This window comes from Heptranchias perlo, unplaced genomic scaffold (genome assembly GCF_035084215.1).
Source record: "Heptranchias perlo isolate sHepPer1 unplaced genomic scaffold, sHepPer1.hap1 HAP1_SCAFFOLD_196, whole genome shotgun sequence".
In the NCBI taxonomy this organism is placed as follows: Eukaryota; Metazoa; Chordata; class Chondrichthyes; order Hexanchiformes; family Hexanchidae; genus Heptranchias; species Heptranchias perlo.
Window position 1 is genome coordinate 587,369 of NW_027139212.1, and position 67,345 is coordinate 654,713.

The window sequence follows — 67,345 nt, forward strand, 5'->3', positions numbered from 1 at the left end:
TTATGATTGGAGAGTGATATGTGATGTTAATGATTGGAGAGTGATATGTGAAGTTAATGATTGGAGAGTGATATGTGATGTTTATGATTGGAGAGTGATATGTGATGTTAATGATTGGAGAGTGATATGTGATGTTTATGATTGGAGAGTGATATGTGATGTTTATGATTGGAGAGTGGTATGGGATGCTAAGAAGATAAAGATCGTAGATGCTGCCTTTTTGAGTGACTGGGAGCTACCGGAGATTAACACTGAGCAGTGGTAAAGGAAACAATTTTCTTTCATTACTTCTGTAGTTTTTAACACCCTTTGGTCACCCTATTGCTCCACTGTCATTCAGTATTAAATCCATGCTGGCACCATCACGCTACCTGATGAGGATGGAACAAGTTTATGCGCTTACAGAATAATTAGCATGGCCTTAATCTGTACACTGTGTGTACCCGTGTTTGTTACAATAATTAGCATGGTCTTAATCTGTACACATTGTGTACCCGTGTTTGTTACAATAATTAGCATGGCCTTAATCTGTACACAGTGTGTACCAATATTTGTTACAATAATTAGCATGGCCTTAATCTGTACACAGTGTGTACCTGTGTTTGTTACAATAATTAGCATGGCCTTAATCTGTACACAGTGTGTACCCGTGTTTGTTACATTAATTAGCATGGCCTTAATCTGTACACAGTGTGTACCTGTGTTTGTTACGATAATTAGCATGGTCTTAATCTGTACACAGTGTGTACCCGTGTTTGTTACAATAATTAGCATGGCCTTAATCTGTACACAGTGTGTACCTGTGTTTGTTACAATAATTAGCATGGCCTTAATCTGTACACAGTGTGTACCCGTGTTTGTTACAATAATTAGCATGGCCTTAATCTGTACACAGTGTGTACCCGTGTTTGTTACAATAATTAGCATGGCCTTAATCTGTACACAGTGTGTACCAATATTTGTTACAATAATTAGCATGGCCTTAATCTGTACACAGTGTGTACCCATGTTTGTTACAATAATTAGCATGACCTTAATCTGTACACAGTGTGTACCTGTGTTTGTTACGATAATTAGCATGGCCTTAATCTGTACACTGTGTGTACCCGTGTTTGTTACAATAATTAGCATGGCCTTAATCTGTACACTGTGTGTACCCGTGTTTGTTACAATAATTAGCATGGCCTTAATCTGTACACAGTTTGTACCTGTGTTTGTTACAATAATTAGCATGGCCTTAATCTGTACACTGTGTGTACCTGTGTTTGTTACAATAATTAGCATGGCCTTAATATGTACACAGTGTGTACCCGTGTTTGTTACAATAATTAGCATGGCCTTAATCTGTACACAGTGTGTACCCGTGTTTGTTACAATAATTAGCATGGCCTTAATCTGTACACAGTGTGTACCTGTGTTTGTTACAATAATTAGCATGGCCTTAATATGTACACAGTGTGTACCCGTGTTTGTTACAATAATTAGCATGGCCTTAATCTGTACACAGTGTGTACCCGTGTTTGTTACAATAATTAGCACGGCCTTAATATGTACACAGTGTGTACCCGTGTTTGTTACAATAATTAGCATGGCCTTAATCTGTACACAGTGTGTACCTGTGTTTGTTACAATAATTAGCATGGCCTTAATCTGTACACAGTGTGTACCTGTGTTTGTTACAATAATTAGCATGGCCTTAATCTGTACACAGTGTGTACCCGTGTTTGTTACAATAATTAGCATGGCCTTAATCTGTACACAGTGTGTACCCGTGTTTGTTACAATAATTAGCATGGCCTTAATCTGTACACAGTGTGTACCTGTGTTTGTTACAATAATTAGCATGGCCTTAATCTGTACACAGTGTGTACCCGTGTTTGTTACAATAATTAGCATGGCCTTAATCTGTACACAGTGTGTACCCGTGTTTGTTACAATAATTAGCATGGCCTTAATCTGTACACAGTGTGTACCTGTGTTTGTTACAATAATTAGCATGGCCTTAATATGTACACAGTGTGTACCCGTGTTTGTTACAATAATTAGCATGGCCTTAATCTGTACACAGTGTGTACCCGTGTTTGTTACAATAATTAGCATGGCCTTAATATGTACACAGTGTGTACCCGTGTTTGTTACAATAATTAGCATGGCCTTAATCTGTACACAGTGTGTACCTGTGTTTGTTACAATAATTAGCATGGCCTTAATCTGTACACAGTGTGTACCTGTGTTTGTTACAATAATTAGCATGGCCTTAATCTGTACACAGTGTGTACCCGTGTTTGTTACAATAATTAGCATGGCCTTAATCTGTACACAGTGTGTACCTGTGTTTGTTACAATAATTAGCATGGCCTTAATCTGTACACAGTGTGTACCCGTGTTTGTTACAATAATTAGCATGGTCTTCATCTGTACACAGTGTGTACCCGTGTTTGTTACAATAATTAGCATGGCCTTAATATGTACACAGTGTGTACCCGTGTTTGTTACAATAATTAGCATGGCCTTAATCTGTACACAGTGTGTACCCGTGTTTGTTACAATAATTAGCATGGCCTTAATCTGTACACAGTGTGTACCTGTGTTTGTTACAATAATTAGCATGGCCTTAATCTGTACACAGTGTGTACCCGTGTTTGTTACAATAATTAGCATGGCCTTAATCTGTACACAGTGTGTACCTGTGTTTGTTACAATAATTAGCATGGCCTTAATCTGTACACAGTGTGTACCCATGTTTGTTACAATAATTAGCATGGCCTTAATCTGTACACAGTGTGTACCTGTGTTTGTTACAATAATTAGCATGGCCTTAATATGTACACAGTGTGTACCCGTGTTTGTTACAATAATTAGCATGGCCTTAATCTGTACACAGTGTGTACCCGTGTTTGTTACAATAATTAGCATGGCCTTAATATGTACACAGTGTGTACCCGTGTTTGTTACAATAATTAGCATGGCCTTAATCTGTACACAGTGTGTACCTGTGTTTGTTACAATAATTAGCATGGCCTTAATCTGTACACAGTGTGTACCTGTGTTTGTTACAATAATTAGCATGGCCTTAATCTGTACACAGTGTGTACCTGTGTTTGTTACAATAATTAGCATGGCCTTAATCTGTACACAGTGTGTACCCGTGTTTGTTACATTAATTAGCATGGCCTTAATCTGTACACAGTGTGTACCCGTGTTTGTTACAATAATTAGCATGGCCTTAATCTGTACACAGTGTGTACCTGTGTTTGTTACAATAATTAGCATGGCCTTAATCTGTACACAGTGTGTACCCGTGTTTGTTACAATAATTAGCATGGTCTTCATCTGTACACAGTGTGTACCCGTGTTTGTTACAATAATTAGCATGGCCTTAATATGTACACAGTGTGTACCCGTGTTTGTTACAATAATTAGCATGGCCTTAATCTGTACACAGTGTGTACCTGTGTTTGTTACAATAATTAGCATGGCCTTAATCTGTACACAGTGTGTACCCGTGTTTGTTACAATAATTAGCATGGCCTTAATCTGTACACAGTGTGTACCTGTGTTTGTTACAATAATTAGCATGGCCTTAATCTGTACACAGTGTGTACCTGTGTTTGTTACAATAATTAGCATGGCCTTAATCTGTACACAGTGTGTACCCGTGTTTGTTCCAATAATTAGCATGGCCTTAATCTGTACACAGTGTGTACCCGTGTTTGTTACAATAATTAGCATGGCCTTAATCTGTACACAGTGTGTACCCGTGTTTGTTACATTAATTAGCATGGCCTTAATCTGTACACAGTGTGTACCTGTGTTTGTTACAATAATTAGCATGGCCTTAATCTGTACACAGTCTGTACCCGTGTTTGTTACTATACTTAGCATGGCCTTAATCTGTACACAGTCTGTACCCGTGTTTGTTACTATACTTAGCATGGCCTTAATCTGTACACAGTCTGTACCCGTGTTTGTTACTATACTTAGCATGGCCTTAATCTGTACACAGTCTGTACCCGTGTTTGTTACAATAATTAGCATGGCCTTAATCTGTACACAGTCTGTACCCGTGTTTGTTACTATACTTAGCATGGCCTTAATCTGTACACAGTCTGTACCCGTGTTTGTTACTATACTTAGTCAGCAGATCAGAATGACCCACGTGAAGAGGGAGTGCAGGACAGGGGTTAAAACTCTCGAACATTGGGAATTTAAAACCCACTGGACATTCAAGGATTAAATGTGCCCCTTTGGACATTACACCTTTCTTGGACACATGAATCTCCATCAAAGACGGGCACCTCAGCACCTCACTCTACCGCAAGCCCACGGACAACCTCACGATGCTCCACTTTTCCAGCTTCCACCCTAACCACGTCAAAGAGGCCATCCCCTATGGACAGGCCCTGCGAATACACAGGGTCTGCTCAGACGAGGAGGAACGCGATGGACACCTACAGACGCTGAAAGACGCCCTAGTAAGAACGGGATATGACGCTCGACTCATCGATCGACAGTTCCGACGGGCCACAGCAAAAAATCGCATAGACCTCCTCAGGAGACGAACACGGGACGCAACCAACAGAGTACCCTTTGTCGTCCAGTACTTCCCCGGAGCGGAGAAACTACGCCATGTTCTCCGCAGCCTTCAACATGTCATCAATGAGGACAAACACCTCGCTATGGCCATCCCCACACCTCCACTACTTGCCTTTAAACAGCCACCCAACCTCAAACAGACCATCGTTCGCAGCAAACTACCTAGCTTTCAAGAGAACAGCGTCCACGACGCCACACAACCCTGCCACGGTAACCTCTGCAAGACATGCCAGATCATCGACACAGATACCACCATCACACGAGATGACACCACCCACCAGGTGCATGGTTCATACTCCTGTGACTCGGCCAACGTTGTCTACCTCATACGTTGCAGGAAAGGATGCCCCAGAGCATGGTACATTGGCGAGACCATGCAGACGCTGCGACAACGGATGAACGGACACCGCGCAACAATCGCCAAACAGGAGGGTTCCCTCCCAGTCGGGGAACACTTCAGCAGTCATGGACATTCATCCACCGACCTTCGGGTAAGCGTACTCCAAGGCGGCCTTCGAGACACACGACAACGCAAAATCGTCGAGCAGAAATTGATAGCCAAGTTCCGCACCCATGAGGACGGCCTCAACCGGGATCTTGGGTTCATGTCACGCTACACGTTACCCCACCAGCGAACAAATGTTATCTGTTTTTAATATAATGGGTCATTTGCTGGCTCTCTCTGCCTTCCGGATGTTTCTGCCTCTCTCTGTGTTTTTTTTCTCTGTTTTTTTTCCCTGTTTGTTTTTTTGTTGAATGTGTATTCGGGGGTTCTGCAGGTGACACCTCTCTGTCTGAACACGGTGATTGCCTTGGCAACGGGCAGTTGCAGGGGCAGTCTGTAAACACCATGTATTGTTCAATATGTATAAATGCGTCGGCTTCAAGGAGCTCTTGAAACATTTGCCTGAGGAAGGAGAAAATCTCCGAAAGCTTGTGAATTTAAAATAAAATTGCTGGACTATAACTTGGTGTTGTAAAATTGTTTACAACAGACATTACACCTGGATTAAGGAAAGGGTTAACATTGCCCTTTTGGACATTTGGACATCAGTATAAATTCAAAATTCAAAGACAGCAAAGTGCAGTAAGTTTAAAACTGCAAATATGCAGAAAAATTCACCAAGTTTTGGTTTTCAATAACAATTGATAAGGGTGAAAGACAGAAGCCTTTTACAGCTTCTAGAAGCTTCTAGAAGGCTCAAATAACTTCGATTCTCAAAACAAATTTGGTTCTCATAACACTAATGCTCGAAAACAACCTTGGTTCTCAAAACAATTGAATTTGGAAAAAATTCTGAGATAACAAGAAATCTTGAGAAAGATAATTGCACCTGGGTTCACACGGATAAGAAGTTACAGCTGGGTTCAGATGGGTTTTGAGTCATCCATTCATCATCAATGCAACCGAGGGTGGGTGGCCAAAGTGGGACTTCTAACTTTGTTCACACCCGAACGGCCAAAAATCATATCAAGATGGGACATTGGAGCTGCTTCAAAACAACAGTCACAGGGGCTGCACTCGGAGGGGCTGCAGTCAGGTGGAGCCCAGTGGAGACCACCTAGAGGAAAGACATCCCCCTCCCCCGCTTCGATCGAGGTCCCCCTCCCGATATGATCGAGGTACCCCTCCCCCGATATGATCGAGGTACCCCTCCCCCGATACGATCGAGGTACCCCTCCCCTGATACATTCGACGTCCCCCTCCCCCGATCCCTCAGTGCTGACCCTCCGACAGTGTAGCCCTCCCTCAGTACTGACCCTCCGAGAGTGCAGCCCTCCCTCAGTACTGACCCTCCGACAGCGCAGCCCTCCCTCAGTACTGACCCTCCGACAGCGCAGCGCTCCCTCAGTACTGACCCTCCGACAGCGCAGCGCTCTCTCAGTACTGACCCTCCGACAGTGCAGCGCTCCCTCAGTACTGACCCTCCGACAGTGCAGCGCTCCCTCAGTACTGACCCTCCGACAGTGCAGCACTCCCTCAGTACTGACCCTCCGACAGTGCAGCGCTCCCTCAGTACTGACCCTCCGACAGTGCAGCGCTCCCTCAGTACTGACCCTCCGACAGTGCAGCGCTCCCTCAGTACTGACCCTCCGACAGTGCAGCACTCCCTCTGTACTGACCCTCCCTCAGTGCAGCACTCCCTCAGTACTGACCCTCCCTCAGTACCGACCCTCCCTCAGTACTGACCCTCCCTCAGTACCGACCCTCCCTCAGTACTGACCCTCCCTCAGTACAGCCCCTCCGACAGTGCAGCACTCCCTCAGTACTGACCCTCCGACAGTGCAGCACTCCTTCAGTACTGACCCTCCGACAGTGCAGCACTCCCTCAGTACTGACCCTCCGACAGTGCAGCCCTCCCTCAGTACTGACCCTCCGACAGTGCAGCCCTCCCTCATTACTGACCCTCCGACAGTGCAGCCCTCCCTCATTACTGACCCTCCGACAGTGCAGCCCTCCCTCAGTACTGACCCTCCGACAGTGCAGCGCTCCCTCAGTACCGACCCTCCCTCAGTACCGACCCTCCCTCAGTACCGACCCTCCCCCAGTACCGACCCTCCCTCAGTACTGACCCTCTGAATCAGAGGGGAGAGTGTGGACACTGACCCAGAGCTGACACTGTAACAGTGATAATGATTGACAGGGTTTCAGTGAGTTGGTGAGTTGCTCACGCCAGCAGTGCAGGCGTCTTCAGTCGATCACGACCTCTCACACTTCCTCTCACGAGTAACATCCAGTTTAAGCCAAGTCTTCCCAAGACTGTAGGCGTTCACACGGACTGCCGTTAACAGGCACTGTCTGCTTTCAGAGAACTTCAGCCTTTTCCGGAATCAAACAGTCAACAACTTGCATTTTCATCGCACATTGGACAGTGTAAACTGGCCCAATTCACTTCACAGGAGCATAATCAGGAAAACATTTAAACTGAGCTACATAAGGAGATATTAGGACAGGTGACCAAAAGCTTGGTCAAAGAGGTAGGTTTGAAGGAGCGTCTTAAAGAAGGAGAGAGAGGTAGAGAGGCGGAGAGATTTAGGGAGGGAATTCCAGAGCTTAGGGCCGAGGGATCTGAAGGCACGGCCACCAATGGTCGGGCGAAGGAAGTGGGAGGTGCATCAGAATTGGAGGAGCGCAGAGATCTCGGAGGGTTGTAGGGCTGGAGGAGGTTACAGGGAGAGGGAGGGACGAGGCCATGGAGGGTTTTGAAAACAAGGATGAGAATGTTAAAATCGAGGTGTTCCTGGACCGAGAGCCAATGTCGGTCAGCGAGCACAGGGGGTGATGGGTGAACGGGACTTGGTGAGAGTTCGGATACGGGCAGCAGAGTTTTGGATGATAAGAGCTCATGTAATTCCTCAGCACGTGAAACGTGACAGTCTGTGAAGATCAGTTCTGTTCCAAGCAACTCTTTCAGCACTCAGGTCCCTGTTTGTGTTTTCCACAGTGGAATAAATAGCCAGTCTGCCCAATCAGCATTGTCACTCCCTTCAGCTTGTGCCTCCAGTCCATCGGCTGAGAATCCATCGCTGGGAGCTCGCCACACAATACCTGGTCCAAATTCACAAGCCAGCTGATCCATTCTCCGGGAACAGTGACTTTTATCCTTTCTGTGCAGAGCTAGGCCGGGTGCTTGGCTCACTGACATTCACAGGCTGAATGAAGTGTGCCTTTGTGGGAGAGTCGCTGACTATTGTAATGGGGCCTGATTCATTCTCTCAAATGTCAGTCTTATTGAACTGACTGCAGTTTGTACCAAACACAACGGTATCCAGTGCATGTGCTGAATGTCAGAGCATCACATCCTTTCACCCATTGACACTGTGCGAATGGAGGGTGAGCAACACAGCAGTTCCACATTGGCTCGTGTCATGAACCCTGCCCTTTGACCTCAAGCTCTGAATGTAATGGCCAAGTCTTGCATCTGCACTTTGCTCCTTCAAACAGACCGTTTTCCACACACAAATCAATTTTTCTCTTTCAAATGTTTCTCTCCACCAGACATGAGCACTGTGTAGGGTCAAGGCAGTCCGGGGGAGGAATGGGGGGACATGGACAAATTGGTACAATCGCTACAGTCCATCCTGTTCACACTTCTTCTGTCCCCTCCCTCATCACATGGTTTTACTCAAGTGCATTTGGCCCATGTGATAATTTACTCACCTTCCCCTCCCTCTCAGCACCTCCAGTTGGGGGAGTGACGGAGGGTGGGGTGACAGAGGGCGGTGCGATGGAGGGCTGAGTGACGGAGGGTGGTGCGATGGAGAGTGGTGTGACGGTGGGTGATGTGACGGTGGGAGTTGTGACGGTGGGTGATGTGACGGTGGGAGTTGTGACGGTGGGTGATGTGACGGTGGGAGTTGTGACGGTGGGTGATGTGACGGTGGATGATGTGACGGTGGGAGATGTGACGGTGGGTGATGTGACGGTGGGAGTTGTGACGGTGGGAGTTGTGACGGTGGGAGTTGTGACGGTGGGTGATGTGACGGTGGGAGTTGTGACGGTGGGAGTTGTGACGGTGGGTGATGTGACGGTGGGTGATGTGACGGTGGGTGATGTGACGGTGGGTGATGTGACGGTGGGTGATGTGACGGTGGGTGATGTGACGGTGGGAGATGTGACGGTGGGTGATGTGACGGTGGGAGTTGTGACGGTGGGTGATGTGACGGTGGGAGTTGTGACGGTGGGTGATGTGACGGTGGGTGATGTGACGGTGGGTGATGTGACGGTGGGTGATGTGACGGTGGGTGATGTGACGGTGGGTGATGTGACGGTGGGAGTTGTGACGGTGGGAGTTGTGACGGTGGGTGATGTGACGGTGGGAGTTGTGACGGTGGGTGATGTGACGGTGGGTGATGTGACGGTGGGTGATGTGACGGTGGGTGATGTGACGGTGGGAGTTGTGACGGTGGGTGATGTGACGGTGGGTGATGTGACGGTGGGTGATGTGACGGTGGGTGATGTGACGGTGGGAGTTGTGACGGTGGGTGATGTGACGGTGGGAGTTGTGACGGTGGGTGATGTGACGGTGGGTGATGTGACGGTGGGTGATGTGACGGTGGATGATGTGACGGTGGATGATGTGACGGTGGGAGTTGTGACGGTGGGTGATGTGACGGTGGATGATGTGACGGTGGGAGTTGTGACGGTGGGTGATGTGACGGTGGGTGATGTGACGGTGGGAGTTGTGACGGTGGGTGATGTGACGGTGGGAGTTGTGACGGTGGGTGATGTGACGGTGGGTGATGTGACGGTGGGAGATGTGACGGTGGGTGATGTGACGGTGGGAGTTGTGACGGTGGGTGTTGTGACGGTGGGTGATGTGACGGTGGGTGATGTGACGGTGGGAGTTGTGACGGTGGATGATGTGACGGTGGGAGATGTGACGGTGGGTGATGTGACGGTGGGTGATGTGACGGTGGGAGTTGTGACGGTGGAAGTTGTGACGGTGGGTGATGTGACGGTGGGAGTTGTGACGGTGGAAGTTGTGACGGTGGGTGATGTGACGGTGGGTGATGTGATGGTGGGTGATGTGACGGTGGGAGATGTGACGGTGGGAGATGTGACGGTGGGTGATGTGACGGTGGGTGATGTGACTGTGGGTGATGTGACGGTGGGTGATGTGACGGTGGGTGATGTCACGGTGGGAGTTGTGACGGTGGGTGATGTGACGGTGGGTGTTGTGACGGTGGGTGATGTGACGGTGGGTGTTGTGACGGTGGGTGATGTGACGGTGGGTGATGTGACGGTGGGAGTTGTGACGGTGGGTGATGTGACGGTGGGTGATGTGACGGTGGGTGATGTGACGGTGGGAGTTGTGATGGTGGGTGATGTGACGGTGGGTGATGTGACTGTGGGTGATGTGACGGTGGGTGATGTGACGGTGGGTGATGTGACTGTGGGTGGTGTGACTGTGGGTGATGTGACGGTGGGTGATGTGACGGTTGGTGATGTGACGGTGGGTGATGTGACGGTGGGAGTTGTGACGGTGGGTGATGTGACGGTGGGTGATGTGACGGTGGGTGATGTGACTGTGGGTGATGTGACGGTGGGTGATGTGACGGTGGGAGTTGTGACGGTGGGTGATGTGACGGTTGGTGATGTGACGGTGGGTGATGTGACGGTGGGAGTTGTGACGGTGGGTGATGTGACGGTGGGAGTTGTGACGGTGGGTGATGTGACTGTGGGTGGTGTGACTGTGGGTGATGTGACGGTGGGAGTTGTGACGGTGGGTGATGTGACGGTTGGTGATGTGACGGTGGGTGATGTGACGGTGGGAGTTGTGACGGTGGGTGATGTGACGGTGGGTGATGTGACGGTGGGAGTTGTGACGGTGGGTGATGTGACGGTTGGTGATGTGACGGTGGGAGTTGTGACGGTGGGTGATGTGACGGTGGGAGTTGTGACGGTGGGTGATGTGACGGTGGGAGTTGTGACGGTGGGAGTTGTGACGGTGGGTGATGTGACGGTTGGTGATGTGACGGTGGGAGTTGTGACGGTGGGTGATGTGACGGTGGGAGTTGTGACGGTGGGTGATGTGACGGTGGGTGATGTGACGGTGGGTGATGTGACGGTGGGAGTTGTGACGGTGGATGATGTGACGGTGGGAGATGTGACGGTGGGTGATGTGACGGTGGGAGTTGTGACGGTGGGTGATGTGACGGTGGGAGTTGTGACGGTGGGTGATGTGACGGTGGGAGATGTGACGGTGGAAGTTGTGACGGTGGGAGTTGTGACGGTGGGTGATGTGACGGTGGGTGATGTGACGGTGGGTGATGTGACGGTGGGTGATGTGACGGTGGGAGTTGTGACGGTGGAAGTTGTGACGGTGGGTGATGTGACGGTGGGTGATGTGATGGTGGGTGATGTGACGGTGGGAGATGTGACGGTGGGAGATGTGACGGTGGGTGATGTGACGGTGGGTGATGTGACGGTGGGTGATGTGATGGTGGGTGATGTGACGGTGGGAGATGTGACGGTGGGAGATGTGACGGTGGGTGATGTGACGGTGGGTGATGTGACTGTGGGTGATGTGACGGTGGGTGATGTGACTGTGGGTGATGTGACGGTGGGTGATGTGACGGTGGGTGATGTCACGGTGGGAGTTGTGACGGTGGGTGATGTGACTGTGGGTGATGTGACGGTGGGTGATGTGACTGTGGGTGATGTGACGGTGGGTGATGTGACGGTGGGAGTTGTGACGGTGGGTGATGTGACGGTGGGTGATGTGATGGTGGGTGATGTGACGGTGGGTGATGTGACGGTGGGTGATGTGACGGTGGGTGATGTGACGGTGGGAGTTGTGACGGTGGGTGATGTGACGGTGGGTGATGTGACGGTGGGAGTTGTGACGGTGGGTGTTGTGACGGTGGGTGATGTGACGGTGGGTGATGTGACGGTGGGAGTTGTGACGGTGGGTCATGTGACGGTGGGAGTTGTGACGGTGGGTGATGTGACGGTGGGTGATGTGACGGTGGGAGATGTGACGGTGGGTGATGTGACGGTGGGAGTTGTGACGGTGGGTGTTGTGACGGTGGGTGATGTGACGGTGGGTGATGTGACGGTGGGAGTTGTGACGGTGGATGATGTGACGGTGGGAGATGTGACGGTGGGTGATGTGACGGTGGGTGATGTGACGGTGGGAGTTGTGACGGTGGATGATGTGACGGTGGGAGTTGTGACGGTGGGTGATGTGACGGTGGGAGTTGTGACGGTGGAAGTTGTGACGGTGGGTGATGTGACGGTGGGTGATGTGATGGTGGGTGATGTGACGGTGGGTGATGTGACGGTGGGTGATGTGACGGTGGGAGATGTGACGGTGGGAGATGTGACGGTGGGTGATGTGACGGTGGGTGATGTGACTGTGGGTGATGTGACGGTGGGTGATGTGACGGTGGGTGATGTCACGGTGGGAGTTGTGACGGTGGGTGATGTGACGGTGGGTGATGTGACGGTGGGAGTTGTGACGGTGGAAGTTGTGACGGTGGGTGATGTGACGGTGGGTGATGTGACGGTGGGTGATGTGACGGTGGGAGATGTGACGGTGGGAGATGTGACGGTGGGTGATGTGACGGTGGGTGATGTGACTGTGGGTGATGTGACGGTGGGTGATGTGACGGTGGGTGATGTCACGGTGGGAGTTGTGACGGTGGGTGATGTGACGGTGGGTGATGTGACGGTGGGAATTGTGACGGTGGGTGATGTGACGGTGGGTGTTGTGACGGTGGGTGATGTGACGGTGGGTGATGTGACGGTGGGAGTTGTGACGGTGGGTGATGTGACGGTGGGTGATGTGACGGTGGGTGATGTGACGGTGGGAGTTGTGATGGTGGGTGATGTGACGGTGGGTGATGTGACTGTGGGTGATGTGACGGTGGGTGATGTGACGGTGGGTGATGTGACGGTGGGTGATGTGACTGTGGGTGGTGTGACTGTGGGTGATGTGACGGTGGGAGTTGTGACGGTGGGTGATGTGACGGTTGGTGATGTGACGGTGGGTGATGTGACGGTGGGAGTTGTGACGGTGGGTGATGTGACGGTGGGTGATGTGACTGTGGGTGATGTGACGGTGGGTGATGTGACTGTGGGTGATGTGACGGTGGGTGATGTGACGGTGGGAGTTGTGACGGTGGGTGATGTGACGGTTGGTGATGTGACGGTGGGTGATGTGACGGTGGGAGTTGTGACGGTGGGTGATGTGACGGTGGGAGTTGTGACGGTGGGTGATGTGACTGTGGGTGGTGTGACTGTGGGTGATGTGACGGTGGGAGTTGTGACGGTGGGTGATGTGACGGTTGGTGATGTGACGGTGGGTGATGTGACGGTGGGAGTTGTGACGGTGGGAGTTGTGACGGTGGGTGATGTGACGGTTGGTGATGTGACGGTGGGAGTTGTGACGGTGGGTGATGTGACGGTGGGAGTTGTGACGGTGGGTGATGTGACGGTGGGTGATGTGACGGTGGGTGATGTGACGGTGGGAGTTGTGACGGTGGATGATGTGACGGTGGGAGATGTGACGGTGGGTGATGTGACGGTGGGAGTTGTGACGGTGGGTGATGTGACGGTGGGAGTTGTGACGGTGGGTGATGTGACGGTGGGAGATGTGACGGTGGAAGTTGTGACGGTGGGAGTTGTGACGGTGGGTGATGTGACGGTGGGTGATGTGACGGTGGGTGATGTGACGGTGGGTGATGTGACGGTGGGAGTTGTGACGGTGGAAGTTGTGACGGTGGGTGATGTGACGGTGGGTGATGTGACGGTGGGAGATGTGACGGTGGGAGATGTGACGGTGGGTGATGTGACGGTGGGTGATGTGACGGTGGGTGATGTGATGGTGGGTGATGTGACGGTGGGAGATGTGACGGTGGGAGATGTGACGGTGGGTGATGTGACGGTGGGTGATGTGACTGTGGGTGATGTGACGGTGGGTGATGTGACTGTGGGTGATGTGACGGTGGGTGATGTGACGGTGGGTGATGTCACGGTGGGAGTTGTGACGGTGGGTGATGTGACTGTGGGTGATGTGACGGTGGGTGATGTGACTGTGGGTGATGTGACGGTGGGTGATGTGACGGTGGGAGTTGTGACGGTGGGTGATGTGACGGTGGGTGATGTGATGGTGGGTGATGTGACGGTGGGAGTTGTGACGGTGGGTGATGTGACGGTGGGAGATGTGACGGTGGGAGATGTGACGGTGGGTGATGTGACGGTGGGTGATGTGACTGTGGGTGATGTGACGGTGGGTGATGTGACTGTGGGTGATGTGACGGTGGGTGATGTGACGGTGGGTGATGTCACGGTGGGAGTTGTGACGGTGGGTGATGTGACGGTGGGTGATGTGACTGTGGGTGATGTGACGGTGGGTGATGTGACGGTGGGTGATGTGACTGTGGGTGATGTGACGGTGGGTGATGTGACGGTGGGTGGTGTGACTGTGGGTGGTGTGACGGTGGGTGATGTGACTGTGGGTGGTGTGACTGTGGGTGGTGTGACTGTGGGTGGTGTGACTGTGGGTGATGTGACGGTGGGTGATGTGACTGTGGGTGATGTGACGGTGGGAGTTGTGACGGTGGGTGATGTGACGGTGGGTGATGTGACGGTGGGTGATGTGACTGTGGGTGGTGTGACTGTGGGTGGTGTGACTGTGGGTGATGTGACGGTGGGTGATGTGACTGTGGGTGGTGTGACTGTGGGTGATGTGACGGTGGGAGTTGTGACGGTGGGTGATGTGACGGTTGGTGGTGTGACGGTGGGTGATGTGACGGTGGGAGTTGTGACGGTATGTGATGTGAAGGTGGGAGTTGTGACGGTGGGTGATGTGACGGTGGGAGTTGTGACGGTGGGAGTTGTGACGGTGGGAGTTGTGACGGTGGGTGATGTGACGGTTGGTGATGTGACGGTGGGAGTTGTGACGGTGGGTGATGTGACGGTGGATGATGTGACGGTGGGTGATGTGACGGTGGGTGATGTGACGGTGGGTGTTGTGACGGTGGGTGATGTGACGGTGGGTGATGTGACGGTGGGAGTTGTGACGGTGGGTGATGTGACGGTGGGAGTTGTGACGGTGGGTGATGTGACGGTGGGAGTTGTGACGGTGGGTGATGTGACGGTGGGAGTTGTGACGGTGGGTGATGTGACGGTGGGAGTTGTGACGGTGGGTGATGTGACGGTGGATGATGTGACGGTGGATGATGTGACGGTGGGTGATGTGACGGTGGGTGATGTGACGGTGGGAGTTGTGACGGTGGGTGATGTGACGGTGTGTGATGTGACGGTGCGAGTTGTGACGGTGGGAGTTGTGACGGTGGGTGATGTGACGGTGGGTGATGTGACGGTGGGTGATGTGACGGTGGGAGATGTGACGGTGGGTGATGTGACGGTGGGAGTTGTGACGGTGGGTGATGTGACGGTGGGTGATGTGACGGTGGGTGATGTGACGGTGGGAGTTGTGACGGTGGGAGTTGTGACGGTGGGTGATGTGACGGTGGGAGTTGTGACGGTGGGTGATGTGACGGTGGGTGATGTGACGGTGGATGATGTGACGGTGGGTGATGTGACGGTGGGTGATGTGACGGTGGGTGATGTGACGGTGGGAGTTGTGACGGTGGGTGATGTGACGGTGGGTGATGTGACGGTGGGAGATGTGACGGTGGGTGATGTGACGGTGGATGATGTGACGGTGGGAGTTGTGACGGTGGGAGTTGTGAGGGTGGGTGATGTGACGGTGGATGATGTGACGGTGGGAGTTGTGACGGTGGGTGATGTGACGGTGGGAGTTGTGACGGTGGGTGATGTGACGGTGGGAGATGTGACGGTGGGTGATGTGACGGTGGGAGTTGTGACGGTGGATGATGTGACGGTGGGAGATGTGACGGTGGGTGATGTGACGGTGGAAGTTGTGACGGTGGGTGATGTGACGGTGGGTGATGTGACGGTGGGTGATGTGACGGTGGGAGTTGTGACGGTGGTTGATGTGACGGTGGGTGATGTGACTCTGGGTGATGTGACGGTGGGAGTTGTGACGGTGGGAGTTGTGACGGTGGGTGATGTGACGGTGGGTGGTGTGACGGTGGGAGTTGTGACGGTGGTTGATGTGACTCTGGGTGATGTGACGTTGGGAGTTGTGACGGTGGGAGTTGTGACGGTGGGTGATGTGACGGTGGGAGTTGTGACGGTGGGTGATGTGAAGGTGGGTGATGTGACGGTGGGTGATGTGACGGTGGGAGTTGTGACGGTGGATGATGTGACGGTGTGTGATGTGACGGTGGGTGATGTGACGGTGGGAGTTGTGACGGTGGGTGATGTGACGGTGGGAGTTGTGACGGTGGGTGATGTGACGGTGGGTGATGTGACGGTGGGTGATGTGACGGTGGGTGATGTGACGGTGGGTGATGTGTCGGTGGGTGTTGTGACGGTGGGTGATGTGACGGTGGGAGTTGTGACGGTGGGAATTGTGACGGTGGGTGATGTGACGGTGGGTGATGTGACGGTGGGTGATGTGACGGTGGATGATGTGACGGTGGGAGTTGTGACGGTGGGTGACGTGACGGTGGGTGACGTGACGGTGGGAGTTGTTACGGTGGGTGATGTGACGGTGGGAGTTGTGACGGTGGGAGTTGTGACGGTGGGTGATGTGACGGTGGGTGATGTGACGGTGGGTGATGTGACGGTGGGAGTTGTGACGGTGGGAGTTGTGACGGTGGGTGATGTGACGGTGGGAGTTGTGACGGTGGGTAATGTGACGGTGGGTGATGTGACGGTGGGCGATGTGACGGTGGGAGTTGTGACGGTGGGTGATGTGACGGTGGGTGATGTGACGGTGGGTGATGTGACGGTGGGAGTTGTGACGGTGGGTGATGTGACGGTGGGAGTTGTGACGGTGGGTGATGTGACGGTGGGTGATGTGACGTTGGGTGATGTGACGGTGGGAGTTGTGACGGTGGGTGATGTGACGGTGGGTGATGTGACGGTGGGTGATGTGACGGTGGGAGTTGTGACGGTGGGTGATGTGACGGTGGGTGATGTGACGTTGGGTGATGTGACGGTGGGTGATGTGACGTTGGGTGATGTGACGGTGGGAGTTGTGACGGTGGGTGATGTGACGGTGGGTGATGTGACGGTGGGTGATGTGACGGTGGGAGTTGTGACGGTGGGTGATGTGACGGTGGGTGATGTGACGGTGGGTGATGTGACGGTGGGTGATGTGACGGTGGGAGTTGTGACGGTGGGTGATGTGACGGTGGGTGATGTGACGGTGGGTGATGTGACGGTGGGTGATTTGACGGTGGGAGTTGTGACGGTGGGAGTTGTGACGATGGTAGATGTGACGGTGCGTGATGTGATGGTGGGAGTCGTGACGGTGGGAGTCGTGACGGTGGGAATTGTGACGGTGGGTGATGTGACGGTGGGAGTTGTGACGGTGGAAGTTGTGACGGTGGGTGATGTGACGGTGGGAGTTGTGACGGTGGGTGATGTGACGGTGGGAGTTGTGGCGGTGGGAGTTGTGACGGTGGGTGATGTGACGGTGGGTGATGTGACGGTGGGAGTTGTGACGGTGGGTGATGTGACGGTGGGTGATGTGACGGTGGGAGTTGTGACGGTGGGTGATGTGACGGTGGGTGATGTGACGGTGGGAGTTGTGACGATGGGCGATGTGACGGTGGGAGTTGTGACGGTGGGTGATGTGACGGTGGGAGTTGTGACGGTGGGCGATGTGACGGTGGGTGATGTGACGGTGGGAGTTGTGACGGTGGGTGATGTGACGGTGGGTGATGTGAAGGTGGGAGTTGTGAAGGTGGGTGATGTGACGGTGGGAGTTGTGACGATGGGCGATGTGACGGTGGGTGATGTGACGGTGGGAGTTGTGACGGTGGGTGATGTGACGGTGGGAGTTGTGACGGTGGGCGATGTGCCGGTGGGTGATGTGACGATGGGAGTTGTGACGGTGGGTGATGTGACGGTGGGTGATGTGAAGGTGGGAGTTGTGACGGTGGGAGTTGTGACGGTGGGTGATGTGACGGTGGGTGATGTGACGGTGGGAGTTGTGACGGTGGGTGATGTGACGGTGGGTGATGTGACGGTGGGAGTTGTGACGGTGGGTGATGTGACGGTGGGAGTTGTGACGGTGGGAGTTGTGACGGTGGGTGATGTGACGGTGGGAGTTGTGACGGTGGGTGATGTGACGGTGGGTGATGTGACGGTGGGTGATGTGACGGTGGGTGATGTGACGGTGGGAGTTGTGACGGTGGGTGATGTGACGGTGGGTGATGTTACGGTGGGTGATGTGACGGTGGGAGTTGTGACGGTGGGTGATGTGACGGTGGGTGATGTGACGGTGGGTGATGTGAAGGTGGGTGATGTGAAGGTGGGTGATGTGAAGGTGGGAGTTGTGACGGTGGGTGATGTGACGGTGGGTGATGTGACAGTGGGTGATGTGACGGTGGGTGATGTGACGGTGGGTGATGTGAAGGTGGGAGTTGTGACGGTGGGTGATGTGACGGTGGGAGTTGTGATGGTGGGTGATGTGAAGGTGGGTGATGTGAAGGTGGGAGTTGTGACGGTGGGTGATGTGACGGTGGGTGATGTGACGGTGGGTGATGTGACGGTGGGTGATGTGACGGTGGGAGTTGTGACGGTGGGAGATGTGACGGTGGGAGATGTGACGGTGGGTGATGTGACGGTGGGTGATGTGACGGTGGGAGTTGTGACGCTGGGAGTTGTGACGGTGGGTGATGTGACGGTGGGTGATGTGACGGTGGGTGATGTGAAGGTGGGTGATGTGACGGTGGGTGTTGTGACGGTGGGTGATGTGACGGTGGGAGTTGTGACGGTGGGTGATGTGACGGTGGGAGTTGTGACGGTGGGTGATGTGACGGTGGGTGATGTGACAGTGGGTGATGTGAAGGTGGGTGATGTGACGGTGGGTGATGTGACGGTGGGAGTTGTGACGGTGGGTGATGTGACGGTGGGAGTTGTGACGGTGGGTGATGTGACGGTGGGAGTTGTGACGGTGGGTGATGTGACGGTGGGAGTTGTGAAGGTGGGTGATGTGACGGTGGGTGATGTGACGGTGGGTGATGTGACGGTGGGTGATGTGAAGGTGGGTGATGTGACGGTGGGTGATGTGACGGTGGGTGATGTGAAGGTGGGAGTTGTGAAGGTGTGTGATGTGACGGTGGGTGATGTGACAGTGGGTGATGTGAAGGTGGGTGATGTGACGGTGGGTGATGTGACGGTGGGAGTTGTGACGGTGTGTGATGTGACGGTGGGAGTTGTGACGGTGGGAGTTGTGACGGTGGGTGATGTGACGGTGGGAGTTGTGACGGTGGGTGATGTGACGGTGGGTGATGTGACGGTGGGTGATGTGACGGTGGGTGATGTGACGGTGGGAGATGTGACGGTGGGTGATGTGACGGTGGGTGATGTGAAGGTGGGAGTTGTGAAGGTGGGTGATGTGACGGTGGGTGATGTGACGGTGGGAGTTGTGACGGTGGGTGATGTGACGGTGGGAGTTGTGACGGTGGGTGATGTGACGGTGGGAGTTGTGACGGTGGGTGATGTGACGGTGGGAGTTGTGACGGTGGGTGATGTGACGGTGGGAGTTGTGACGGTGGGAGTTGTGACGGTGGGAGTTGTGACGGTGGGTGATATGACGGTGGGAGTTGTGACGGTGGGTGCTGTGACGGTGGGTGATATGACGGTGGGAGTTGTGACGGTGGGAGTTGTGACGGTGGGTGATGTGACGGTGGGAGTTGTGACGGTGGGAGTTGTGATGGTGGGTGATGTGACGGTGGGAGTTGTGACGGTGGGAGTTGTGACGGTGGGTGATGTGACGGTGGGAGTTGTGACGGTGGGAGTTGTGACGGTGGGAGTTGTGACGGTGGGTGATATGACGGTGGGAGTTGTGACGGTGGGTGCTGTGACGGTGGGTGATATGACGGTGGGAGTTGTGACGGTGGGAGTTGTGACGGTGGGAGTTGTGACGGTGGGTGATATGACGGTGGGAGTTGTGACGGTGGGTGCTGTGACGGTGGGTGATGTGATGGTGGGTGATGTGACGGTGGGAGTGGTGAAGGTGGGTGATGTGACGGTGGGTGATGTGACGGTGGGTGATGTGACGGTGGGAGTTGTGACGGTGGGTGATGTGACGGTGGGTGATGTGACGGTGGGAGTTGTGACGGTGGGTGATGTGACGGTGGGTGATGTGACGGTGGGTGATGTGACGGGTGGAGTTGTGACGGTGGGTGATGTGACGGTGGGAGTTGTGACGGTGGGAGTGGTGACGATGGGTGCTGTGACGGTGGGTGATGTGACGGTGGGAGTTGTGACGGTGGGTGATGTGACGGTGGGTGATTTGACGGTGGGAGTTGTGACGGTGGGAGTTGTGACGGTGGTAGATGTGACGGTGCGTGATGTGATGGTGGGAGTCGTGACGGTGGGAGTCATGACGGTGGGAATTGTGACGGTGGGTGGTGTGACGGTGGGTGATGTGAAGGTGGGAGTTGTGACGGTGGGAGTTGTGACGGTGGTAGATGTGACGGTGCGTGATGTGATGGTGGGAGTCGTGACGGTGGGAGTCATGACGGTGGGAATTGTGACGGTGGGTGGTGTGACGGTGGGTGATGTGACGGTGGGAGTTGTGACGGTGGAAGTTGTGACGGTGGGAGTTGTGGCGGTGGGTGATGTGACGGTGGGAGTTGTGACGGTGGGTGATGTGACGGTGGGTGATGTGACGGTGGGAGTTGTGACGGTGGGTGATGTGACGGTGGGTGATGTGACGGTGGGAGTTGTGAAGGTGGGAGTTGTGACGGTGGGTGATGTGACGGTGGGAGTTGTGGCGGTGGGAGTTGTGACGGTGGGTGATGTGACGGTGGGTGATGTGACGGTGGGTGATGTGAAGGTGGGAGTTGTGACGGTGGGAGTTGTGACGGTGGGAGTTGTGACGGTGGGTGATGTGACGGTGGGTGATGTGACGGTGGGAGTTGTGACGGTGGGTGATGTGACGGTGGGTGATGTGACGGTGGGAGTTGTGACGGTGGGAGTTGTGACGGTGGGTGATGTGACGGTGGGTGATGTGACGGTGGGTGATGTGAAGGTGGGAGTTGTGACGGTGGGAGTTGTGACGGTGGGTGATGTGACGGTGGGTGATGTGACGGTGGGTGATGTGACGGTGGGAGTTGTGACGGTGGGAGTTGTGACGGTGGGAGTTGTGACGGTGGGAGTTGTGACGGTGGGTGATGTGACGGTGGGTGATGTGACGGTGGGAGTTGTGACGGTGGGAGTTGTGACGGTGGGTGATGTGACGGTGGGAGTTGTGACGGTGGGAGTTGTGACGGTGGGTGATGTGACGGTGGGTGCTGTGACGGTGGGTGATATGACGGTGGGAGTTGTGACGGTGGGAGTTGTGACGGTGGGTGATGTGACGGTGGGAGTTGTGACGGTGGGAGTTGTGACGGTGGGTGATGTGACGGTGGGAGTTGTGACGGTGGGAGTTGTGACGGTGGGAGTTGTGACGGTGGGAGTTGTGACGGTGGGTGATATGACGGTGGGAGTTGTGACGGTGGGTGCTGTGACGGTGGGTGATATGACGGTGGGTGATGTGACGGTGGGAGTTGTGACGGTGGGTGATGTGACGGTGGGTGATGTGACGGTGGGTGATGTGACGGTGGGAGTTGTGACGGTGGGTGATGTGACGGTGGGTGATGTGACGGTGGGTGATTTGACGGTGGGAGTTGTGACGGTGGGTGATGTGACGGTGGGAGTTGTGGCGGTGGGAGTTGTGACGGTGGGTGATGTGACGGTGGGAGTTGTGACGGTGGGTGATGTGACGGTGGGAGTTGTGAATGTGGGAGTTGTGAAGGTGGGTGATGTGAAGGTGGGTGCTGTGACGGTGCGAGTTGTGACGGTGGGAGTTGTGACGTGGGTGTTGTGACGGTGGGTGATATGACGGTGGGAGTTGTGACGGTGGGTGATGTGACGGTGGGTGATGTGACGGTGGGTGATGTGAAGGTGGGAGTTGTGAAGGTGGGTGATGTGAAGGTGGGTGCTGTGACGGTGCGAGTTGTGACGGTGGGAGTTGTGACGTGGGTGTTGTGACGGTGGGTGCTGTGACGGTGGGTGATGTGACGGTGGGTGATGTGACGGTGGGTGATGTGACGGTGGGAGTTGTGACGGTGGAAGTTGTGACGGTGGGTGATGTGACGGTGGGAGTTGTGACGGTGGGTGATGTGACGGTGGGTGATGTGACGGTGGGAGTTGTGGCGGTGGGAGTTGTGACGGTGGGTGATGTGACGGTGGGAGTTGTGACGGTGGGTGATGTGACGGTGGGTGATGTGACGGTGGGAGTTGTGACGGTGGGTGATGTGACGGTGGGTGATGTGACGGTGGGTGATGTGAAGGTGGGAGTTGACGGTGGGAGTTGTGACGGTGGGTGAAGTGACGGTGGGTGATGTGACGGTGGGTGATGTGACGGTGGGTGATGTGACGGTGGGTGATGTGACGGTGGGTGATGTGACGGTGGGTGATGTGACGGTGGGTGATGTGACGGTGGGAGTTGTGACGGTGGGAGTTGTGACGGTGGGTGATGTGACGGTGGGAGTTGTGACGGTGGGTGATGTGACGGTGGGAGTTGTGACGGTGGGTGATGTGACGGTGGGAGTTGTGACGGTGGGTGATGTGACGGTGGGAGTTGTGACGGTGGGTGATGTGACGGTGGGAGTTGTGACGGTGGGTGATGTGACGGTGGGAGTTGTGACGGTGGGAGTTGTGACGGTGGGAGTTGTGACGGTGGGTGATGTGACGGTGGGTGATGTGACGGTGGGTGATGTGACGGTGGGTGATGTGAAGGTGGGAGTTGTGACGGTGGGAGTTGTGACGGTGGGTGATGTGACGGTGGGTGATGTGACGGTGGGTGATGTGACGGTGGGAGTTGTGACGGTGGGAGTTGTGACGGTGGGTGATGTGACGGTGGGTGATGTGACGGTGGGAGTTGTGACGGTGGGAGTTGTGACGGTGGGTGATGTGACGGTGGGTGATGTGACGGTGGGTGATGTGAAGGTGGGAGTTGTGACGGTGGGAGTTGTGACGGTGGGAGTTGTGACGCTGGGAGTTGTGACGGTGAGTGATGTGACGGTGGGAGTTGTGACGGTGGGAGTTGTGACGCTGGGAGTTGTGACGGTGGGAGTTGTGACGGTGGGTGATGTGACGGTGGGTGATGTGAAGGTGGGAGTTGTGACGGTGGGAGTTGTGACGGTGGGTGATGTGACGGTGGGAGTTGTGACGGTGGGAGTTGTGACGGTGGGTGATGTGACGGTGGGAGTTGTGACGGTGGGTGATGTGACGGTGGGTGATGTGACGGTGGGTGATGTGACGGTGGGTGATGTGATTGTGGGAGTTGTGACGGTGGGTGATGTGACGGTGGAAGTTGTGACGGTGGGAGTTGTGACGGTGGGTGATGTGACGGTGGGTGATGTGACGGTGGGAGATGTGACGGTGGGTGATGTGACGGTGGGAGTTGTGACGGTGGGTGATGTGACGGTGGGTGATGTGACGGTGGGAGTTGTGACGGTGGGTGATGTGACGGTGGGAGTTGTGACGGTGGGAGTTGTGACGGTGGGTGATGTGACGGTGGGAGTTGTGACGGTGGGAGTTGTGACGGTGTGTGATATGACGGTGGGAGTTGTGACGGTGGGAGTTGTGACGGTGGGTGATGTGACGGTGGGAGTTGTGACGGTGGGTGATGTGACGGTGGGTGATGTGACGGTGGGTGATGTGACGGTGGGTGATGTGTCGGTGGGAGTTGTGACGGTGGGTGATGTGACGGTGGGTGATGTGACGGTGGGTGATGTGACGGTGGGTGATGTGACGGTGGGTGATGTGTCGGTGGGAGTTGTGACGGTGGGTGATGTGACGGTGGGTGATGTGACGGTGGGTGATGTGACGGTGGGAGTTGTGACGGTGGGTGATGTGACGGTGGGTGATGTGACGGTGGGAGTTGTGACGGTGGGAGTTGTGACGGTGGGAATTGTGACGGTGGGTGATGTGACGGTGGGAGTTGTGACGGTGGGAGTTGTGACGGTGGGTGATGTGACGGTGGGTGATGTGACGGTGGGAGTTGTGACGGTGGGAGTTCTGACGGTGGGTGATGTGACGGTGGGTGATGTGACGGTGGGAGTTGTGGCGGTGGGAGTTCTGACGGTGGGTGATGTGACGGTGGGTGATGTGACGGTGGGAGTTGTGACGGTGGGTGATGTGACGGTGGGTGATGTGACGGTGGGAGTTGTGAAGATGGGAGTTGTGACGGTGGGCGATGTGACGGTGGGTGATGTGACGGTGGGTGATGTGAAGGTGGGAGTTGTGACGGTGGGTGATGTGACGGTGGGAGTTGTGACGGTGGGCGATGTGACGGTGGGCGATGTGACGGTGGGTGATGTGACGGTGGGAGGTGTGACGGTGGGAGTTGTGACGGTGGGTGATGTGACAGTGGGTGATGTGAAGATGGGAGTTGTGACGGTGGGTGATGTGACGGTGGGTGATGTGACGGTGGGTGATGTGACGGTGGGAGGTGTGACGGTGGGAGTTGTGACGGTGGGTGATGTGACGGTGGGTGATGTGACGGTGGGTGATGTGACGGTGGGAGGTGTGACGGTGGGAGTTGTCACGGTGGGAGTTGTGACGGTGGGTGATGTGACTGTGGGTGATGTGACGGTGGGTGATGTGACGGTGGGAGTTGTGACGGTGGGAGTTGTGACGGTGGGTGATGTGACGGTGGGTGATGTGACGGTGGGTGATGTGACGGTGGGTGATGTGACGGTGGGAGTTGTGACGGTGGGTGATGTGACGGTGGGTGATGTGACGGTGGGAGCTGTGACGGTGGGTGCTGTGACGGTGGGTGATGTGACGGTGGGTGATGTGACGGTGGGTGATGTGACGGTGTGTGATGTGACGTTGGGTGATGTGACGGTGGGAGTTGTGACGGTGGTTGTTGTGACGGTGGGTGATGTGACGGTGGGAGTTGTGACGGTGGGTGATGTGACGGTGGGTGATGTGAAGGTGGGAGTTGTGACGGTGGGTGATGTGACGGTGGGAGTTGTGACGGTGGGTGATGTGACGATGGGTGATGTGACGGTGGGTGATGTGAAGGTGGGAGTTGTGACGGTGGGTGATGTGACGGTGGGAGTTGTGACGGTGGGTGATGTGATGGTGGAAGTTGTGACGGTGGGTGATGTGACGATGGGTGATGAGACGGTGGGAGTTGTGACGGTGGGTGCTGTGACGGTGGGTGATGTGACGGTGTGTGATGTGACGGTGGGTGGTGTGACGGTGGGAGTTGTGACGGTGGGTGATGTGACGGTGGGTGATGTGACGGTGGGTGATGTGACGGTGGGTGCTGTGACGGTGGGTGATGTGACGGTGGGTGTTGTGACGGTGGGTGCTGTGACGGTGGGTGATGTGACGGTGGGTGTTGTGACGGTGGGTGATGTGACGGTGGGTGATGTGACGGTGGGTGATGTGACGGTGGGTGCTGTGAAGGTGGGTGATGTGACGGTGGGTGTTGTGACGGTGGGTGCTGTGACGGTGGGTGATGTGACGGTGGGTGTTGTGACGGTGGGTGCTGTGACGGTGGGTGATGTGACGGTGGATGATGTGACGGTGGGAGTTGTGACGGTGGGTGATGTGAAGGTGCGTGATGTGACGGTGGGTGATGTGACGGTGGGTGATGTGACGGTGGGTGATGTGACGGTGGGTGATGTGACGTTGGGAGTTGTGACGGTGGGTGATGTGACGGTGGGTGATGTGACGGTGGGTGATGTGACGGTGGGAGTTGTGACGGTGGGTGATGTGACGGTGGGTGATGTGACGGTGGGAGTTGTGACGGTGGGTGATGTGACGGTGGGTGATGTGACGGTGGGTGAAGTGACGGTGGGCGTTGTGACGGTGGGCGATGTGACGGTGGGAGTTGTGACGGTGGGAGTTGTGACGGTGGGTGATGTGACGGCGGGTGATGTGACGGTGGGAGTTGTCACGGTGGGAGTTGTGACGGTGGGTGATGTGACGGTGGGTAATGTGACGGTGGGTGATGTGACGGTGGGAGTTGTGACGGTGGGTGATGTGACGGTGGGTGATGTGACGGTGGGAGTTGTCACGGTGGGAGTTGTGACGGTGGGTGATGTGACGGTGGGTGCTGTGACGGTGGGTGATGTGACGGTGGGTGTTGTGACGGTGGGTGCTGTGACGGTGGGTGATGTGACGGTGGGAGTTGTGATGGTGGGTGATGTGACGGTGGGTGATGTGATGGTGGGTGATGTGACGGTGGGAGTTGTGACGGTGGGTGATGTGACGGTGGGTGATGTGACGGTGGGAGTTGTGATGGTGGGTGATGTGACGGTGGGTGATGTGACGGTGGGAGTTGTGACGGTGGGTGATGTGACGTTGGGTGATGTGACGGTGGGTGATGTGACGGTGGGTGATGTGACGGTGGGTGATGTGACGGTGGGTGATGTGACGGTGGGTGATGTGACGGTGGGTGATGTGACGGTGGGTGATGTGACGGTGGGTGTTGTGACGGTGGGTGATGTGACGGTGGGTGATGTGACGGTGGGAGTTGTGACGGTGGGTGTTGTGACGGTGGGTGCTGTGACGGTGGGTGCTGTGACGGTGGGTGATGTGACGGTGGATGATGTGACGGTGGGAGTTGTGACGGTGAGTGATGTGACGGTGGTCGATGTGACGGTGGGTGATGTGACGGTGGGTGATGTGACGGGGGAAGTTGTCACGGTGGGAGTTGTGACGGTGGGTGATGTGACGGTGGGTGATGTGACGGTGGGTGATGTGACGGTGGAAGTTGTGACGGTGGGTGATGTGACGGTGTGTGATGTGATGGTGGGTGATGTGACGGTGGAAGTTGTGACGGTGGAAGTTGTGACGGTGGGTGAAGTGATGGTGGGAGTTGTGACGGTGGGAGTTGTGACGGTGGGTGATGTTACGGTGGGTGATGTGACGGTGGGAGTTGTGACGGTGGGTGCTGTGACGGTGGGTGCTGTGACGGTGGGTGATGTGACGGTGGGTGATGTGACGGTGGGAGTTGTGACGGTGGGTGTTGTGACGGTGGGTGATGTGACGGTGGGAGTTGTGACGGTGGGTGATGTGACGGTGGGTGATGTGACGGTGGGAGATGTGACGTTGGGTGATGTGACGGTGGGTGATGTGACGGTGGGAGTTGTGACGGTGGAAGTTGTGACGGTGGGTGATGTGACGGTGGATGATGTGACGGTGGGTGATGTGACGGTGGGAGTTGTGACGGTGGGTGATGTGACGGTGGGAGTTGTGACGGTGGGTGATGTGACGGTGGGTGATGTGACGGTGGGTGATGTGACGGTGGGAGTTGTGACGGTGGGTGATGTGACGGTGGGAGTTGTGACGGTGGGTGATGTGACGGTGGGTGATGTGACGGTGGGAGTTGTGACGGTGGGTGATGTGACGGTGGTTGAAGTGACGGTGGGAGTTGTGACGGTGGGTGATGTGACGGTGGGTGATGTGACGGTGGGAGTTGTGACGGTGGGTGATGTGACGGTGGGTGATGTGACGGTGGGTGATGTGACGGTGGGAGTTGTGACGGTGGGTTATGTGACGGTGGGAGTTGTGACGGTGGGAGTTGTGACGGTGGGTGATGTGACGGTGGGTGATGTGACGGTGGGAGTTGTGACGGTGGGTGATGTGACGGTGGGTGATGTGACGGTGGGAGTTGTCACGGTGGGTGATGTGACGGTGGGTGATGTGACGGTGGGAGATGTGACGGTGGGTGTTGTCACGGTGGGAGTTGTGACGGTGGGTGATGTGACGGTGGGTGATGTGACGGTGGGTGATGTGACGGTGGGAGTTGTCACGGTGGGAGTTGTGACGGTGGGTGATGTGACGGTGGGTGATGTGACGGTGGGAGTTGTGACGGTGGGTGATGTGACGGTGGGTGATGTGACGGTGGGTGATGTGAAGGTGGGAGCTGTGACGGTGGGTGCTGTGACGGTGGGTGATGTGACGGTGGGTGATGTGACGGTGGGTGATGTTACGGTGGGTGATGTGACGGTGGGTGATGTGACGGTGGGAGTTGTGACGGTGGTAGTTGTGACGGTGGGTGAAGTGACGGTGGGAGTTGTGACGGTGGGTGATGTGACGGTGGGAGTTGTGACGGTGGGTGATGTGACGGTGGGAGTTGTGACGGTGGGTGATGTGATGGTGGAAGTTGTGACGGTGGAAGTTGTGACGGTGGGTGATGTGACGGTGGGAGTTGTGACGGTGGGTGATGTGACGGTGGGTGATGTGACGGTGGGTGATGTGACGGTGGGAGTTGTGACGGTGGGTGATGTGATGGTGGAAGTTGTGACGGTGGAAGTTGTGACGGTGGGTGATGTGACGGTGGGAGTTGTGACGGTGGGTGATGTGACGGTGGGTGATGTGACGGTGGGTGATGTGACGGTGGGAGTTGTGACGGTGGGTGATGTGACGGTGGGAGTTGTGACGGTGGGTGATGTGACGGTGGGAGTTGTGGCGGTGGGTGATGTGACGGTGGTTGATGTGACGGTGGGAGTTGTGACGGTGGGTGATGTGACGGTGGGTGATGTGACGGTGGGTGATGTGACGGTGGGTGATGTGACGGTGGGAGTTGTGACGGTGGGTGAAGTGACGGTGGGTGATGTGACGGTGGGAGTTGTGACGGTGGGTGATGTGACGGTGGGTGATGTGACGGTGGATGATGTGACGGTGGGTGATGTGACGTTGGGTGATGTGACGGTGGGTGATGTGACGGTGGGAGTTGTGACGGTGGGTGATGTGACGGTGGGTGATGTGACGGTGGGAGTTGTGACGGTGGGAGTTGTGGCGGTGGGTGATGTGACGGTGGTTGATGTGACGGTGGGAGTTGTGACGGTGGGTGATGTGACGGTGGGTGATGTGACGGTGGGTGATGTGACGGTGGGAGTTGTGACGGTGAGTGATGTGACGGTGGGTAATGTGACGGTGGGTGATGTGACGGTGGGTGATGTGACGGTGGGTGATGTGACGGTGGGTGATGTGACGGTGGGTGATGTGACGGTGGGTGATGTGACGGTGGGTGATGTGACGGTGGGAGTTGTGACGGTGAGTGATGTGACGGTGGGTAATGTGACGGTGGGTGATGTGACGGTGGGAGTTGTGACGGTGGGTGATGTGACGGTGGGTGATGTGACGTTGGGTGTTGTGACGGTGGGTGATGTGACGGTGGGTGATGTGACGGTGGGTGATGTGACGGTGGGTGATGTGACGGTGGGAGTTGTGACGGTGGGTGATGTGACGGTGGGTGATGTGACGGTGGGAGTTGTGACGGTGGGTGATGTGACGGTGGTTGATGTGACGGTGGGAGTTGTGACGGTGGGTGATGTGACGGTGGGTGATGTGACGGTGGGTGATGTGACGGTGGGAGTTGTGACGGTGAGTGATGTGACGGTGGGTGATGTGACGGTGGGTGATGTGACGGTGGGTGATGTGACGGTGGGTGATGTGACGGTGGGTGATGTGACGGTGGGTGATGTGACGGTGGGAGTTGTGACGGTGGAAGTTGTGACGGTGGGTGATGTGACGGTGGATGATGTGACGGTGGGTGATGTGACGGTGGGAGTTGTGACGGTGGGTGATGTGACGGTGGGAGTTGTGACGGTGGGTGATGTGACGGTGGGTGATGTGACGGTGGGTGATGTGACGGTGGGAGTTGTGACGGTGGGTGATGTGACGGTGGGAGTTGTGACGGTGGGTGATGTGACGGTGGGTGATGTGACGGTGGGAGTTGTGACGGTGGGTGATGTGACGGTGGTTGAAGTGACGGTGGGAGTTGTGACGGTGGGTGATGTGACGGTGGGTGATGTGACGGTGGGAGTTGTGACGGTGCGTGATGTGACGGTGGGTGATGTGACGGTGGGTGATGTGACGGTGGGAGTTGTGACGGTGGGTTATGTGACGGTGGGAGTTGTGACGGTGGGAGTTGTGACGGTGGGTGATGTGACGGTGGGTGATGTGACGGTGGGAGTTGTGACGGTGGGTGATGTGACGGTGGGTGATGTGACGGTGGGAGTTGTCACGGTGGGTGATGTGACTGTGGGTGATGTGACGGTGGGTGATGTGACGGTGGGTGTTGTCACGGTGGGAGTTGTGACGGTGGGTGATGTGACGGTGGGTGATGTGACGGTGGGTGATGTGACGGTGGGAGTTGTCACGGTGGGAGTTGTGACGGTGGGTGATGTGACGGTGGGTGATGTGACGGTGGGAGTTGTGACGGTGGGTGATGTGACGGTGGGTGATGTGACGGTGGGTGATGTGAAGGTGGGAGCTGTGACGGTGGGTGCTGTGACGGTGGGTGATGTGACGGTGGGTGATGTGACGGTGGGTGATGTTACGGTGGGTGATGTGACGGTGGGTGATGTGACGGTGGGAGTTGTGACGGTGGTAGTTGTGACGGTGGGTGAAGTGACGGTGGGAGTTGTGACGGTGGGTGATGTGACGGTGGGAGTTGTGACGGTGGGTGATGTGACGGTGGGAGTTGTGACGGTGGGTGATGTGATGGTGGAAGTTGTGACGGTGGAAGTTGTGACGGTGGGTGATGTGACGGTGGGAGTTGTGACGGTGGGTGATGTGACGGTGGGTGATGTGACGGTGGGTGATGTGACGGTGGGAGTTGTGACGGTGGGTGAATTGATGGTGGAAGTTGTGACGGTGGAAGTTGTGACGGTGGGTGATGTGACGGTGGGAGTTGTGACGGTGGGTGATGTGACGGTGGGTGATGTGACGGTGGGTGATGTGACGGTGGGAGTTGTGACGGTGGGTGATGTGACGGTGGGAGTTGTGACGGTGGGTGATGTGACGGTGGGAGTTGTGGCGGTGGGTGATGTGACGGTGGTTGATGTGACGGTGGGAGTTGTGACGGTGGGTGATGTGACGGTGGGTGATGTGACGGTGGGTGATGTGACGGTGGGTGATGTGACGGTGGGAGTTGTGACGGTGGGTGAAGTGACGGTGGGTGATGTGACGGTGGGAGTTGTGACGGTGGGTGATGTGACGGTGGGTGATGTGACGGTGGATGATGTGACGGTGGGTGATGTGACGTTGGGTGATGTGACGGTGGGTGATGTGACGGTGGGAGTTGTGACGGTGGGTGATGTGACGGTGGGTGATGTGACGGTGGGAGTTGTGACGGTGGGAGTTGTGGCGGTGGGTGATGTGACGGTGGTTGATGTGACGGTGGGAGTTGTGACGGTGGGTGATGTGACGGTGGGTGATGTGACGGTGGGTGATGTGACGGTGGGAGTTGTGACGGTGAGTGATGTGACGGTGGGTAATGTGACGGTGGGTGATGTGACGGTGGGTGATGTGACGGTGGGTGATGTGACGGTGGGTGATGTGACGGTGGGTGATGTGACGGTGGGTGATGTGACGGTGGGAGTTGTGACGGTGAGTGATGTGACGGTGGGTAATGTGACGGTGGGTGATGTGACGGTGGGAGTTGTGACGGTGGGTGATGTGACGGTGGGTGATGTGACGTTGGGTGTTGTGACGGTGGGTGATGTGACGGTGGGTGATGTGACGGTGGGTGATGTGACGGTGGGTGATGTGACGGTGGGAGTTGTGACGGTGGGTGATGTGACGGTGGGTGATGTGACGGTGGGAGTTGTGACGGTGGGTGATGTGACGGTGGTTGATGTGACGGTGGGAGTTGTGACGGTGGGTGATGTGACGGTGGGTGATGTGACGGTGGGTGATGTGACGGTGGGAGTTGTGACGGTGAGTGATGTGACGGTGGGTGATGTGACGGTGGGTGATGTGACGGTGGGTGATGTGACGGTGGGTGATGTGACGGTGGGTGATGTGACGGTGGGTGATGTGACGGTGGGAGTTGTGACGGTGAGTGATGTGACGGTGGGTAATGTGACGGTGGGTGATGTGACGGTGGGAGTTGTGACGGTGGGTGATGTGACGTTTGGTGTTGTGACGGTGGGTGCTGTGACGGTGGGTGATGTGACGGTGGGTGTTGTGACGGTGGGAGTTGTGACGGTGGGAGTTGTGACGGTGGGTGATGTGAAGGTGCGTGATGTGAAGGTGGGAGTTGTGACGGTGGGAGTTGTGACGGTGGGTGATGTGAAGGTGGGTGATGTGACGGTGGGAGTTGTCACGGTGGGTGATGTGACTGTGGGTGATGTGACGGTGGGTGATGTGACGGTGGGAGTTGTCACGGTGGGAGTTGTGACGGTGGGTGATGTGACGGTGGGTGATGTGACGGTGGGAGTTGTGACGGTGGGTGATGTGACGGTGGGTGATGTGACGGTGGGTGATGTGAAGGTGGGAGCTGTGACGGTGGGTGCTGTGACGGTGGGTGATGTGACGGTGGGTGATGTGACGGTGGGTGATGTTACGGTGGGTGATGTGACGGTGGGTGATGTGACGGTGGGAGTTGTGACGGTGGTAGTTGTGACGGTGGGTGAAGTGACGGTGGGAGTTGTGACGGTGGGTGATGTGACGGTGGGAGTTGTGACGGTGGGTGATGTGACGGTGGGAGTTGTGACGGTGGGTGATGTGATGGTGGAAGTTGTGACGGTGGAAGTTGTGACGGTGGGTGATGTGACGGTGGGAGTTGTGACGGTGGGTGATGTGACGGTGGGTGAAGTGACGGTGGGTGATGTGACGGTGGGAGTTGTGACGGTGGGTGATGTGATGGTGGAAGTTGTGACGGTGGAAGTTGTGACGGTGGGTGATGTGACGGTGGGAGTTGTGACGGTGGGTGATGTGACGGTGGGTGATGTGACGGTGGGTGATGTGACGGTGGGAGTTGTGACGGTGGGTGATGTGACGGTGGGAGTTGTGACGGTGGGTGATGTGACGGTGGGAGTTGTGGCGGTGGGTGATGTGACGGTGGTTGATGTGACGGTGGGAGTTGTGACGGTGGGTGATGTGACGGTGGGTGATGTGACGGTGGGTGATGTGACGGTGGGTGATGTGACGGTGGGAGTTGTGACGGTGGGTGAAGTGACGGTGGGTGATGTGACGGTGGGAGTTGTGACGGTGGGTGATGTGACGGTGGGTGATGTGACGGTGGATGATGTGACGGTGGGTGATGTGACGTTGGGTGATGTGACGGTGGGTGATGTGACGGTGGGAGTTGTGACGGTGGGTGATGTGACGGTGGGTGATGTGACGGTGGGAGTTGTGACGGTGGGAGTTGTGGCGGTGGGTGATGTGACGGTGGTTGATGTGACGGTGGGAGTTGTGACGGTGGGTGATGTGACGGTGGGTGATGTGACGGTGGGTGATGTGACGGTGGGAGTTGTGACGGTGAGTGATGTGACGGTGGGTAATGTGACGGTGGGTGATGTGACGGTGGGTGATGTGACGGTGGGTGATGTGACGGTGGGTGATGTGACGGTGGGTGATGTGACGGTGGGTGATGTGACGGTGGGAGTTGTGACGGTGAGTGATGTGACGGTGGGTAATGTGACGGTGGGTGATGTGACGGTGGGAGTTGTGACGGTGGGTGATGTGACGGTGGGTGATGTGACGTTGGGTGTTGTGACGGTGGGTGATGTGACGGTGGGTGATGTGACGGTGGGTGATGTGACGGTGGGTGATGTGACGGTGGGAGTTGTGACGGTGGGTGATGTGACGGTGGGTGATGTGACGGTGGGAGTTGTGACGGTGGGAGTTGTGACGGTGAGTGATGTGACGGTGGGTGATGTGACGGTGGGTGATGTGACGGTGGGTGATGTGACGGTGGGTGATGTGACGGTGGGTGATGTGACGGTGGGTGATGTGACGGTGGGAGTTGTGACGGTGAGTGATGTGACGGTGGGTAATGTGACGGTGGGTGATGTGACGGTGGGAGTTGTGACGGTGGGTGATGTGACGTTTGGTGTTGTGACGGTGGGTGCTGTGACGGTGGGTGATGTGACGGTGGGTGTTGTGACGGTGGGAGTTGTGACGGTGGGAGTTGTGACGGTGGGTGATGTGAAGGTGCGTGATGTGAAGGTGGGAGTTGTGACGGTGGGAGTTGTGACGGTGGGTGATGTGAAGGTGGGTGATGTGACGGTGGGAGTTGTCACGGTGGGTGATGTGACTGTGGGTGATGTGACGGTGGGTGATGTGACGGTGGGTGATGTGACGGTGGGAGTTGTGACGGTGGGTGATGTGACGGTGGGTGATGTGACGGTGGGTGATGTGAAGGTGGGAGCTGTGACGGTGGGTGCTGTGACGGTGGGTGATGTGACGGTGGGTGATGTGACGGTGGGTGATGTTACGGTGGGTGATGTGACGGTGGGTGATGTGACGGTGGGAGTTGTGACGGTGGTAGTTGTGACGGTGGGTGAAGTGACGGTGGGAGTTGTGACGGTGGGTGATGTGACGGTGGGAGTTGTGACGGTGGGTGGTGTGATGGTGGGAGTTGTGACGGTGGAAGTTGTGACGGTGGGTGATGTGATGGTGGAAGTTGTGACGGTGGAAGTTGTGACGGTGGGTGATGTGACGGTGGGAGTTGTGACGGTGGGTGATGTGACGGTGGGTGATGTGACGGTGGGTGATGTGACGGTGGGAGTTGTGACGGTGGGTGATGTGATGGTGGAAGTTGTGACGGTGGAAGTTGTGACGGTGGGTGATGTGACGGTGGGAGTTGTGACGGTGGGTGATGTGACGGTGGGTGATGTGACGGTGGGTGATGTGACGGTGGGAGTTGTGACGGTGGGAGTTGTGACGGTGGGTGATGTGACGGTGGGTGATGTGACGGTGGGAGTTGTGGCGGTGGGTGATGTGACGGTGGTTGATGTGACGGTGGGAGTTGTGACGGTGGGTGATGTGACGGTGGGTGATGTGACGGTGGGTGATGTGACGGTGGGAGTTGTGACGGTGGGTGATGTGATGGTGGAAGTTGTGACGGTGGAAGTTGTGACGGTGGGTGATGTGACGGTGGGAGTTGTGACGGTGGGTGATGTGACGGTGGGTGATGTGACGGTGGGTGATGTGACGGTGGGAGTTGTGACGGTGGGAGTTGTGACGGTGGGTGATGTGACGGTGGGTGATGTGACGGTGGGAGTTGTGGCGGTGGGTGATGTGACGGTGGTTGATGTGACGGTGGGAGTTGTGACGGTGGGTGATGTGACGGTGGGTGATGTGACGGTGGGTGATGTGACGGTGGGAGTTGTGACGGTGGGTGATGTGACGGTGGGTGATGTGACGGTGGATGATGTGACGGTGGATGATGTGACGGTGGGTGATGTGACGGTGGGTGATGTGACGGTGGGTGATGTGACGGTGGGAGTTGTGACGGTGGGTGATGTGACGGTGGGTGATGTGACGGTGGGAGTTGTGACGGTGGGAGTTGTGGCGGTGGGTGATGTGACGGTGGTTGATGTGACGGTGGGTGATGTGACGGTGGGTGATGTGAAGGTGGGTGATGTGACGGTGGGAGTTGTGACGGTGAGTGATGTGACGGTGGGTAATGTGACGGTGGGTGATGTGACGGTGGGTGATGTGACGGTGGGTGATGTGACGGTGGGTGATGTGACGGTGGGAGTTGTGACGGTGAGTGATGTGACGGTGGGTAATGTGACGGTGGGTGATGTGACGGTGGGAGTTGTGACGGTGGGTGATGTGACGGTGGGTGATGTGACGTTGGGTGTTGTGACGGTGGGTGATGTGACGGTGGGTGATGTGACGGTGGGTGATGTGACGGTGGGTGATGTGACGGTGGGTGATGTGACGGTGGGAGTTGTGACGGTGGGTGATGTGACGGTGGGTGATGTGACGGTGGGAGTTGTGACGGTGGGTGATGTGACGGTGGTTGATGTGACGGTGGGAGTTGTGACGGTGGGTGATGTGACGGTGGGTGATGTGACGGTGGGTGATGTGACGGTGGGTGATGTGACGGTGGGAGTTGTGACGGTGAGTGATGTGACGGTGGGTAATGTGACGGTGGGTGATGTGACGGTGGGAGTTGTGACGGTGGGTGATGTGACGTTTGGTGTTGTGACGGTGGGTGCTGTGACGGTGGGTGATGTGACGGTGGGTGTTGTGACGGTGGGAGTTGTGACGGTGGGTGATGTGAAGGTGCGTGATGTGACGGTGGGAGTTGTGACGGTGAGTGATGTGACGGTGGGTGATGTGACGGTGGGTGATGTGACGGTGGGTGATGTGACGGTGGGTGATGTGACCATGGGAGTTGTCACGGTGGGAGTTGTGACGGTGGGTGATGTGACGGTGGGTGATGTGACGGTGGGAGTTGTGACGGTGGGAGTTGTGACGGTGGGTGATGTGACGGTGGGTGATGTGACGGTGGGAGTTGTGACGGTGGGTGATGTGACGGTGGCTTATGTGACGGTGGGAGATGTGACGGTGGAAGTTGTGACGGTGGAAGTTGTGACGGTGGGTGATGTGACGGTGGGAGTTGTGACGGTGGGAGTTGTGACGGTGGGTGATGTGACGGTGGGTGATGTGACGGTGGGAGTTGTGACGGTGGGTGATGTGACGGTGGCTTATGTGACGGTGGAAGTTGTGACGGTGGAAGTTGTGACGGTGGGTGATGTGACGGTGGGAGTTGTGACGGTGGGTGATGTGACGGTGGGCGTTGTGACGGTGGGTGATGTGACGGTGGGAGTTGTGACGGTGGGAGTTGTGACGGTGGGTGATGTGACGGTGGGAGTTGTGACGGTGGGTTATGTGACGGTGGGAGTTGTGACGGTGGGAGTTGTGACGGTGGGTGATGTGACGGTGGGTGATGTGACGGTGGGAGTTGTGACGGTGGGTGATGTGACGGTGGGTGATGTGACGGTGGGAGTTGTCACGGTGGGTGATGTGACTGTGGGTGATGTGACGGTGGGTGATGTGACGGTGGGTGTTGTCACGGTGGGAGTTGTGACGGTGGGTGATGTGACGGTGGGTGATGTGACGGTGGGTGATGTGACGGTGGGAGTTGTCACGGTGGGAGTTGTGACGGTGGGTGATGTGACGGTGGGTGATGTGACGGTGGGAGTTGTGACGGTGGGTGATGTGACGGTGGGTGATGTGACGGTGGGTGATGTGAAGGTGGGAGCTGTGACGGTGGGTGCTGTGACGGTGGGTGATGTGACGGTGGGTGATGTGACGGTGGGTGATGTTACGGTGGGTGATGTGACGGTGGGTGATGTGACGGTGGGAGTTGTGACGGTGGTAGTTGTGACGGTGGGTGAAGTGACGGTGGGAGTTGTGACGGTGGGTGATGTGACGGTGGGAGTTGTGACGGTGGGTGATGTGACGGTGGGTGATGAGACGGTGGGAGTTGTGACGGTGGGTGATGTGACGGTGGGAGTTGTGACGGTGGGTGATGTGATGGTGGAAGTTGTGACGGTGGAAGTTGTGACGGTGGGTGATGTGACGGTGGGAGTTGTGACGGTGGGTGATGTGACGGTGGGTGATGTGACGGTGGGTGATGTGACGGTGGGAGTTGTGACGGTGGGTGATGTGACGGTGGGTGATGTGACGGTGGGAGTTGTGGCGGTGGGTGATGTGACGGTGGTTGATGTGACGGTGGGAGTTGTGACGGTGGGTGATGTGACGGTGGGTGATGTGACGGTGGGTGATGTGACGGTGGGAGTTGTGACGGTGGGTGATGTGACGGTGGGTGATGTGACGGTGGATGATGTGACGGTGGGTGATGTGACGGTGGGTGATGTGACGGTGGGTGATGTGACGGTGGGAGTTGTGACGGTGGGAGTTGTGGCGGTGGGTGATGTGACGGTGGTTGATGTGACGGTGGGAGTTGTGACGGTGGGTGATGTGACGGTGGGTGATGTGACGGTGGGTGATGTGACGGTGGGAGTTGTGACGGTGAGTGATGTGACGGTGGGTAATGTGACGGTGGGTGATGTGACGGTGGGTGATGTGACGGTGGGTGATGTGACGGTGGGTGATGTGACGGTGGGTGATGTGACGGTGGGTGATGTGACGGTGGGAGTTGTGACGGTGAGTGATGTGACGGTGGGTAATGTGACGGTGGGTGATGTGACGGTGGGAGTTGTGACGGTGGGTGATGTGACGGTGGGTGATGTGACGTTGGGTGTTGTGACGGTGGGTGATGTGACGGTGGGTGATGTGACGGTGGGTGATGTGACGGTGGGTGATGTGACGGTGGGTGATGTGACGGTGGGAGTTGTGACGGTGGGTGATGTGACGGTGGGTGATGTGACGGTGGGAGTTGTGACGGTGGGTGATGTGACGGTGGTTGATGTGACGGTGGGAGTTGTGACGGTGGGTGATGTGACGGTGGGTGATGTGACGGTGGGTGATGTGACGGTGGGTGATGTGACGGTGGGTGATGTGACGGTGGGAGTTGTGACGGTGAGTGATGTGACGGTGGGTGATGTGACGGTGGGTGATGTGACGGTGGGTGATGTGACGGTGGGTGATGTGACGGTGGGTGATGTGACGGTGGGAGTTGTGACGGTGAGTGATGTGACGGTGGGTGATGTGACGGTGGGTGATGTGACGGTGGGAGTTGTGACGGTGGGTGATGTGACGTTTGGTGTTGTGACGGTGGGTGCTGTGACGGTGGGTGATGTGACGGTGGGTGTTGTGACGGTGGGAGTTGTGACGGTGGGTGATGTGAAGGTGCGTGATGTGAAGGTGGGAGTTGTGACGGTGGGAGTTGTGACGGTGGGTGATGTGAAGGTGCGTGATGTGACGGTGGGAGTTGTGACGGTGAGTGATGTGACGGTGGGTGATGTGACGGTGGGTGATGTGACGGTGGGTGATGTGACGGTGGGTGATGTGACGGTGGGTGATGTGACGGTGGGAGTTGTCACGGTGGGAGTTGTGACGGTGGGTGATGTGACGGTGGGTGATGTGACGGTGGGAGTTGTGACGGTGGGAGTTGTGACGGTGGGTGATGTGACGGTGGGTGATGTGACGGTGGGAGTTGTGACGGTGGGTGATGTGACGGTGGCTTATGTGACGGTGGGAGATGTGACGGTGGAAGTTGTGACGGTGGAAGTTGTGACGGTGGGTGATGTGACGGTGGGAGTTGTGACGGTGGGAGTTGTGACGGTGGGTGATGTGACGGTGGGTGATGTGACGGTGGGAGTTGTGACGGTGGGTGATGTGACGGTGGCTTATGTGACGGTGGGAGATGTGACGGTGGAAGTTGTGACGGTGGAAGTTGTGACGGTGGGTGATGTGACGGTGGGAGTTGTGACGGTGGGTGATGTGACGGTGGGCGTTGTGACGGTGGGTGATGTGACGGTGGGAGTTGTGACGGTGGGAGTTGTGACGGTGGGTGATGTGACGGTGGGAGTTGTCACGGTGGGAGTTGTGACGTTGGGTGATGTGACGGTGGGTGATATGACGGTGGGTGATGTGACGGTGGGTGATGTGACGGTGGAAGTTGTGACGGTGGGTGATGTGACGGTGGGTGATGTGACGGTGGGTGATGTGACGGTGGGAGTTGTGACGGTGGGTGATGTGACGTTGGGTGATGTGACGGTGGGTGATGTGACGGTGGGTGTTGTGACGGTGGGTGATGTGACGGTGGGTGATGTGACGGTGGGTGATGTGACGGTGGGTGATGTGACGGTGGGTGATGTGACGGTGGGTGTTGTGACGGTGGGTGCTGTGACGGTGGGTGATGTGACGGTGGGTGATGTGACGGTGGGAGTTGTGACGGTGGGTGTTGTGACGGTGGGTGCTGTGACGGTGGGTGATGTGACGGTGGATGATGTGACGGTGGGAGTTGTGACGGTGAGTGATGTGACGGTGGTCGATGTGAAGGTGGGTGATGTGACGTTGGGTGATGTGATGGTGGGTGATGTGACGGTGGGAGTTGTGACGGTGGGAGTTGTGACGGTGGGAGTTGTGACGGTGGGTGATGTGACGGTGGGTGATGTTACGGTGGGTGATGTGACGGTGGGTGATGTGACGGTGGATGATGTGACGGTGGGTGATGTGACGGTGGGAGTTGTGACGGTGGGTGATGTGACGGTGGGAGTTGTGACGGTGGGTGATGTGACGGTGGGAGTTGTGACGGTGGGTGATGTGACGGTGGGTGATGTGACGGTGGGTGGTGTGACGGTGGATGATGTGACGGTGGGAGTTGTGACGGTGGGTGATGTGACAGTGGGAGTTGTGACGGTGGGTGATGTGACGGTGGGTGATGTGACGGTGGGAGTTGTGACGGTGGGTGATGTGACAGTGGGAGTTGTGACGGTGGGTGATGTGACGGTGGGTGATGTGACGGTGGGAGTTGTGGCGGTGGGAGTTGTGACGGTGGGTGATGTGACGGTGGGTGATGTGACGGTGGGTGACGTGACGGTGGGAGTTGTGACGGTGGGTGATGTGACGGTGGGAGTTGTGACGGTGGGTGATGTGACGGTGGGTGATGTGACGGTGGGAGTTGTGACGGTGGGAGTTGTGACGGTGGGTGATGTGACGGTGGTTGATGTGACGGTGGGAGTTGTGACGGTGGGTGATGTGACGGTGGGTGATGTGACGGTGGGTGATGTGACGGTGAGTGACGTGACGGTGGGTGATGTGACGTTGGGTGATGTGACGGTGGGTGATGTGACGGTGGGTGTTTTGACGGTGGGTGCTGTGACGGTGGGTGATGTGACGGTGGGTGATGTGACGGTGGGTGATGTGACGGTGGAAGTTGTGACGGTGGAAGTTGTGACGGTGGGTGAAGTGACGGTGGGAGTTGTGACGGTGGGTGATGTGACGGTGGGAGTTGTGACGGTGGGTGATGTGACGGTGGGTGATGTGACGGTGGGTGATGTGACGGTGGGTGATGTGACGGTGGGAGTTGTGACGGTGGGTGATGTGACGGTGGGAGTTGTGACGGTGGGAGTTGTGACGGTGGTTGATGTGACGGTGGGAGTTGTAACGGTGGGAGTTGTGACGGTGGATGATGTGACGGTGGGTGATGTGACGGTGGGTGATGTGACGGTGGGTGATGTGACGGTGGGTGATGTGACGGTGAGAGTTGTGACGGTGGGTGATGTGACGGTGGGAGTTGTGACGGTGGGAGTTGTGACGGTGGGTGATGTGACGGTGGGTGATGTGACGGTGGGAGTTGTCACGGTGGGTGATGTGACGGTGGGTGATGTGACTGTGGGTGATGTGACGGTGGGTGATGTGACGGTGGGTGATGTGACGGTGGGAGTTGTGGCGGTGGGTGATGTGACGGTGGGTGATGTGACGTTGGGAGTTGTGACGGTGGAAGTTGTGACGGTGGGTGATGTGACGGTGGATGATGTGACGGTGGGTGATGTGACGGTGGGAGTTGTGACGGTGGGTGATGTGACGGTGGGAGTTGTGACGGTGGGTGATGTGACGGTGGGAGTTGTGACGGTGGGTGATGTGACGGTGGGTGATGAGATGGTGGGAGTTGTGACGGTGGGTGATGTGACGGTGGGTGATGTGACGGTGGGAGTTGTGACGGTGGGTGATGTGACGGTGGGTGATGAGATGGTGGGAGTTGTGACGGTGGGTGATGTGACGGTGGGAGTTGTGACGGTGGGTGATGTGACGGTGGGAGTTGTGACGGTGGGAGTTGTGACGGTGGGTGATGTGACGGTGGGAGTTGTGACGGTGGGTGATGTGACGGTGGGTGATGTGACGGTGGGAGTTGTGGCGGTGGGTGATGTGACGGTGGTTGATGTGACGGTGGGAGTTGTGACGGTGGGTGTTGTGACGGTGGGTGTTGTGACGGTGGGTGCTGTGACGGTGGGTGATGTGACGGTGGATGATGTGACGGTGGGAGTTGTGACGGTGGGTGATGTGAAGGTGCGTGATGTGACGGTGGGAGTTGTGACGGTGGGAGTTGTGACGGTGAGTGATGTGACGGTGGGTGATGTGACGGTGGGCGATGTGACGGTGGGTGATGTGACGGTGGGTGATGTGACGGTGGGTGATGTGACGGTGGGAGTTGTCACGGTGGGAGTTGTGACGGTGGGTGATGTGACGGTGGGTGATGTGACGGTGGGTGATGTGACGGTGGGAGTTGTGACGGTGGGTGATGTGACGGTGGGTGATGTGACGGTGGGTGATGTGACGGTGGGAGTTGTGACGGTGGGTGATGTGACGGTGGGTGATGTGACGGTGGGTGATGTGACGGTGGGAGTTGTGACGGTGGGAGTTGTGACGGTGGGTGATGTGACGGTGGGAGTTGTGACGGTGGGAGTTGTGACCGTGGGTGATGTGACGGTGGGTGATGTGACGGTGGGTGATGTGACGGTGGGAGTTGTGACGGTGGGTGATGTGACGGTGGGAGTTGTGACGGTGGGAGTTGTGACGGTGGGTGATGTGACGGTGGGTGATGTGACGGTGGGTGATGTGACGGTGGGAGTTGTGACGGTGGGTGATGTGACGGTGGGAGTTGTGACGGTGGGAGTTGTGACGGTGGGTGATGTGACGGTGGGTGATGTGACGGTGGGTGATGTGACGGTGGATGATGTGATGGTGGGTGATGTGACGGTGGGTGATGTGACGGTGGAAGTTGTGACGGTGGGTGATGTGACGGTGGGAGTTGTGACGGTGGGTGATGTGACGGTGGGAGTTGTGATGGTGGGTGATGTGACGGTGGTTGATGTGACGGTGGGAGTTGTGACGGTGGGTGATGTGACGGTGGGTGATGTGACGGTGGGTGATGTGACGGTGGGAGTTGTGACGGTGGGTGATGTGACGGTGGGTGATGTGACGGTGGGAGTTGTCACGGTGGGAGTTGTGACGGTGGGTGATGTGACGGTGGGAGTTGTCACGGTGGGTGATGTGACGGTGGGTGATGTGACGGTGGGTGATGTGACGGTGGGTGATGTGACGGTGGGAGTTGTGACGGTGGGAGTTGTGACGGTGGGTGATGTGACGGTAGGTGATGTGACGGTGGGAGTTGTGACGGTGGGTGATGTGACGGTGGGAGTTGTGACGGTGGGAGTTGTGATGGTGGGTGATGTGACGGTGGGTGATGTGATGGTGGGAGTTGTGACGGTGGGTGTTGTGACGGTGGGTGCTGTGACGGTGGGTGATGTGACGGTGGATGATGTGACGGTGGGAGTTGTGACGGTGGGTGATGTGAAGGTGGGTGATGTGACGGTGGGAGTTGTGACGGTGGGAGTTGTGACGGTGAGTGATGTGACGGTGGTCGATGTGACGGTGGGTGATGTGACGGTGGGTGATGTGACGGTGGGTGATGTGATGGTGGGAGTTGTCACGGTGGGAGTTGTGACGGTGGGTGATGTGACGGTGGGAGTTGTCACGGTGGGTGATGTGACGGTGGGTGATGTGACGGTGGGAGTTGTGACGGTGGAAGTTGTGACGGTGGAAGTTGTGACGGTGGGTGAAGTGACGGTGGGAGTTGTGACGGTGGGAGTTGTGATGGTGGAAGTTGTGACGGTGGGTGAAGTGACGGTGGGAGTTGTGACGGTGGGAGTTGTGACGGTGGGTGATGTGACGGTGGGAGTTGTGACGGTGGGTGATGTGACGGTGGGAGTTGTGACGGTGGGTGATGTGACGGTGGGTGATGTGACGGTGGGAGTTGTGACGGTGGGTGATGTGACGGTGGGAGTTGTGACGGTGGGTGATGTGACGGTGGGTGATGTCACGGTGGTTGATGTGACGGTGGGAGTTGTGACGGTGGGAGTTGTGACGGTGGGTGATGTGACGGTAGGTGATGTGACGGTGGGTGATGTGACGGTGGGTGATGTGACGGTGGGAGTTGTGACGGTGGGAGTTGTGACGGTGGGTGATGTGACGGTGGGTGATGTGACGGTGCGTGATGTGACGGTGGGTGATGTGACGGTGGTTGATGTGACGGTGGGAGTTGTGACGGTGGGAGTTGTGACGGTGGGTGTTGTGACGGTGGGTGCTGTGACGGTGGGTGATGTGACGTTGGATGATGTGACGGTGGGTGATGTGACGGTGGGAGTTGTGACGGTGGGTGTTGTGACGGTGGGTGCTGTGACGGTGGGTGATGTGACGGTGGGTGATGTGACGGTGGGAGTTGTGACGGTGGGTGTTGTGACGGTGGGTGCTGTGACGGTGGGTGATGTGACGGTGGGTGATGTGACGGTGGGAGTTGTGACGGTGGGTGATGTGAAGGTGGGTGATGTGACGGTGGGAGTTGTGACGGTGGGAGTTGTGACGGTGAGTGATGTGACGGTGGTCGATGTGACGGTGGGTGATGTGACGGTGGGTGATGTGACGGTGGGTGATGTGACGGTGGGTGATGTGACGGTGGGAGTTGTCACGGTGGGAGTTGTGACGGTGGGTGATGTGACGGTGGGAGTTTTGACGGTGGGTGATGTGACGGTGGGTGATGTGACGGTGGGAGTTGTGACGGTGGAAGTTGTGACGGTGGGTGAAGTGACGGTGGGAGTTGTGACGGTGGGAGTTGTGACGGTGGAAGTTGTGACGGTGGGTGAAGTGACGGTGGGAGTTGTGACGGTGGGAGTTGTGACGGTGGGTGATGTGACGGTCGGAGTTGTGACGGTTGGTGATGTGACGGTGGGAGTTGTGACGGTGGGTGATGTGACGGTGGGAGTTGTGACGGTGGGTGATGTGACGGTGGGTGTTGTGACGGTGGGAGTTGTGACGGTGGAAGTTGTGACGGTGGGTGAAGTGACGGTGGAAGTTGTGACGGTGGAAGTTGTGACGGTGGGTGAAGTGACGGTGGGAGTTGTGACGGTGGGTGATGTGACGGTGGGAGTTGTGGCGGTGGGTGATGTGACGGTGGGAGTTTTGGCGGTGGGTGATGTGACGGTGGGTGATGTGACGGTGGGAGTTGTGACGGTGGGTGAAGTGACGGTGGGAGTTGTGACGGTGGGTGATGTGACGGTGGGAGTTGTGGCGGTGGGTGATGTGACGGTGGGTGATGTGACGGTGGGAGTTGTGACGGTGGTTGATGTGACGGTGGGAGTTGTGACGGTGGGTGATGTTACGGTGGGAGTTGTGACGGTGGTTGATGTGACGGTGGGAGTTGTGACGGTGGGTGATGTTACGGTAGGTGATGTGACGGTGGTTGATGTGACGGTGGGTGATGTGACGGTGGGTGATGTGACGGTGGGAGTTGTGACGGTGGGTGATGTGACGGTGGGAGTTTAGACGGTGGGAGTTGTGACGGTGGGTGATGTGACGGTGGGTGATGTTGAGGATATGTAGTACCCCATGTTCATCACTTGCCTTCCCTAGCGGATCATTACCAATATAGGTCTAAAAGGGAAATTACAGAAACGGAGCGATATTTCGCTATTTTGTTCCCTGGGTATGGGGTAGCCAGGACAATTAAGGAAATTCGGCAGATGGCTTCGGTATTAGAAGAAGTAGCTAATGACACCGCAGTGGCACTGAAGGATACAAATGCAGAAATGATAGCCATTCGGACAATGGCCTTGCAGAATCGCATGGCTTTAGACTACCTGTTAGCCGCAAAAGGGGGAACCTGTGCACTGATTGGATCAGAATGCTGCACCTACATACCAGATAACTCAGAAAATATAACTAATCTGGTTGAGCATATACAGAAAGCCGTAACAAAATTACACCAGACCCTGGGAGAAGGTTGGTTAGAATGGCTCCTCAGTGGCTCATGGGGATCGTACTTGATGCATGGATTAGTTATTCTAATTGTAGCAATACTTACTTTTGGCCTGATCGTTGCTTGCGTTAAAATCTGCTGTAAGGCGGCAATGGAACAGATTCGTGTATGAGACTCTGCTTAGGCAGAATTGATGAGTGAACAAGGGTTGGTTATCATTAAATGATAAAAGGGGGGAATGAGAATCCCTACGTGGTCAGTTTTTAGTAAAATATTAAAATGCCTATGTGGCAAAGAAGCAGAATGCAAAATGGTTAGAAAGGGTTAATTAGTTAGTAACTGAGATTGATACAAGTGGCCTGGCCCTCCTGCTGGGCCATATGTTTGCTTAGTCAGCAGGCCTGCATTGTCTTATCAATGATAGGTCTTTGATGTGAGTCAAGGACTGGTCTGAATGTCTCCATGTTTATGGCAGATCAATATAGGGAACGAGCTTAGCCAAAGTTGAAAGACATTCCAGGTTGGGAGATAAGGAATAGAAGGAACAGGGAAGAACCTTCCAAGTTGGAAAGTGAGGAAGTAACCCCTTTGATGTCTAATAGCAACATGGTCAGCACATGGATTGTCTATGATTGGCCGGAAATAATGTAACCCCGCATGGCAGCCTGTGCCCGGCTTATGATTGGTGTTGACTTTTGTGTTAATGATGTTCCAACCTCTATGGATTTGTATAAAGGTATGAGTTTTTGTCTTGTCTTTGTCTCTCCTTATTCTGTTAGAATCGTTTGGATTCTCTCAGGAATCTGAATTGAAGCTACAGACTAAGATCTGCTAGTAAAGTTGTTTGAACTTTACGGTGTACTCGAATCAGTTCTTGCTGAACCAGACTGAGGGGAAAGAATCCGGTTCGTCAATGTGACGGTGGGAGTTGTCACGGTGGGAGTTGTGACGGTGGGTGATGTGACGGTGGGTGATGTGACGGTGGGTGATGTGACGGTGGGAGTTGTGACGGTGGGTGATGTGACGGTGGGTGATGTGACGGTGGGAGAAGTGACGGTGTGAGTTGTGACGGTGGGAGTTGTGACGGTGGGAGTTGTTACGGTGGGTGATGTGATGGTGGGAGTTGTGACGGTGGGAGTTGTGACGGTGGGTGATGTGACGGTGGGTGATGTGATGGTGGGAGTTGTGACGGTGGGAGTTGTGACGGTGGGTGGTGTGACGGTGGGTGGTGTGACGGTGGGTGGTGTGACGGTGGGTGATGTGATGGTGGGAGTTGTGACGGTGGGTGATGTGACGGTGGGTGATGTGACGGTGGGTGATGTGAAGGTGGGAGCTGTGACGGTGGGTGCTGTGACGGTGGGTGATGTGACGGTGGGTGATGTGACGGTGGGTGATGTGACGGTGGGAGTTGTGACGGTGGTTGTTGTGATGGTGGGTGATGTGACGGTGGGAGTTGTGACGGTGGGAGTTGTGACGGTGGGTGATGTGACGGTGGGAGTTGTGACGTTGGGATTTGTGACGGTGGGTGATGTGACGGTGGGTGATGTGACGGTGGAAGTTGTGACGGTGGAAGTTGTGACGGTGGGTGAAGTGACGGTGGGAGTTGTGACGGTGGGTGATGTGACGGTGGGAGTTGTGACGGTGGGTGATGTGACGGTGGGTGATGAGACGGTGGGAGTTGTGACGGTGGATGATGTGACGGTGGGTGATGTGATGGTGGAAGTTGTGACGGTGGAAGTTGTGACGGTGGGTGATGTGACGGTGGGTGATGTGACGGTGGGTGATGTGACGGTGGGAGTTGTGACGGTGGGTGATGTGACGGTGGGTGATGTGACGGTTGGAGTTGTGACGGTGGGTGATGTGACGGTGGGTGATGTGACGGTGGGAGTTGTGACGGTGGGTGATGTGACGGTGGTTGATGTGACGGTGGGAGTTGTGACGGTGGGTGATGTGACGGTGGGTGATGTGATGGTGGGTGATGTGACGGTGGGAGTTGTGACGGTGAGTGATGTGACGGTGGGTGATGTGACGGTGGGAGTTGTGACGGTGGGTGATGTGACGGTGGGTGATGTGACGGTGGGTGATGTGATGGTGGGAGTTGTGACGGTGAGTGATGTGACGGTGGGTGATGTGACGGTGGGTGATGTGACGGTGGGTGATGTGACGGTGGGTGCTGTGACGGTGGGTGATGTGACGGTGGGAGTTGTGACGGTGAGTGATGTGACGGTGGGTGATGTGACGGTGGGTGATGTGACGGTGGGTGATGTGACGGTGGGTGATGTGACGGTGGATGATGTGACGGTGGGAGTTGTGACGGTGGGTGATGTGACGGTGGGAGTTGTGACGGTGGGAGTTGTGACGGTGAGTGATGTGACGGTGGGTGATGTGACGGTGGGTGATGTGACGGTGGGAGTTGTGACGGCGGGAGTTGTCACGGTGGGTGATGTGACGGTGGGTGATGTGACGGTGGAAGTTGTGACGGTGGAAGTTGTGACGGTGGGTGAAGTGACGGTGGGAGTTGTGACGGTGGGTGATGTGACGGTGGGTGATGTGACGGTGGGAGTTGTGACGGTGGGAGTTGTGACGGTGGGTGATGTGACGGTGGGAGTTGTGACGGTGGGTGATGTGACGGTGGGAGTTGTGACGGTGGGAGTTGTGACGGTGGGTGATGTGACGGTGGGAGTTGTGACGGTGGGAGTTGTGACGGTGGGTGATGTGACGGTGGGTGATGTGACGGTGGAAGTTGTGACGGTGGAAGTTGTGACGGTGGAAGTTGTGACGGTGGGTGATGTGACGGTGGGAGTTGTGACGGTGGGTGATGTGACGGTGGGAGTTGTGATGGTGGGTGATGTGACGGTGGGTGATGTGACGGTGGGAGTTGTGGCGGTGGGAGTTGTGACGGTGAGTGATGTGACGGTGGGTGATGTGACGGTGGGAGTTGTGACGGTGGGTGATGTGACGGTGGTTGATGTGACGGTGGGAGTTGTGACGGTGGGTGATGTGACGTTGGGTGATGTGATAGTGGGTGATGTTACGGTGGGTGATGTGACGGTGGGTGTTGTGACGGTGGGTGCTGTGACGGTGGGTGATGTGACGGTGGATGATGTGACGGTGGGAGTTGTGAAGGTGGGTGATGTGACGGTGGGAGTTGTGACGGTGGGAGTTGTGACGGTGAGAGATGTGACGGTGGGTGATGTGACGGTGGGTGATGTGACGGTGGGTGATGTGACGGTGGGTGATGTGATGGTGGAAGTTGTGACGGTGGAAGTTGTGACGGTCGGTGATGTGACGGTGGGAGTTGTGACGGTGGGTGATGTGACGGTGGGAGTTGTGACGGTGGGTGATGTGACGGTGGGTGATGTGACGGTGGGTGATGTGACGGTGGGAGTTGTGACGGTGGGTGATGTGACGGTGGTTGATGTGACGGTGGGTGATGTGACGGTGGGTGATGTGATGGTGGGTGATGTGACGGTGGGAGTTGTGACGGTGAGTGATGTGACGGTGGGTGATGTGACGGTGGGTGATGTGACGGTGGGTGATGTGACGTTGGGTGCTGTGACGGTGGGTGATGTGACGGTGGGTGTTGTGACGGTGGGTGCTGTGACGGTGGGTGATGTGACGGTGGATGATGTGATAGTGGGTGATGTTACGGTGGGTGATGTGACGGTGGGTGTTGTGACGGTGGGTGATGTGACGGTGGGAGTTGTGACGGTGGGTGATGTGAAGGTGGGTGATGTGACGGTGGGAGTTGTGACGGTGGGAGTTGTGACGGTGAGTGATGTGACGGTGGTCGATGTGACGGTGGGTGATGTGACGGTGGGTGATGTGACGGTGGGTGATGTGACGGTGGGAGTTGTCACGGTGGGAGTTGTGACGTTGGGTGATGTGACGGTGGGTGATGTGACGGTGGGTGATGTGACGGTGGGAGTTGTCACGGTGGGAGTTGTCACGGTGGGTGATGTGACGGTGGGTGATGTGACGGTGGGTGATGTGACGGTGGGTGATGTGACGGTGGAAGTTGTGACGGTGAAAGTTGTGACGGTGAAAGTTGTGACGGTGGGTGAAGTGACGGTGGGAGTTGTGACGGTGGGTGATGTGACGTTGGGAGTTGTGACGGTGGGTGATGTGACGGTGGGTGATGCGACGGTGGGAGAAGTGACGGTGGGAGTTGTGACGGTGGGAGTTGTGACGGTGGGTGATGCGACGGTGGGAGAAGTGACGGTGGGAGTTGTGACGGTGGGACTTGTGACGGTGGGTGATGCGACGGTGGGACTTGTGACGGTGGGTGATGTGACGGTGGGTGATGTGACGGTGGGAGATGTGACGGTGGGTGTTGTGACGGTGGGTGATGCGACGGTGAGTGATGTGACGGTGGGAGTTGTGACGGTGGGTGATGTGACGGTGGGTGATGTGACGGTGGGAGATGTGACGGTGGGTGTTGTGACGGTGGGTGATGCGACGGTGAGTGATGTGACGGTGGGTGATGTGACGGTGGGTGTTGTGACGGTGGGTGATGCGACGGTGAGTGATGTGACGGTGGGAGTTGTGACGGTGGGTGATGCGACGGTGGGAGTTGTGACGGTGGGTGATGCGACGGTGGGAGTTGTGACGGTGGGTGATGTGACGGTGGGTGATGTGACGGTGGGAGTTGTGACGGTGGGTGATGTGACGGTGGATGATGTGACGGTGGGAGTTGTGACGGTGGGTGATGCGACGGTGAGTGATGTGACGGTGGGAGTTGTGACGGTGGGTGATGCGACGGTGGGAGTTGTGACGGTGGGTGATGCGACGGTGGGAGTTGTGACGGTGGGTGATGTGACGGTGGGTGATGTGACGGTGGGAGTTGTGACGGTGGGTGATGTGACGGTGGATGATGTGACGGTGGGAGTTGTGACGGTGGGTGATGCGACGGTGGGACTTGTGACGGTGGGTGATGTGACGGTGGGTGATGTGACGGTGGGTGATGTGACGGTGGGAGTTGTGACGGTGGGTGATGCGACGGTGGGACTTGTGACGGTGGGTGATGTGACGGTGGGTGATGTGACGGTGGGAGATGTGACGGTGGGTGATGTGACGGTGGGTGATGTGACGGTGGGTGATGTGACGGTGGGAGATGTGACGGTGGGTGATGCGACGGTGGGAGTTGTGACGGTGGGTGATGTGACGGTGGATGATGTGACGGTGGGAGTTGTGACGGTGGGTGATGTGACGGTGGGTGATGTGACGGTGGGAGTTGTGACGGTGGGTGATGTGACGGTGGATGATGTGACGGTGGGAGTTGTGACGGTGGGTGATGCGACGGTGGGTGATGCGACGGTGGGAGATGTGACGGTGGGTGATGTGACGGTGGGTGATGTGACGGTGGGAGTTGTGACGGTGGGTGATGTGACGGTGGATGATGTGACGGTGGGAGTTGTGACGGTGGGTGATGCGACGGTGGGTGATGCGACGGTGGGTGATGTGACGGTGGGAGTTGTGACGTTGGGAGTTGTGACGGTGGGAGTTGTGACGGTGGGTGATGTGACGGTGGGAGTTGTGACGTTGGGAGTTGTGACGGTGGGTGATGTGACGGTGGGTGGTGTGACGGTGGGTGGTGTGACGGTGGGTGATGTGACGGTCGGTGATGTGTCGGTGGGTGATGTGACGGTGGGTGATGTGACGGTGGGAGTTGTGACGGTGGGAGTTGTGACGGTGAGTGATGTGACGGTGGGTGGTGTGACGGTGGGTGATGTGACGGTCGGTGATGTGACGGTGGGTGATGTGACGGTGGGAGTTGTGATGGTGGGAGTTGTGACGGTGGGTGATGTGACCGTGGGTGATGTGACGGTGGGTGTTGTGACGGTGGGAGTTGTGACGGTGGGAGTTGTGACGGTGGGTGATGTGACGGTGGGAGTTGTGACGGTGGGTGATGTGACGGTGGGTGATGTGACGGTGGGAGTTGTGACGGTGGGTGATGTGACGGTGGGTGTTGTGACGGTGGGAGTTGTGACGGTGGGAGTTGTGACGGTGGGTGATGTGACGGTGGGTGATCTGACTGTGGGAGTTGTGACGGTGGGAGTTGTGACGGTGGGAGTTGTGACGGTGGGTGATGTGACGGTGGGTGATGTGACGGTGGGAGTTGTGACGGTGGGTGATGTCACGGTGGGCGTTGTGATGGTGGGAGTTGTGACGGTGGGTGATGTGACGGTGGGTGATGTGACGGTGGGAGTTGTGAAGGTGGGAGTTGTGACGGTGGGTGATGTGACGGTGGGTGATGTGACGGTGGGTGATGTGACGGTGGGAGTTGTGACGGTGGGTGATGTGACGGTGGGTGATGTGACGGTGGGAGTTGTGATGGTGCGAGTTGTGATGGTGCGTGATGTGACGGTGCGTGATGTGACGGTGGGTGATGTGACGGTGGGTGATGTGACGGTGGGAGTTGTGACGTTGGGAGTTGTGACGGTGGGTGATGTGACGGTGGGTGATGTGACGGTGGGTGGTGTGACGGTCGGTGATGTGACGGTCGGTGATGTGACGGTGTGTGATGTGACGGTGGGTGATGTGACGGTGGGAGTTGTGACGGTGGGAGTTGTGACGGTGAGTGATGTGATGGTGGGTGATGTGACGGTCGGTGATGTGACGGTGGGTGATGTGACGGTGGGTGATGTGACGGTGGGAGTTGTGACGGTGGGTGATGTGACGGTGGGAGTTGTGACGGTGGGAGTTGTGACGGTGGATGATGTGACGGTGGGAGATGTGACGGTGGGTGATGTGACGGTTGAAGTTGTGACGGTGGGTGATGAAACGGTGGGTGATGTGACGGTGGGTGATGTGACGGTGGGTGATGTGACGGTGGGTGATGTGAAGGTGGGTGATGTGACGGTGGGAGTTGTGACGGTGGGAGTTGTGACGGTGAGTGATGTGACGGTGGTCGATGTGACGGTGGGTGATGTGACGGTGGGTGATGTGACGGTGGGTGATGTGACGGTGGGAGTTGTCACGGTGGAAGTTGTGACGGTCGGTGATGTGACGGTGGGAGTTGTGACGGTGGGTGATGTGACGGTGGGAGTTGTGACGGTGGGTGATGTGACGGTGGGTGATGTGACGGTGGGTGATGTGACGGTGGGAGTTGTGACGGTGGGTGATGTGACGGTGGTTGATGTGACGGTGGGTGATGTGACGGTGGGTGATGTGATGGTGGGTGATGTGACGGTGGGAGTTGTGACGGTGAGTGATGTGACGGTGGGTGATGTGACGGTGGGTGATGTGACGGTGGGTGATGTGACGTTGGGTGCTGTGACGGTGGGTGATGTGACGGTGGGTGTTGTGACGGTGGGTGCTGTGACGGTGGGTGATGTGACGGTGGATGATGTGATAGTGGGTGATGTTACGGTGGGTGATGTGACGGTGGGTGTTGTGACGGTGGGTGATGTGACGGTGGGAGTTGTGACGGTGGGTGATGTGAAGGTGGGTGATGTGACGGTGGGAGTTGTGACGGTGGGAGTTGTGACGGTGAGTGATGTGACGGTGGTCGATGTGACGGTGGGTGATGTGACGGTGGGTGACGTGACGGTGGGTGATGTGACGGTGGGAGTTGTCACGGTGGGAGTTGTGACGTTGGGTGATGTGACGGTGGGTGATGTGACGGTGGGTGATGTGACGGTGGGAGTTGTCACGGTGGGAGTTGTCACGGTGGGTGATGTGACGGTGGGTGATGTGACGGTGGGTGATGTGACGGTGGGTGATGTGACGGTGGAAGTTGTGACGGTGAAAGTTGTGACGGTGAAAGTTGTGACGGTGGGTGAAGTGACGGTGGGAGTTGTGACGGTGGGTGATGTGACGTTGGGAGTTGTGACGGTGGGTGATGTGACGGTGGGTGATGCGACGGTGGGAGAAGTGACGGTGGGAGTTGTGACGGTGGGAGTTGTGACGGTGGGTGATGCGACGGTGGGAGAAGTGACGGTGGGAGTTGTGACGGTGGGACTTGTGACGGTGGGTGATGCGACGGTGGGACTTGTGACGGTGGGTGATGTGACGGTGGGTGATGTGACGGTGGGAGATGTGACGGTGGGTGTTGTGACGGTGGGTGATGCGACGGTGAGTGATGTGACGGTGGGAGTTGTGACGGTGGGTGATGTGACGGTGGGTGATGTGACGGTGGGAGATGTGACGGTGGGTGTTGTGACGGTGGGTGATGCGACGGTGAGTGATGTGACGGTGGGTGATGTGACGGTGGGTGTTGTGACGGTGGGTGATGCGACGGTGAGTGATGTGACGGTGGGAGTTGTGACGGTGGGTGATGCGACGGTGGGAGTTGTGACGGTGGGTGATGCGACGGTGGGAGTTGTGACGGTGGGTGATGTGACGGTGGGTGATGTGACGGTGGGAGTTGTGACGGTGGGTGATGTGACGGTGGATGATGTGACGGTGGGAGTTGTGACGGTGGGTGATGCGACGGTGAGTGATGTGACGGTGGGAGTTGTGACGGTGGGTGATGCGACGGTGGGAGTTGTGACGGTGGGTGATGCGACGGTGGGAGTTGTGACGGTGGGTGATGTGACGGTGGGTGATGTGACGGTGGGAGTTGTGACGGTGGGTGATGTGACGGTGGATGATGTGACGGTGGGAGTTGTGACGGTGGGTGATGCGACGGTGGGACTTGTGACGGTGGGTGATGTGACGGTGGGTGATGTGACGGTGGGTGATGTGACGGTGGGAGTTGTGACGGTGGGTGATGCGACGGTGGGACTTGTGACGGTGGGTGATGTGACGGTGGGTGATGTGACGGTGGGAGATGTGACGGTGGGTGATGTGACGGTGGGTGATGTGACGGTGGGTGATGTGACGGTGGGAGATGTGACGGTGGGTGATGCGACGGTGGGAGTTGTGACGGTGGGTGATGTGACGGTGGATGATGTGACGGTGGGAGTTGTGACGGTGGGTGATGTGACGGTGGGTGATGTGACGGTGGGAGTTGTGACGGTGGGTGATGTGACGGTGGATGATGTGACGGTGGGAGTTGTGACGGTGGGTGATGCGACGGTGGGTGATGCGACGGTGGGAGATGTGACGGTGGGTGATGTGACGGTGGGTGATGTGACGGTGGGAGTTGTGACGGTGGGTGATGTGACGGTGGATGATGTGACGGTGGGAGTTGTGACGGTGGGTGATGCGACGGTGGGTGATGCGACGGTGGGTGATGTGACGGTGGGTGATGTGACGGTGGGAGATGTGACGGTGGGTGATGTGACGGTGGGTGATGTGACGGTGGGAGTTGTGACGTTGGGAGTTGTGACGGTGGGAGTTGTGACGGTGGGTGATGTGACGGTGGGAGTTGTGACGTTGGGAGTTGTGACGGTGGGTGATGTGACGGTGGGTGGTGTGACGGTGGGTGGTGTGACGGTGGGTGATGTGACGGTCGGTGATGTGACGGTGGGTGATGTGACGGTGGGTGATGTGACGGTGGGAGTTGTGACGGTGGGAGTTGTGACGGTGAGTGATGTGACGGTGGGTGGTGTGACGGTGGGTGATGTGACGGTCGGTGATGTGACGGTGGGTGATGTGACGGTGGGAGTTGTGATGGTGGGAGTTGTGACGGTGGGTGATGTGACCGTGGGTGATGTGACGGTGGGTGTTGTGACGGTGGGAGTTGTGACGGTGGGAGTTGTGACGGTGGGTGATGTGACGGTGGGAGTTGTGACGGTGGGTGATGTGACGGTGGGTGATGTGACGGTGGGAGTTGTGACGGTGGGTGATGTGACGGTGGGTGTTGTGACGGTGGGAGTTGTGACGGTGGGAGTTGTGACGGTGGGTGATGTGACGGTGGGTGATCTGACTGTGGGAGTTGTGACGGTGGGAGTTGTGACGGTGGGAGTTGTGACGGTGGGTGATGTGACGGTGGGTGATGTGACGGTGGGAGTTGTGACGGTGGGTGATGTCACGGTGGGCGTTGTGATGGTGGGAGTTGTGACGGTGGGTGATGTGACGGTGGGTGATGTGACGGTGGGAGTTGTGAAGGTGGGAGTTGTGACGGTGGGTGATGTGACGGTGGGTGATGTGACGGTGGGTGATGTGACGGTGGGAGTTGTGACGGTGGGTGATGTGACGGTGGGTGATGTGACGGTGGGAGTTGTGATGGTGCGAGTTGTGATGGTGCGTGATGTGACGGTGCGTGATGTGACGGTGGGTGATGTGACGGTGGGTGATGTGACGGTGGGAGTTGTGACGTTGGGAGTTGTGACGGTGGGTGATGTGACGGTGGGTGATGTGACGGTGGGTGGTGTGACGGTCGGTGATGTGACGGTCGGTGATGTGACGGTGTGTGATGTGACGGTGGGTGATGTGACGGTGGGAGTTGTGACGGTGGGAGTTGTGACGGTGAGTGATGTGATGGTGGGTGATGTGACGGTCGGTGATGTGACGGTGGGTGATGTGACGGTGGGTGATGTGACGGTGGGAGTTGTGACGGTGGGTGATGTGACGGTGGGAGTTGTGACGGTGGGAGTTGTGACGGTGGATGATGTGACGGTGGGAGATGTGACGGTGGGTGATGTGACGGTTGAAGTTGTGACGGTGGGTGATGAAACGGTGGGTGATGTGACGGTGGGTGATGTGACGGTGGGTGATGTGACGGTGGGTGATGTGACGGTGGGAGTTGTGACGGTGGGATTTGTGACGGTGGGTGATGTGACCATGGGTGATGTGACGGTGGGAGTTGTGACGGAGGGTGATGTGACGGTGGGTGATGTGACGGTGGGTGATGTGACGGTGGGTGATGTGACGGTGGGAGTTGTGACGGTGGGTTATGTGACGGTGGGTGATGTGACGGTGGGTGATGTGACGGTGGGAGTTGTGACGGTGGGTGATGTGACGGTGGGAGTTGTGACGGTGGGAGTTGTGACGGTGGGAGTTGTGACGGTGGGTAATGTGACGGTGGGTGATGTGACGGTGGGTGATGTGACGGTGGGAGTTGTGACGCTGGGTGATGTGACTGTGGGAGTTGTGATGGTGGGTGATGTGACGGTGGGTGATGTGACGGTGGGAGTTTTGACGGTGGGTGATGTGACGGTGGGTGATGTGACGGTGGGTGATGTGACGGTGGGTGATGTGACGGTGGGAGTTGTGACGGTGGGTGATGTGACGGTGGGTGATGTGACGGTGCGAGTTGTGACGGTGGGTGATGTGACGGTGGGAGTTGTGTCGGTGGGTGATGTGATGGTGGGTGATATGACGGTGCGAGTTGTGACGGTGGGTGATGTGACGGTGGGTGATGTGATGGTGGGAGTTGTGACGGTGGGTGATGTGACGGTGGGAGTTGTGACGGTGGGTGATGTGATGGTGGGAGTTGTGACGGTGGGTGATGTGACGGTGGGTGATGTGACGGTGGGAGTTGTGACGGTGGGTGATGTGACGGTGGGAGTTGTGACGGTGGGTGACATGACGGTGGGTGATGTGACGCTGGGAGTTGTGACGGTGGGTGATGTGACGGTGGGAGTTGTGACGGTGGGAGTTGTGACGGTGGGTGATGTGACGGTGGGTGGTGTGACGGTGGATGATGTGACGGTGGGAGATGTGACGGTGGGAGTTGTGACGGTGGGTGCTGTGACGGTGGGTGATGTGACGGTGGGAGTTGTGACGGTGGGAGTTGTGACGGTGGGAGTTGTGACGGTGGGAGATGTGACGGTGGGTGATGTGACGGTGGATGTTGTGACGGTGGATGATGTGACGGTGGGTGATGTCACGTTGGGAGTTGTGACGGTGGGTGATGTGACGGTGGGAGTTGTGACGGTGAGTGATGTGACGGTGGGTGATGTGACGGTGGGTGATGTGACGGTGGTGATGTGACGGTGGGAGTTGTGACGGTGGGAGTTGTGACGGTGGGTGATGTGACGGTGTGTGATGTGACGGTGGGTGATGTGACGGTGGGTGATGTGACGGTGGGTGATGTGACGGTGGGAGTTGTCAAGGTGGGAGTTGTGACGGTGGGTGATGTGACGGTGGGTGATGTGACGGTGGGTGATGTGACGGTGTGTGATGTGACGGTGGGTGATGTGACGGTGGGTGATGTGACGGTGGGAGTTGTGACGGTGGGTGATGTGACGGTGGGAGTTGTGACGGTGGGTGACGTGACGGTGGGTGATGTGACGGTGGGTGATGTGACAGTGGGACTTGTGACGGTGGGTGATGTGACGGTGGGTGATGTGACGGTGGGAGTTGTGACGGTGGGAGTTGTGACGGTGCGTGATGTGACGGTGGGTGATGTGACGGTGGGTGATGTGACGGTGGGTGATGTGACGGTGGGAGTTGTGACGATGGGTGATGTGACGGTGGGTGATGTCACGGTGGGAGTTGTGACGGTGGGAGTTGTGACGGTGGGTGATGTGACGGTGGGAGATGTGACGGTGGGTGATGTGACGGTGGGAGTTGTGACGGTGGGTGATGTGATGGTGGGTGATGTGACGGTGGGTGATGTGACGGTGGTAGTTGTGACGGTGGGTGATGTGACGGTGCGAGTTGTGACGGTGGGTGATGTGACGGTGGGTGATGTGACGGTGGGAGTTGTGACGGTGCGAGTTGTCACGGTGCGAGTTGTGACGGTGCGAGTTGTGACGGTGGGTGATGTGACGGTGGGTGATGTGACGGTGGGTGATGTGACGGTGGGAGTTGTGACGGTGGGAGATGTGACGGTGGGAGTTGTGACGGTGGGAGATGTGACGGTGGGTGATGTGACGGTGGGAGTTGTGACGGTGGGTGATGTGACGGTGGGAGTTGTGACGGTGGGTGACGTGACGGTGGGAGATGTGACGGTGGGTGATGTGACGGTGGGAGTTGTGACAGTGGGTGACGTGACGGTGGGTGACGTGACGGTGGGATTTGTGACGGTGGGTGATGTGACGGTGGGAGTTGTGAAGGTGGGAGTTATGACGGTGGGAGTTGTGACGGTGGGAGTTGTGACGGTGGGTGGTGTGACGGTGGATGATGTGACGGTGGGTGATGTGACGGTGGGTGATGTGACGGTGGGAGTTGTGACGGTGGGTGATGTGACGGTGGGTGATGTGACGGTGGGAGTTGTGACGGTGCGAGTTGTGACGGTGCGAGTTGTGACGGTGCGAGTTGTGACGGTGCGAGTTGTGACGGTGCGAGTTGTGACGGTGGGTGATGTGACGGTGGGTGATGTGACGGTGGGAGTTGTGACGGTGGGTGATGTGACGGTGCGAGTTGTGACGGTGGGTGATGTGACGGTGGGTGATGTGACGGTGGGAGTTGTGTCGGTGGGTGATGTGATGGTGGGAGTTGTGACGGTGGGTGATGTGACGGTGGGAGTTGTGACGGTGGGTGATGTGACGGTGGGTAATGTGACGGTGGGTGATGTGACGGTGGGTGATGTGACGGTGGGAGTTGTGACGGTGGGTGATGTGACGGTGGGAGTTGTGACGGTGAGTGATGTGACGGTGGGTGATGTGACGGTGGTGATGTGACGGTGGGAGTTGTGACGGTGGGAGTTGTGACGGTGGGTGATGTGACGGTGTGTGATGTGACGGTGGGTGATGTGACGGTGGGTGATGTGACGGTGGGTGATGTGACGGTGGGAGTTGTCAAGGTGGGAGTTGTGACGGTGGGTGATGTGACGGTGGGTGATGTGACGGTGGGTGATGTGACGGTGTGTGATGTGACGGTGGGTGATGTGACGGTGGGTGATGTGACGGTGGGAGTTGTGACGGTGGGTGATGTGACGGTGGGAGTTGTGACGGTGGGTGACGTGACGGTGGGTGATGTGACGGTGGGTGATGTGACAGTGGGACTTGTGACGGTGGGTGATGTGACGGTGGGTGATGTGACGGTGGGAGTTGTGACGGTGGGAGTTGTGACGGTGCGTGATGTGACGGTGGGTGATGTGACGGTGGGAGTTGTGACGGTGGGTGATGTGACGGTGGGAGATGTGACGGTGGGTGATGTGACGGTGGGAGTTGTGACGGTGGGTGATGTGACGGTGGGTGATGTGACGGTGGGTGATGTGACGGTGGTAGTTGTGACGGTGGGTGATGTGACGGTGGGAGTTGTGACGGTGGGAGATGTGACGGTGGGTGATGTGACGGTGGGAGTTGTGACGGTGGGTGATGTGACGGTGGGAGTTGTGACGGTGGGAGATGTGACGGTGGGTGATGTGACGGTGGGAGTTGTGACGGTGGGTGACGTGACGGTGGGTGACGTGACGGTGGGATTTGTGACGGTGGGTGATGTGACGGTGGGAGTTGTGACGGTGGGAGTTGTGACGGTGGGAGTTGTGACGGTGGGTGATGTGACGGTGGGTGGTGTGACGGTGGATGATGTGACGGTGGGTGATGTGACGGTGGGTGATGTGACGGTGGGAGTTGTGACGGTGGGTGATGTGACGGTGGGTGATGTGACGGTGGGAGTTGTGACGGTGGGTGATGTGACGGTGGGAGTTGTGACGGTGGGTGATGTGACGGTGGGTGATGTGACGGTGGGAGTTGTGACGGTGGGTGATGTGACGGTGGGAGTTGTGACGGTGGGTGATGTGACGGTGGGAGTTGTGACGGTGGGTGATGTGACGGTGGGTGATGTGACGGTGGGAGTTGTGACGGTGGGTGATGTGACGGTGGGTGATGTGACGGTGGGTGATGTGACGGTGGGTGATGTGACGGTGGGTGATGTGACGGTGGGAGTTGTGACGGTGGGTGATGTGACGGTGGGAGTTGTGACGGTGGGTGATGTGACGGTGGGTGATGTGACGGTGGGAGTTGTGACGGTGGGTGATGTGACGGTGGGAGTTGTGACGGTGAGTGATGTGACGGTGGGTGATGTGACGGTGGGTGATGTGACGGTGGTGATGTGACGGTGGGAGTTGTGACGGTGGGAGTTGTGACGGTGGGTGATGTGACGGTGTGTGATGTGACGGTGGGTGATGTGACGGTGGGTGATGTGACGGTGGGTGATGTGACGGTGGGAGTTGTCAAGGTGGGAGTTGTGACGGTGGGTGATGTGACGGTGGGTGATGTGACGGTGGGTGATGTGACAGTGTGTGATGTGACGGTGGGTGATGTGACGGTGGGTGATGTGACGGTGGGAGTTGTGACGGTGGGTGATGTGACGGTGGGAGTTGTGACGGTGGGTGACGTGACGGTGGGTGACGTGACGGTGGGTGATGTGACGGTGGGTGATGTGACGATGGGAGTTGTCAAGGTGGGAGTTGTGACGGTGGGTGATGTGACGGTGGGTGATGTGACGGTGGGTGATGTGACGGTGTGTGATGTGACGGTGGGTGATGTGACGGTGGGTGATGTGACGGTGGGTGATGTGACGGTGGGAGTTGTGATGGTGGGTGATGTGACGGTGGGAGTTGTGACGGTGGGTGATGTGACGGTGGGTGATGTGACGGTGGGTGATGTGACGGTGGGAGTTGTGACGGTGGGTGATGTGACGGTGGGTGATGTGACGGTGGGAGTTGTCAAGGTGGGAGTTGTGACGGTGGGTGATGTGACGGTGGGTGATGTGACGGTGGGTGATGTGACGGTGTGTGATGTGACGGTGGGTGATGTGACGGTGGGTGATGTGACGGTGGGAGTTGTGACGGTGGGTGATGTGACGGTGGGAGTTGTGACGGTGGGTGACGTGACGGTGGGTGATGTGACGGTGGGTGATGTGACAGTGGGACTTGTGACGGTGGGTGATGTGACGGTGGGTGATGTGACGGTGGGAGTTGTGACGGTGGGAGTTGTGACGGTGCGTGATGTGACGGTGGGTGATGTGACGGTGGGTGATGTGACGGTGGGTGATGTGACGGTGGGTGATGTGACGGTGGGAGTTGTGACGATGGGTGATGTGACGGTGGGTGATGTCACGGTGGGAGTTGTGACGGTGGGAGTTGTGACGGTGGGTGATGTGACGGTGGGAGATGTGACGGTGGGAGTTGTGACGGTGGGTGATGTGACGGTGGGTGATGTGACGGTGGGTGATGTGACGGTGGTAGTTGTGACGGTGGGTGATGTGACGGTGGGTGATGTGACGGTGGGTGTTGTGACGGTGGGTGATGTGACGGTGGGAGTTGTGACGGTGGGAGATGTGACGGTGGGTGATGTGACGGTGGGAGTTGTGACGGTGGGTGATGTGACGGTGGGAGTTGTGACGGTGGGAGATGTGACGGTGGGTGATGTGACGGTGGGAGTTGTGACGGAGGGTGACGTGACGGTGGGTGACGTGACGGTGGGATTTGTGACGGTGGGTGATGTGACGGTGGGAGTTGTGACGGTGGGAGTTGTGACGGTGGGAGTTGTGACGGTGGGTGATGTGACGGTGGGTGGTGTGACGGTGGGTGATGTGACGGTGGGTGATGTGACGGTGGGAGTTGTGACGGTGGGTGATGTGACGGTGGGTGATGTGACGGTGGGAGTTGTGACGGTGGGTGATGTGACGGTGGGAGTTGTGACGGTGGGTGATGTGACGGTGGGTGATGTGACGGTGGGAGTTGTGACGGTGGGTGATGTGACGGTGGGAGTTGTGACGGTGGGTGATGTGACGGTGGGAGTTGTGACGGTGGGTGATGTGACGGTGGGTGATGTGACGGTGGGAGTTGTGACGGTGGGTGATGTGACGGTGGGTGATGTGACGGTGGGTGATGTGACGGTGGGTGATGTGACGGTGGGAGTTGTGACGGTGGGTGATGTGACGGTGGGAGTTGTGACGGTGGGTGATGTGACGGTGGGTGATGTGACGGTGGGTGATGTGACGGTGGGTGGTGTGACGGTGGGTGGTGTGACGGTGGGTGATGTGACGGTGGGTGATGTGACGGTGGGTGATGTGACGGTGGGTGATGTGACGGTGGGAGTTGTGACGGTGGGTGATGTGACGGTGGGTGTTGTGACGGTGGGTGATGTGACGGTGGGAGTTGTGAGGGTGGGTGATGTGACGGTGGGTGTTGTGACGGTGGGTGATGTGACGGTGGGTGATGTGACGGTGGGTGATGTGACGGTGGGTGATGTGACGGTGGATGTTGTGACGGTGGGAGTTGTGACGGTGGGTGATCTGACGGTGGGAGTTGTGACGGTGGGTGATGTCACGGTGGGAGTTGTGACGGTGGGTGATGTGACGGTGGGAGTTGTGACGGTGGGTGATGTGACGGTGGGTGATGTGACGGTGGGTGATGTGACGGTGGGTGATGTGACGGTGGGAGTTGTGACGGTGGGTCATATGACGGTGGGTGATGTCACGGTGGGTGATGTCACGGTGGGAGTTGTGACGGTGGGTCATGTGACGGTGGGAGTTGTGACGGTGGGTGTTGTGACGGTGGGTGATGTGCCGGTGGGTGATGTGACGGTGGGAGTTGTGACGGTGGGAGTTGTGACGGTGGGAGTTGTGACGGTGGGAGTTGTGACGGTGGGAGTTGTGACGGTGGGTGATGTGACGGTGGGTGATGTGACGGTGGGTGATGTGACGGTGGGAGTTGTGACGGTGGGTGATGTGACGGTGGGTGTTGTGACGGTGGGAGTTGTGACGGTGGGAGTTGTGACGGTGGGAGTTGTGACGGTGGGAGTTGTGACGGTGGGTGATGTGACGTTGGGTGATGTGACGGTGGGAGTTGTGACGGTGGGTGATGTGACGGTGGGTGATGTGACGGTGGGAGTTGTGACGGTGGGTGATGTCACGGTGGGCGTTGTGACGGTGGGAGTTGTGACGGTGGGTGATGTGACGGTGGGAGTTGTGACGGTGGGTGATGTGACGGTGGGTGATGTGACGGTGGGAGTTGTGACGGTGGGAGTTGTGACGGTGGGTGATGTCACGGTGGGCGTTGTGACGGTGGGAGTTGTGACGGTGGGTGATGTGACGGTGGGTGATGTGACGGTGGGAGTTGTGACGGTGCGTGATGTGACGGTGGGTGATGTGACGGTGGGTGATGTGACGGTGGGTGATGTGACGGTGGGAGTTGTGACGGTGGGTGATGTGACGGTGGGAGTTGTGACGGTGGGTGATGTGACGGTGGGTGATGTGACGGTGGGAGTTGTGACGGTGGGAGTTGTGACGGTGGGTGATGTCACGGTGGGCGTTGTGACGGTGGGAGTTGTGACGGTGGGTGATGTGACGGTGGGTGATGTGACGGTGGGAGTTGTGACGGTGCGTGATGTGACGGTGGGTGATGTGACGGTGGGTGATGTGACGGTGGGTGATGTGACGGTGGGTGATGTGACGGTGGGTGATGTGACGGTGGGAGTTGTGACGGTGGGAGTTGTGACGGTGGGAATTGTGACGGTGGGGTGATGTGACGGTGTGAGATGTGACGGTGGGTGATGTGACGGTGGGAGTTGTGACGGTGGGTGATGTGACGGTGGGTGATGTGACGGTGGGTGATGTGACGGTGGTAGTTGTGACGGTGGGTGATGTGACGTTGGGTGATGTGACGATGGGAGTTGTGACGGTGGGAGTTGTGACGGTGGGTGATGTGACGGTGCGAGTTGTGACGGTGCGAGTTGTGACGGTGGGTGATGTGACGGTGGGTGATGTGACGGTGGGAGTTGTGACGGTGGGTGATGTGACGGTGGGTGATGTGACGGAGGGTGATGTGACGGTGGGAGTTGTGACGGTGGGTGATGTGACGGTGGGAGTTTTGACGGTGGGAGATGTGACGGTGGGAGATGTGAAGGTGGGAGTTGTGACGGTGGGTGATGTGACGGTGGGAGTTGTGACGGTGGGTGACGTGACGGTGGGAGATGTGACGGTGGGAGATGTGACGGTGGGTGATGTGACGGTGGGGAGATGTGACGGTGGGTGATGTGACGGTGGGTGATGTGACGGTGGGTGATGTGACGGTGGGAGTTGTGACGGTGGGTGACGTGACGGTGGGTGATGTGACGGTGGGATTTGTGACGGTGGGTGTTGTGACGGTGGGAGTTGTGACTGTGGGTGATGTGACGGTGGGTGGTGTGACGGTGGATGATGTGACGGTGGGAGATGTGACGTTGGGTGCTGTGACGGTGGGTGATGTGACGGTGGGAGTTGTGACGGTGGGTGATGTGACGGTGGGTGATGTGACGGTGGGTGATGTGACGATGGGTGATGTGACGTTGGGTGATGTGACGGTGGGTGATGTGACGGTGGGAGTTGTGACGGTGGGTGATGTGATGGTGGGAGTTGTGACGGTGGGTGATGTGACGGTGGGAGTTGTGACGGTGGGAGTTGTGACGGTGGGTGATGTGACGGTGGGAGTTGTGACGGTGGGTGATGTGACGGTGGGTGATGTGACGGTGGGTGATGTGACGGTGGGTGATGTGACGGTGGGAGTTGTGACGGTGGGTGATGTGACGGTGGGAGTTGTGACGGTGGGTGATGTGACGGTGGGTGATGTGACGGTGGGTGATGTGACGGTGGGTGATGTGACGGTGGGGAGTTGTGACGGTGGGTGATGTGACGGTGGGTGATGTGACGGTGGGTGATGTGACGGTGGGAGTTGTGACGGTGGGTGATGTGACGGTGGGTGATGTGACGGTGGGTGATGTGACGGTGGGAGTTGTGACGGTGGGTGATGTGACGGTGGGAGTTGTGACGGTGGGTGGTGACGGTGGGTGATGTGACGGTGGGTGATGTGACGGTGGGAGTTGTGACGGTGGGTGATGTGACGGTGGGTGATGTGACGGTGGGTGATGTGACGGTGGGAGTTGTGACGGTGGGAGTTGTGACGGTGGGTGATGTGACGGTGGGTGATGTGACGGTGGGAGTTGTGACGGTGGGTGATGTGACGGTGGGTGATGTGACGGTGGGAGTTGTGACGGTGGGAGTTGTGACGGTGGGTGATATGACGGTGGGGAGTTGTGACGGTGGGTGATGTGACGGTGGGTGATGTGACGGTGGGTGATGTCACGGTGGGTGATGTCACGGTGGGTGTTGTGACGGTGGGTGATGTCACGGTGGGCGGTGTGACGGCGGGCGGTGAGACGCAATAATATGCGGTTCTTGATCTGACTCTGGCTGGTCAGTGTAAGCTTACTGTTTGTGGGATCTTGCTGTGCATAAATTGGCTGCTGCGTTTCCCACATGTCTAAAAGTACTTCATGGGCAGTAAACCATCTTGGGCCAACCTGGAATTGTATTATTGCAGGTTTGCTCTTTCTGCTGCCCATGCTGGAGGAGGAGGAGTTAATGGTGTGAGGCTCCCTCTGACAGTCTCCAAAATCTCTCAGCTGGGCTCTTTAAACAAACAGCTGACTCCCAGCTGTGGAATGCCAGTCCCTGCGGACCAACCAAACACTGACATCAACAGCTCGGCCCGCCCCAGCCTCACCGTCGGCTCTCCTTACCAGTCTCTCTCTCTCTCTCCTTCCCAGTCTCTCTCTCTCTCTCTCCTTCCCAGTCTCTCTCTCTCCTTCCCAGTCTCTCTCTCCCTCCCCCCAGTCTCTGTCTCTCTCTCCCCCCAGTCTCTGTCTCTCTCTCCTTCCCAGTCTCTCTCTCTCTCTCTCCTTCCCAGTCTCTCTCTCTCTCTCCTTCCCAGTCTCTCTCTCTCTCTCCCCCCAGTCTCTCTCTCTCTCTCCATCCCAGTCTCTCTCTCTCTCTCCATCCCAGTCTCTCTCTCTCTCTCCATCCCAGTCTCTCTCTCTCCTTCCCAGTCTCTCTCTCTCCTTCCCAGTCTCTCTCTCTCTCTCTCTCTCCTTCCCAGTCTCTCTCTCTCTCTCTCTCTCCTTCCAGTCTCTCTCTCCTTCCCCAGTCTCTCCCTCTCTCCTTCCCAGTCTCTCCCTCTCTCTCTCCTTCCCAGTCTCTCCCTCTCTCTCTCTCCTTCCCAGTCTCTCCCTCTCTCTCTCCTTCCCAGTCTCTCCCTCTCTCTCTCTCCTTCCCAGTCTCTCTCTCTCTTTCCCAGTCTCTCTCTCTCTCTCTCCCTGTCTCTCTCCTTCCCAGTCTCTCTCTCTCTCCTTCCCAGTCTCTCTCTCCTTCTCAGTCTCTCTCTCTCTCTCTCCTTCCCAGTCTCTCTCTCTCCTTCCAGTCTCTCTCTCCTTCCCAGTCTCTCTCTCTCTCTCCTTCCCAGTCTCTCTCTCTCCTTCCCTGTCTCTCTCTCTGCTTCCCTGTCTCTCTCTCTCTCTCTCTCTCTCCTTCACAATCTCTCTCTCTCTCTCTCCTTCCCAGTTTCTCTCTCTCTCCTTCCCTATCTCTCTCTCTCTCTCCTTCCCAGTTTCTCTCTCTCTCTCCTTCCAGTTTCTCTCTCTCTCCTTCCCAGTCTCTCTCTCTCTCCTTCCCAGTCTCTCTCTCTCTCTCCTTCCCAGTCTCTCTCTCTCTCTCTCCTTCCCAGTCTCTCTCTCTCTCTCTCTCCTTCCCAGTCTCTCTCTCTCTCTCCTTCCCAGTCTCTCTCTCTCCCTTCCCAGTCTCTCTCTCTCTCATTCCCAGTCTCTCTCTCTCTCCTTCCCAGTCTCTCTCTCTCTCTCTCTCTCCTTCCCAGTCTCTCACTCTCTCTCTCTTTCCCAGTCTCTCCCTCTCTCTCTCCTTCCCAGTCTCTCTCTCTCTCCTTCCCAGTCTCTCTCTCTCTCCTTCCCAGTCTCTCTCACTCTCCTTCCCAGTCTCTCTCTCTCTCCTTCCCAGTCTCTCTCTCTCTCTCCTTCCCAGTCTCTCTATCTCTCTCCTTCCCAGTCGCTCTCTCTCTCCTTCCAAGTCCCTCTCTCTCTCCTTCCCAGTCTCTCTCTCTCTGTCCTTCCCAGTCTCTCTCTCTCCCTCTCTCTCTCCTTCCCAGA

At 56.9% G+C, this 67,345-nt stretch overlaps 2 protein-coding genes across 2 annotated transcripts; one reads left to right on the forward strand and one right to left on the reverse strand.

Annotated features, from left to right (window-relative positions):
- Positions 1-15,964: 15,964 nt before the first annotated feature.
- LOC137309966 (hepatitis A virus cellular receptor 1-like) lies at positions 15,965-29,469 on the reverse strand (the record flags this gene model as incomplete). Its single annotated transcript, XM_067977962.1, has 7 exons — positions 15,965-16,006; positions 20,663-20,773; positions 23,179-23,229; positions 23,674-23,736; positions 27,304-27,354; positions 28,456-28,704; positions 29,419-29,469. Coding segments are annotated over 7 exons (618 nt in total), but the record flags the coding sequence as incomplete, so codon positions are not given.
- A 17,438-nt stretch (positions 29,470-46,907) lies between these two features.
- Positions 46,908-58,819, forward strand: LOC137309967 (mucin-22-like; the record flags this gene model as incomplete). Its single annotated transcript, XM_067977964.1, has 5 exons — positions 46,908-47,124; positions 49,513-50,229; positions 50,878-51,294; positions 53,233-53,949; positions 58,392-58,819. Coding segments are annotated over exons 1-5 (2,496 nt in total), but the record flags the coding sequence as incomplete, so codon positions are not given.
- Positions 58,820-67,345: the final 8,526 nt, after the last annotated feature.